This window comes from Amblyomma mixtum, chromosome 1 (genome assembly GCF_055824585.1).
Source record: "Amblyomma mixtum isolate Tamu chromosome 1, ASM5582458v1, whole genome shotgun sequence".
NCBI classification, from domain to species: domain Eukaryota; kingdom Metazoa; phylum Arthropoda; class Arachnida; order Ixodida; family Ixodidae; genus Amblyomma; species Amblyomma mixtum.
Window position 1 is genome coordinate 82,360,567 of NC_143012.1, and position 60,948 is coordinate 82,421,514.

Consider the following 60,948-nt stretch of genomic DNA (forward strand, 5'->3'; position numbering starts at 1 on the left):
GAGCGGAAGAACTCGTTCGTAAGTGCACGCGTTACTGGCGCGTACACATTGACAAAACGCGTCCTCCGCCCGTCTAGAAAAATGTCAACTACGAGTACGCGACCGTCATACCCGAATGTGCAATGGGCCCCCGTACGGAAGGCCGGGTTGAGAAAAACAACGCCCACACCACAACACCGCGAGTCCGTCAGCGAAAAGAAAGCATCACAATGAAAACGAGAGCGAAATGAAATAACATCTGCAGGAGTGCGGAAATTACACTCCTGCAAAAACAAAACATCAATACGAAACGAACGTGCAAGGTGTAGCACCTCCCGTTGCTTATCGGGAGAGCGGAAGCCCTGCACGTTAAAAGAAGCAAACCGAAAAACAGCCATCATGAAATCAAAAAGCAAAACAAAGCAACAAAACTAAACAACGAAACACGTGAACAAAACAAAGCGGTGACGGACTCACGGTACAGTTCTGCGGCGAAAGTCTGTGGGCGTGTCAGAACACCGGCGCTGAGGGGATGGCGAGTCGCTTGGGTGGCGTCCCGGGTCCCTGTTGGCGTCCAGGCTGGCGGCCCCGCGGCGACGGGGCGACGATGTAACGCGGTGCCAACGGTTGCGCGGTGGCAAGGTCCGGTCGATACGCATGGTATCCATACAGGTATCGTTACAAAAGAATGAACAGCTCTCGAACACACCATGCGAGTGGGAAGCAGTACAGGAACACAAGCTTGTGCCGAAGCGAAGACGAAGAAAATGCACTTTTTCTCGGGAATCGACTTAGAGCAACAGAACAGCTGAACGCGGTCGCGAAGTCAGCAGTATTAAGCACAATCTTGTTGAGTTAGTACGCGGCGAAGGCGATGTAGAAGCTCGTAAATGCGCACACCATGCAGCAGATGGTCATGAAAATAGCGTTGACCAGTGGAAGGCCCGTTTGAACGTGGGGTGTTCCGTTGCTACTCTCGTGGAGTTGGCGTTTATGTTGCAGAGGCAACACTGGAGCCCCGGGGAGCCCAAACTGCGCATGCGCGAGGAGCGAGTGTGAGACAGTTACTGCGTAAGTTCCTTTCCTAAAATAAAATTTTCATTTTATTCATTATGGCTCCTCTTTCTCTTGCTTCTTTCACTCCCACTTCCTCCCTTCCTCTACAAATGAATGAGGGGGGTCCACCGAGATATGTGAGACCATTACTGCGTAATTTCCTTTCCTCAAATGCAATTTTCATTTTTTTTTCGTTAAGGCCCCTCTTCTTTCACTCCCACTGCCTCCCTTCCTCTACAAACGGATGACGGGCGTCCATCGCTTCTCGGCCTTTTGGCTAAGATCAAAGTGTAGATATGTGAGACAGTTACAGCGTAAATTCCTCAAATACAATTTTCATTTTCACGCTAACTTTAGCCAAAGGTTAAAAAATAAAATATTTGAGGTAGGCCACGGAAACAACTTACCTACATCTACCAACCGGCTTGCGCATCATACGCAATTTTTTGTTTCGCAATTAATTACTTAGCAATTAAGATAATTTTTCTAAATGCGTATTGACTTTAGACAGCAAATGTGAATAGCAAAGTTGGACAGCACCCTCAGAAACCGCCATTCCATGTATTTGCGGTAGAGAAAACCTAACTTGAATCATTTTCCGAGCTCCAAAGAGAGCCCGCGAAATACAAAAAAAAAAGTCACGCGACTAGCGCATTCGCATGCCGCGATTCTGCGGCTCTCAACCGCGGCTTGAGTGAACGAAATCAGCTGCTGGCAAGGTGCGACGACCTCATTGCGACGACCTCATTGCTCCGGCAGCCGCCGCGGTGGCTCAGCGGTTATGGTGCTCGGCTGCTGACCCAAAAGACGCGGGTTCGATCCCGGCCGCGGCGGCTAGAATTTCTTTGGAGGAGAAATTCTAGAGGCCCGTGTACTGTGCGATGTCAGTGCACGTTAAAGAACCCCAGGTGGTCGAAATTTCCGGAGCCCTCCACTACGGCGTCTCTCATAGCCTTAGTCGCTTTGGGACGTTCAACCCCATAAACTAAACTAAACTAAACTATTGCTCTGGCAGGCCGATATGTCAACGGTGGTTGTGGCGCCCGCGCGAGCCACTCTGCAAGCGTGACGGTGCAAGTTGCAGCGAATGGCCGGGCATTGTGAGCTACGAAATGGCCAAAGGTGACAAACACAGATGTGACGAGTTTTATTCGCCACTGAGAAGCAAAAGAAGATAGGCGAGTACTTTACTTATCTTCTTTTGCGCAAGCCGGTTGGTAGATGTATGTAAGTGGTGTCCCTGGCCTACCTCAAAAATATGATTTTTAACCCTTGGCTAAAGTTAGTGTAGACACCCTGTATACGGTGTGCACACCCTTTTTATAGGGTGTGTGCTAGGGGACAGATTACTCCCTTTTTACTCCCATACATAGGGTGTGCACACCTTTGTATAGAGAGTGTGTTACAGGACAGGTTACTCCCTTTTTAATTACATATATAGGGTGTTCACACCCTTTTTATAGTGTGTGTGTGCTAGGGGACAGATTACTCTCTTTTTACTCCCATACATAGGGTGTGCACACCTTTGTATAGAGAGTGTGTTAGAGGACAGGTTACTCCCTTTTTAATTACATATATAGGGTGTTCACACCCTTTTTATAGTGTGTGTGTGCTAGGGGACAGATTACTCTCTTTTTACTCCCATATATAGGGTGTGCGCACCGTTTTTATAGTGTGTGTGCTAAAGGACAGATAACTCCCTTTTTACTCCCATATATAGGGTGTGCACGCCCTTTTATAGAGTGTGCTAGAGGACAGGTTACTCCCTTTTTACTTATATGGATAGGGTGTTCACACCCTTTTTTATAGTGTGTGTGCTAGGGGACAGATTGCTCCCTTTTTACTCCCATATATAGGGTGTGTGCTAGAGGACAGATTACTCCCTTTTTATTCCCATATATAAGGTGTGCACACCCTTTTTATACGGTGAGTGCAAGAGGACAGGTTACTCTCTTTTTACTCCCATATATAGGGTGTGTGCTAGAGGACTGGCTACTCCCTTTTTACTCCCATATATAGGGCGTGTGCTAGAGGACAGATTGCTCCCTTTTTATTCCCATATATAAGGTGTGCACACCCTTTTTATACGGTGTGTGCAAGAGGACAGGTTACTCCCTTTTTACTCCCATATATAGGGAGCGTGCTAGAGGACTGGCTACTCCCTTTTTACTCCCATATATAGGGTGTGCTAGAGGACAGATTACTCCCTTTTTACTCCCATATATAAGGTGTGCACACCCTTTTTATACGGTGTGTGTTAGAGGACAGGTTACTCCCTTTTTACTCCCATATATAGGGAGCGTGCTAGAGGACTGGCTACTCCCTTTTTACTCCCATATATAGGGTGTGTGCTAGAGGACAGATTACTCCCTTTTTATTCCCATATATAAGGTGTGCACACCCTTTTTATACGGTGTGTGCAAGAGGACAGGTTACTCCCTTTTTACTCCCATATATAGGGAGCGTGCTAGAGGACTGGCTACTCCCTTTTTACTCCCATATATAGGGTGTGTGCTAGAGGACAGATTACTCCCTTTTTATTCCCATATGTAAGGTGTGCACACCCTTTTTATACGGTGTGTGTTAGAGGACAGGTTACTCCCTTTTTACTCCCATATATAGGGAGCGTGCTAGAGGACTGGCTACTCCCTTTTTACTCCCATATATAGGGTGTGTGCTAGAGGACAGATTACTCCCTTTTTACTCCCATATATAGGGTGTGCACACCCCTTTTATAGAGTGTGTGCTAGAGGACAGATAACTCCCTTTTTACTCCCATATATAGGGTGTGCACGCCCTTTTATAGAGTGTGCTAGAGGACAGGTTACTCCCTTTTTACTTATATGCATAGGGTGTTCACACCCTTTTTTATAGTGTGTGTGCTAGGGAACAGATTGCTCCCTTTTTACTCCCATATATAGGGTGTGTGCTAGAGGACAGATTACTCCCTTTTTATTCCCATATATAAGGTGTGCACACCCTTTTTATACGGTGTGTGCAAGAGGACAGGTTACTCTCTTTTTACTCCCATATATAGGGTGTGTGCTAGAGGACAGATTACTCCCTTTTTACTCCCATATATAAGGTGTGCACACCCTTTTTATACGGTGTGTGCAAGAGGACAGGTTACTCTCTTTTTACTCCTATATATAGGGTGTGTGCTAGAGGACAGATTACTCCATTTTTACTCCCATATATAAGGTGTGCACACCCTTTTTATACGGTGTGTGCTAGGGGACAGATAACTCCCTTTTTACTCCCATATATAGGGTGTGCACGCCCTTTTATAGAGTGTGCTAGAGGACAGGTTACTCCCTTTTTACTTATATGCATAGGGTGTTCACATCCTTTTTTATAGTGTGTGTGCTAGGGAACAGATTGCTCCCTTTTTACTCCCATATATAGGGTGTGTGCTAGAGGACAGATTACTCCATTTTTACTCCCATATATAAGGTGTGCACACCCTTTTTATACGGTGTGTGCTAGAGGACAGATTACTCCCTTTTTACTCCCATATATAGGGTGTGCACACCCTTTTTATAGAGTGTGTGCTAGAGGACAGATTACTCCATTTTTACTCCCATATATAGGGTGTGCACACCCTTTTTATAGAGTGTGTGCTAGAGGACAGATTACTCCCTTTTTACTCCCATATATAGGGTGTGCACACCCTTTTTATAGAGTGTGTGCTAGAGGACAGATTACTCCCTTTTTACTCCCATATATAGGGTGTGCACACCCTTTTTATAGAGTGTGTGCTAGAGGACAGATTACTCCCTTTTTACTCCCATATATAGGGTGTGCACACCCTTTTTATAGAGTGTGTGCTAGAGGACAGATTACTCCCTTTTTACTCCCATATATAGGGTGTGCACACCCTTTTTATAGAGTGTGTGCTAGAGGACAGATTACTCCCTTTTTACTCCCATATATAGGGTGTGCACACCCTTTTTATAGAGTGTGTGCTAGAGGACAGATTACTCCCTTTTTACTCCCATATATAGGGTGTGCACACCCTTTTTATAGAGTGTGTGCTAGAGGACAGATTCCTCCATTTTTACTCCCATATATAAGGTGTGCACACCCTTTTTATACGGTGTGTGCTAGAGGACAGATTACTCCCTTTTTACTCCCATATATAGGGTGTGCACACCCTTTTTATAGAGTGTGTGCTAGAGGACAGATTACTCCCTTTTTACTCCCATATATAGGGTGTGCACACCCTTTTTATAGAGTGTGTGCTAGAGGACAGATTACTCCCTTTTTACTCCCATATATAGGGTGTGCACACACTTTTTATAGAGTGTGTGCTAGAGGACAGATTACTCCCTTTTTACTCCTATATATAGGCTGTGCGCTAGAGGACAACATTTCTCCCTTTTAAATCCTTTCTGTTTAGAGTATATAGATGCGTTCCTTTTCTGGCTTTACAGGATATGGCGTTTACAACGACAATGGCACCTCGAAACCTCATCTCTCACCTGCTTCTTTCGCATGGTGCGAGGAAATGGCACGCACACATGAAAGATGCAGTCGCGGTGTCGTCGGCGGTGTGAGCTATTTACAAACGTGGTACACCATGGCCGTTGAGTAAAGTAAAGAATTACATCAACAAAGCAACTGAAGCTGAGGTTCCAATCATACCCGTTTATTTGAATCAGATTTTGTGCTTGTGTGTTTAATAGGCTCTGTATTGCGGGCCGCTTTCCTGAAAAAGAAGATTCGCTTTCAGTACAGCAAGAAGCGATATCAGAAGCACTAATACATCTGGTGACGGGGATCATATGCTGGAAAAGCCGGACTGCGGCCTGTTAGCGAAAATGGGCGTTGTCTGACGGTCTCACGGCATCCATACACCTAAGGTAGCAGCTAATCAATCAAATCGTGTTGTATGGGAATCCTGGCATAGTGCAGGTTGTAGAGGTGCTAGGCAGGGACGAGGCCTCGAGGTAGAATACATTTGAACTGGGAATAAAAGAAGTTGCTAAGGGAGCAGAAACGGCCGCCTACGTAGGTGTATTGTGAATTTAGAAAAATAAGTTTGAAAATCCGTATACACAAATACAAAGCCGAGTAGCAAATTTCCTCAGTTGCCGGTAAATTTCCTCCGTGCTTGGCATTAAAACCCCTTGGTACTGAAAGTAGCGCCACCCTCTTCCTCGATGAGCCTTTCCTCCTTGCGCTTTCCTTCTCGATTCTCCTCGCCCGCCAGATGTGCGCGCTGCGCACGGCACGCTTCGAAGGCCATCGCGCGATGGCCGGCCCGATGTGTTGTGCGCTTTTTCCCCGATTAGCCACAATCACTAGAAAGTGATGCGACATGTGTGACACTACCACGGGCCACATTTATCACTTTCTCGCTCGAGCAAAAACGTTAGAAATCACTGCGGCATCGTCATTGAGGAAATGAGTAAGCATGACGTCACGCTTTATGACGTCACATCCTATTGCGTCACATAAAGATGTTGACGTAACACTTCCACACTTTTGGTGTTAACTCTGAGACTCATGACCGGAAGTCGAGACGCCGAAACCGGAAGTCGATTCCTTATCGAACGCTTATCGATCATTTATTGATCAGTTATCGATGACGTATTTTTCGGCACATTGACACTGCGCTAAATGCAGATTTCACCTAGCGCTGCATTTTCGCGAAACTACTGTTGTTTCGAGCGATGCAAAGATCGCGGTAATTTAGGTGAAGTCACTTTACGAGCGAAGTATCAGGAGCACGACAGTAGCTTCGAAAGTGTGGGACATTTTCTTTAACCTGTGTTATGGAGTGCAGCGATGGCGTAGAGGTAGAGCATCCGCCTCGCGTGCAAGAGGACCGGGGTTCGAATCCCGGTGCCACGCAATTCTCCACCGGATTAAAAAAAAACAACTCCGCGTGTCGATGGAATTGCATACCCAAGCTTGGAGTGCAGCCTTATTTCGGTGACCAGAACCGACAACGCACCACCACCTCACCAGAACAGGATTTGGCCACCCTGGTGTAGTACATGGCCACAACCTTCTATGAACAAACCAATTAACCCTCGGCCCTCAGTCCCCAGCAGCTGCGGAGCAACTGACCAAGGGCGGGCATGTACTGTGCTATCGTGGATTAGCAGATAGGCGAGAACTAGGTGTGGGATTCTTCATTAATCAGGATATAGCTGGCAACATCGAGGAGTTTTACAGTATTAACAGTATTAACATCGCAATTAGGCTTAATAAGAGGTACAAGCTGAAGGTGGTGCAGACCTACGCGCCTACATCAAGCCATGATGACCAGATAGTTGAAAGCTTCTATGAGGATGTGGAATCGGCAATGACCAAAGTAAAATCACAGTACACTATACTGATGGGCGACTTTAATGCAAAGGTAGGTAAAAATCAGGCTGGAGACAAGGCGGTAGGTGACTATGGCATAGGTTCTAGGAACAGTAGAGGAGAGTTATTAGTAGAGTTCGCAGATAGAAATAATTTACGGATTATGAATACCTTCTTCCGCAAACGAGCAAACAGGAAGTGGACGTGGAAGAGCCCCAATGGTGAGACTAAAAATGAAATAGACTTCATACTGTGTGCACACCCTGGCATCGTAGAGGATGTGGAGGTCCTCGGTAAGGTCCGTTGTAGCGACCACAGAATGGTAAGGTCTCTGTATTGGCTTATTAGCTTAGATTTAAACAGGGAACAGAGGAAATTGGTGAAGAGAAAGGCTATTAACGAGTTAGCATTAAGAGGGAAGGTAGAGGAAATCAGAATGTCGCTGCAAAACAGATTTTCCGCTTTAACTGAAGAAGACGTCCGTAGTGTTGAAACAATGAATGATAATCTTACAGCTATCGTTACAGAGTGCGCCGCCGAAGTAGGTGGTAGGATTGTTCGACAGGATACCAGCAAGCTATCTCAGGAGACTAAAGATCTGATTAAGAAACGTCAAAGCATGAGGACATCTAACTCCACAGACAGGATAGAACTAGCAGAGCTATCGAAGTTAATAAATAAGCGCAAGGTAGCCGACATAAGAAAGTTTAACATGGAGAAGATCGAGCATGCTCTAAGGAACGGAGGTAGCCTAAAATCAGTGAGCAGAAAACTGGGCATAGGTAAAAACCAGATGTATGCGCTAAAAGACAAGCAGGGCAATGCCATCAGCAATATGGATAAGATAGTTGAATTAGCCGAAGAGTTCTATAAAAATCTATACAGTAGCGAATCTAATCATCAAGTCACTGAGGGAGGCAGTCGAGCACAGCAATGGGACATCCTGCCAGTAACGAAGGAGGAAGTAAAGAAAGCCTTAGGAGCAATGCAAAGAGGGAAAGCACCTGGTGAGGATCAGGTAACAGCAGATTTGTTGAAGGACGGAGGAGAGATTGTGCTACAAAAACTAGCCACCCTGTATACGCAATGCCTTGTGACCTCGGGAGTACCAGAAGCTTGGAAGAACGCTAACATTATCTTAATTCATAAGAAAGGAGACGTCAAGGACTTGAAGAATTACAGACCAATCAGCTTATTGTCCGTTGCCTACAAGGTATTTACTAAGGTAATCGCTAATAGAGTCAGGACAACCTTGGACTTTAGTCAACCAAATGATCAGGCAGGCTTTCGTAAAGGATACTCGACAATAGATCACATTCACACTATCAATCAGGTGATAGAGAAAGGCGCAAAATATAACCAAACCCTATATATAGCCTTCATTGATTACGAGAAAGCATTTGACTCAGTGGAAACCTCAGCTGTCATGCAGGCATTGCGGAATCAGGGTGTAGAAGAGTGCTATGTGAAAATATTGCAAGATATTTATAACGATTGCACAGCTACTATAGTTCTCCATAAAGTCAGCAATAAAATTCCAATACGGAAAGGTGTCAGGCAGGGAGACACGATCTCGCCAATGCTCTTCACTGCCTGCTTACAGGAGGTATTCCGGGGACTGGAATGGGAACAGTTGGGGATAAGAGTTAATGGAGAATACCTGAGTAATTTGCAATTCGCTGATGACATTGCCTTGCTAAGCCACTCAGGACAAGAACTGCAAAGCATGATCAATCAGTTAGACAGGCAGAGCAGAACGGTGGGGCTAAGAATTAACATGCAGAAAACCAAAGTAATGTTCAACAGCCTAGCAAGGGAACAGCAGTTCGCCATTGGTAGCGAGGTGCTGGAAGAAGTAAGAGAATATGTCTAATTAGGGCAGGTAGTGACCGCAGATCCGGATCATGAGAGGGAAATAACTAGAAGAATAAGAATGGGGTGGAGCGCATATGGCAGGTTCTCTCAGATCATGAATGGTAGCTTACCAATATCCCTGAAGAGAAAAGTATACAACAGCTGTATCCTACCGGTACTCACCTATGGCGCAGAAACGTGGAGGCTAACAAAGAGGGCTCAGCTTAAGTTAAGAACAACGCAGCGAGCTATAGAAAGGAAAATGATAGGTGTAACGTTAAGAGATCGAAAGCGGGCGGAGTGGGTGAGGGAACAAACGCGGGTTAACGACATCTTAGTTGAAATCAAGAGGAAGAAATGGGCTTGGGCAGGGCATGTAATGCGAAGGCAAGATAACCGCTGGTCCTTAAGGGTAACGGAGTGAATTCCAAGAGAAAGCAAACGTAGCAGGGGACGGCAGAAAGTTAGGTGGGCGGATGAGATTAAGAAGTTTGCGGTGTGGTGGTGGTGAAAACTTTTATTTTGTGAAAAAGAGTTTGGGAGCCACAGAGTGGCCCCGCTACATGGTCGGCGTCCCTAGTCCGGGACACCGTATGACGAGGCCCCGTCTCTCGCCCGTTTCACCAGAGCCCTTTGGGACTCAAGCGAGGAGCAGTTGAGGAGGGCAGTCTCCCATGCCTCTCTGGAAGGGGTAGGGGAAGGGGGAAGGTGGGGATTTTGTGTACATGCCCACACCATGTGGAAGACACAAGTCTCCCCACAGTGTGGGCATCGCCCATTCGTGTTAGGATCGTAATGTTTTATTATTGCAGGACAGAGTAGAGTACCAGTCTGCAGGCGCCTTAAAGTTCGCTCCTCCGTCTTACTCAGCCCTTTTGCAGGGGCCGGGAAAAGGCGGTGGTTGTCGCTATAATGTGTTAATATTTCCCTGAATCGCAGCAGCGGCTGGTTAGTCTCCGAGCCAGAAGAGCTGGGATGAGGAGCCCGGTGAGTAAGCGCTCGGGCAGCCGCGTCAGCGGCCTCATTACCTCTTAAGCCCTGGTGGCCAGGAGCCCAAATGATTCGTTTGGGTGTTGGATCAGTGGCAGTCCGTCGTAGAATACAAGCAGCTAAGGGGGAGATCTCCCCTGCCAAGTAATGTTCACATGCTTTCCGTGATGATTATTCTCGAATTGGCGTGGGCGGCAAAAAGCGCTATCGCTACTTCCTCGGACCGCATTGAATTTGGGGCTCGAAAGGAGAGTCCATCAACGTGCATTTCCTGGTGAACGACAGCGGCCGAGTAAAATCCCGTGGGCGATGGCCCTGCTACGTCTACATAATATACACCGGGTCGGGAGCCGTGTTGTCTCTCAAGAGCCCGAGCACGCGCTTGTCGTCTGTTTTCATGCATGTCGGTGTCCATGTTGCGGGGATACAGTGGCGGCAACTGATAAAGGACAGGGTTAATTGGAGAGACATGGGAGAGGCCTTTGCCCTGCAGTGGGTGTAGTCAGGCTGATGATGATGATGACGGTATTTTTTGCAAGTTTAAGACAGAAAAATTTAAGCTTGGCTCCTTACAGTGATGCACATGCAGCTGCTTTATTGCCTGGTCAATACAAATTTATTTTCTAATTTCTTCGTTGAATTTATAGGCTACTGCAGAAGTGAGCAAAGCTCATGGTTTGGCTCAAGATTTCTGGATGATTGCTGGTGCCAACGGATGATTAAATTAAGTGGTGCAGAGAACATAATAACCAATGAAGGCCAGTTCCTCAAACGCATTTAAGGAGTGCGCCTGAGGCCCGTGCTGAATAAATATGCAGAACTGAAAGGCACGATCAGAAACGGTGTAGTCATTCTGTGACGGAGTAAGCCCCACGGAAACAATTCGTGCTGTTTTGTAAACTACGGAGTATGTTTTTATTTTGAAATCTTCGTTCAATTTCTTGTATATTATAACTATTTCTGTTGTGACGAGTCACATCTCGCCCTAAACAGCATCTTTTCCGTGATTCCCTCCTCGCCACGTGGCGCTAGACGTCGGAATCGCGGTACAGTTGCGGTGTCTGTACGGTCGAACAAACGCCTTAATTTCTTCAAAGATTAACTATCATCCCTAGACAGACAATGCCATAACGTCGTAACAGCTACTACACTAGAGCTCCGGGGCACACGCGAGAGTGAGACTGCCGTCTACGCTACGAAAAAATTCAGGGGCCACTTTGGCTCTCTAAGGTGCTGCAAGGCGAAAGCTCTTCCTGGCGCACTGTTTGGCATTGACTGCGAGACTGTTTGCGCTGTACTATAGTGCTTTATTTGACTACACACTTTGACTACACATTACAACTGCACACTTTGTTGACTGCCGCCTTTGACTGCTTTTTTAGCACGACTCTCTCTCTGCTTCGATGAGTTCAGTTGTATCCATGGCTCTGTTCGCAGTAATGAGGTATGTAATGTGGTCACCCACGGACGCCTTACGTCCCCTGTCGAAGCGGACGACAACTATTTTATTAGTTGTCGTCTGCTCCAAAAGGGGGCGTCAGGCATCCGTGGGTGCCCTCATTATGGCGAATCCGCGCACTCTGGCGTCATGACCATTTCGACCAAGGGAAAAGAGCGACATCGCTGCTGACAACCATCTCTTGACAACTTTCTGTCGACAACGATGAGGCATTAAAGGTTTTCGCCTTAAAATCAACATGTGTTCTATTCTGTGCCACGTCAGGAGTATGCGTATTTGCTACCAAGAAAGATTATCGCCTGCGATGCAAACATTTTCCGCGGAAACCCATACTGAGATCCAGAAATTAAAGCAGCGATTGTAGGCCTATTCCGTACGCCCGTAATCGCGAATAGACCGCACAGCGCAATGCCATGAAATGGAAAGGATGGCGTGTGAAACTACCTGCCATGATTAGCGAGTTAAGCAAGATTATAAGCGTACTGATGATCTCGCAACAAGTTTTAAGTATACCACTTTAGGTACCAAGAAACGCGCAGTACCAATCTCGATCGCGGAGGACGGTGTGCTCTGTCGGAACGAAGTCCTTAAGGCCGATATTGTGGATTCGCCTTTTTCCGCGGTCTTTTTTCCGAGGAATCGTGCTCAGCACGAATCTCTTTTCACGCCGGCATGTTCACAGAAATGCGCCGCAACCGGGCATAACAGGGCACTAAAAGTAGATTCATTGTGGGCGGCACAGTGTCAAGCGGGCGAAAACACAACAGAAAGAGACACCACAGACGAGTCCTGACTAGCAACTGAAGTTTTAAGGCGAAAGCCTTTAATGGCCCAGGCTCTCTACCGTTAACAAAGCGTGTCACACGCGTTTAACTCGGGAACTCAAAGAAATGGAAGAAAACCGATGGTTGCTGCAGATATAGGAGGAAAAAATGAACGTGGAAGCGAAGTTTGATGACTGCAGATAAATTAGTTAATTAATTATAGGCAAAAATGTCGAAATTGCGTCGAAATAGCGTAGACGTCGATACTGCCACAGGGACGGTGTGACGTCACATCCACCGGAAGTCGTCACGGCATAGTGAAAATTGTCGCAGAATGTTCGGGAAAACGTGGGATTTGTGTCAAATTAGATCGAAAAATGCGTAATTAAGCGTAATTAACACTTAAGATCCCCGAAAAAACACTTTATCTGCCGATGGAATTTTACACGGCAGTGGAAAATTGCCACTCTCTGGTTTGTCAAATTTGTATGTTATTACAGTATTTATAGAGTTGTCATGTGTTTTGGTAATAATTGTTATCTAATTACTCTAATGGCTTTACAAAATATGTAATTCCTGATGTTTCGCGCATGTACTGTGTCTGCCCTTGTCCATATGTAATAGGGGGTGCGAGCTTGTCAAGCTGCCCGTAAGGCAGCTTTTTTCTCTCGCCCCCTCATGTTCTTTCAGTACATAAAATAAATGAAATGAAATGAAATGAAAGTGTTCCCGCATTTTTTTTCTTGAACAGAACACGAAATTAGTACATCCAAGTCATGTGACATTATGGAGCCGAGAGCGCTCTGCACAAGCGCTTCCAAGGGGTGACTCTTCAGCTTATCATCTGATACGCGGTGAAGTGCTATCGAAACGAAACCCCCCCCCCCCCCCCCCCTAAGCTTACCACAAGTTATGCAGAGGCAGGAGGCCTGCACATGGCGCCGACTAAAAACAAAAACACAAGCAAAAAAATCATTTCTTCTATCGCTGCCCCTTTCTTGCCGTCTCCCTGTTCTCTCCCTATTATTTTATTCCCGCTAGCCACAGCTCAGGTGCTTCAGGCTTCGATGGCAGATGACACGGCTAGCAACATCTGTTCCTTTAATCTTTACTTTTTATTACCAATAAGTAGCCACAAACAACGAAAACGATTCTTTCGTGCGCGTATCCAGGGCGACGGCCGGAAAACGTGGGATTCTGTTTGGTGAGGACGTTCCACGTTCGGGGGTTTTTTGGTCAGGATTCAGGGTAGCACTGTAGATTTGAGTAATGTCCACACGACTCTTTGCCCACAGTGACGGGATTTGAAGGCGCAGGCTCCTTTCCCAAGCAATGCAGCCCTAGTAAGCCGAGCACCAGGCCGGGCCATAGCTTGTACCCATTTTGAGAAAACCGGTGGGTACCCGGCCGGTGGCGGGAGTCGAACCCACCACCTCCCGAAGCCGAGGCAGGCGCTCGCCAGTCTGCCGGTCGAAAGCTTGCCTCTGACTTCATTTGGGAGGAATGGTGTAGATGCAATTCCGGTGGCGCTTGTACCGTTAGGTGATGGAGTACTAAAAATGAAGAATTCTAAAGCGATCCAGCACGAACTGAAGAGTCTGTCAAATCACTATCTCGACATCTCTGAAGTGCGACCTTTCGGGAGGCGTGGTATTCTTTGCAAGTCGGCAAACACTGAGTGTGTGTCGGATCTGCTCCGGTGTCGTACTTTTACTGCAGTTCCGGTTAAGGCCTTCATTCCGGAACAGCTTGCGTGCACCAAGGGTATTGTCCGTGGAGTGGACCCGTCATCTTCCGCCCAAGAAATTCTGGAGGAATTCCAGGACGCAGGAGCCGGGGTTATTTCTGTATACCGCTGCTCGCGCGAGGTCGCAGGAGTGCGTGTTGCTACAGAGTCGGTAATTACAACTTTTGCTGGTCGCACCTGCCCCTCTGAGCTGAAAATATGGCCTATTGTATATCGCGTGGACCCGTTGCAACCTCGTCCTCTGCAATGCACAAACTGTTGGCGATTTGGACATAGTGGTAAAGCCTGCAAGTCGGCGACTAGATGCCGGGTGTGTGGTGAAGGTCACTCTTCCGACAGCTGCACTGCTGGTGAACCTGTCTGTTGCTTGTGCAGTAACGCCCACAGTGCTGATGATGCCACTTGCGAAAAACGGTCACAGGAGCAGAGTATATTGGAATTAATTGAGCAAAATAGATGTTCCCGAGCAGACGCTCATGCGCTCCTTAACCGCAGAAATCACTCTTACGCCAGCCTTGTGCGTTCCTCTACTCCCGACTTTGAAGCCACGCTGTCTGCCAAGATTGTGTCAAGCGTCGAAAAAGCATTGTCAGCTGTGGTAGAGCGTATGCTCAGCAGCTTTACTCAGGCTTTGTCTGAGATTGCTGCGAGTCAGGCAGTTTGTCATCTCCCACCTGCAGTGCCGCCAGTGGCAACTTCCCTTCAACCGTGTGCTGAAAGTTCGATTGGACCATCATCTTCCAATATACCGACTCCCGTGCCACCTCTCGATAGCGTCCCAGTTAGTCTTCCTCGCAGCAGTGTCTGTACTACTGATGTGGAAATGACCTGCCCTACACAGAAGCGTCGTGCTTCCACCTCTCCCTCTAAGACCTCCGTTCCCCAGCTCAAGACTAGAAAAGGGCCTGCTAAAGTCTCCTCGAAGTCTGATGTGCTAAAGGAGGCTGTTTCGGCCTCTATTCTCGACTAGTTAACATGGCTGGTGTAAAGGTTCTACAATGGAACTGTCGATCTCTTGCTTCTTCTCTTACAGATTTAAAACTTCTTTTATCTTCTCATAATCCAGATATAGTGCTCTTACAAGAAACTTGGCTCTCATCTGTAAAATCATTTTCATTAAATAGGTTTCGTGTTTTTCGAGCGGACCGCATACATGGTAGGGGCGGTGGGTTAGTGACCCTGATTTCTTCAAAACTGTGTCACCGCGCATCAATTAATAAAAAGGTTATGCTTCCCGACTGCGAGCTCTTAGCTGTTGATCTTATTTTGCCGCAATGTGCTCCTGTCACAGTTGCTAACGTATATTATCCAGCAGGAGTAAACAGAACAGACCACCTGGACAGTTTGCTTGGCAACTCTAATAGGGTCATTATTGCTGGAGACTTTAATTCACATCACGTTGTCTGGGATACCTACACTGACTCTCATGGTCAGATGTTATGGACATGGATGTCGGCAAATAATGTGCGCTGCTGCAATTCTCGGGCCATAACCTTCATCCGTGGAAATTCGAGTTCAGTTCTCGATTTGTCTTTGGCAGCAGGTGGGGTAGGTATAGGGGCATGGTCCACAGTTGACAGTGGTACGTCTAGTGACCACTTGCCAATTATTTTCACCATCTTGGTGCGCTCACTCCATGGGCAGGGTTCTGCCCGAAAGTTAGTTAATCTTGCAGCCTACAAATCGTCTTTGCGCGCTTCCCTTTCATCTGATGTTTGTTCCAATGGAAACGACAGGGCTCAGCGAGTGTTTCATTCTGTTTTGAAGGCTACAGAGAGTTCCCAGTTCATTGTGCGGTCGGGTGTCAGCAATAAATCACCATCCCCATGGTGGAACGCTGCGTGTGAGACAGCCTTCCGCCGTAGGAAAGCAGCATGGAAGAGCCTTTCGCATAATCAGTGCCCTGCTAATTGGATCAACTATAAATTTTTCTCGGCCTCGTTTAAGAGAACAATAGCAAAGGCAAAGGATGACTACAATTAAAATTTGAATGCCTATTTGTCAGCCCCAAACAATAGGAAGGCTCTGTACCGTTTTATGGAACGGAATATCCACTCCTCATCAATGCAGTTAACAAGCTCGGCTGTACTGTCCCCACATGAGGCGAAAGATGAGTTAGAGCGAATCGCACAAGGGCTCGCGTTACGCTTTCAGGAGAAGCGCAGAGTGCCCTTGTTCGACCCCTTCCCCTGCTCAGACTATGTGGCGGTTGATAAATCAGAACTACTAACTGTAGTTTCTGCCATGCAATCTTCGGCTCCGGGTTCGGACGGTGTTACGGTCGGTATGTTGAAAATCTTAGCTGAAGAATTCACTCAGGACCTTCTCGATCTGGTCAACGCTTCATTGGAAGCTGCATGGCTGCCGCACTCCTGGAAGGTGGCGAAAATAGTATTACTCTTAAAAGATTCAAAAAAAGGCTTCCATCTTGATAACATTCGGCCGATAGCTCTAACATCCAATTTGGTAAAGCTCGTGGAAAGAATTGTGCACAGCCGCCTGTCAAAGCATGTTTCAGAAATTAATGCATTGTGTCCAGCCCAGATTGGCTTTCGCCGCGGATGCTCAATATGGTCTGCCCATGTTGATTTAGAGAGCAGAATCCGCCTTGCTATGCGAAAAAACGAAGTCCCAGCGTTAGTGACGCTTGACATTGCTAAAGCGTACGACAGTGTTGAACATTCTATCCTTCTCACGAAATTGTCAACACTACACCCGCCGTACTACGTTTATGCGTGGATCCGCGAATTTTTAGCGGGACGGCAGTTTTTTTGCACTGACGGCTCCTTCACTTCAGACACCTACGCCCAGACCAGAGGTGTGCCACAAGGTTCTGTGCTTTCGCCACTCCTTTTCAATATTCTATTGTGTGACATTCCCATCCACCCTGACGTTACAGTTTACGTTTATGCAGATGACATTGCCTTCTTTGCCTCGGCAACCGACATTCATGCCCTGTATCGTTGTCTTCAGGCTTACCTCAATGCTCTCGAGGTTTGGCTGAATAACATTAATCTGGTGTTAAATGTGCATAAAAGCAGTGTGTTAGTTTTTCAATCTAACATGCCTTTATATATATCGTTACAATATCGCACGGACATTATACCGCAGGTGGACTCCTTGCGGTATCTAGGCGTAATTTATGATGGTAGTATGGACTGGCGGCCCCACATCAAGAGTATCGTTGAGAAAGGAGAGCGTGCGCTGGGTCGGCTACTTCGAATAAGCAATAGGAGATTTGGCATGCGTCGGGACACGCTCCTACTCCTTTACAAAGCCTATGTCAGACCCACTTTGGAATTTGGCTGCATACTCTTTTCTGGGTCCGCCAAATACAAGCTCCGTCCGTTGCTGCTGTTAGAAAGGCGTGCCCTGCGCCTCTGCCTCGGCCTCCCTCAGTCAGTTTCCACCGCAGTTCTGTACCTGGAGGCTCGTATTCCCGACCTTAACTCTCGTTTTCAGCTATTAACTGTCAGGACTTTCTTACGGGCATTTGAGTCTGCTTCTGGTGTGGCTACACCTATTTTTGTTTCCCACCCGGCTCTCTTTTTTAGTCATCATTGGCCAAGGTTTCGCCTCCCTCAGGTCGTTTTTACTCAAAACCTTTTATCGGTCATTGGTGTAGATCTCAGTTCTGTGTGTAGAGTAGGTTCTGCAACGTCCCCTGTGGATATTGCTTTTGATTATATTTTCCCACCTAATTCAAAGCATCTGCCGTCCAGGACCCTACTTAGTCTCCTCTCAGAACACCTTGACTCTTTCCCCCACCACAGCGTGATTGCTGCAGATGCGTCCGGGGCTGGCCAGAACGCAGCCGTTGGCATTTTTTCTGAGGATCTCTCTTGGAGTTATTCACTTCGAGTCCCGGATTACACTCCCATATTTCTAGCGGAGTTTATGGCTCTTGGACTGGCTGCTTTAAAGATTCCCCCCAGTGTCTCCCAAGTGATATTTCTGTCAGATTGCCTCTCTGTGTTGTTGGTGCTGGATTCTAAACGGGACGATCTATTGAGCCGCTCATTGAAGTATTTCATTCCTGGATGGGTGAAAGAGGTGCGCTTCGTTTGGATCCCAGGTCACTGCGGTATTTCTCAAAACGATGCAGCAGACTTTTTAGCAAAATCTGCTCTCAATGCACCGGTAGCCTGTAGCGTCCCTAATCTGATCCTTTTCGGAATGTCTCGCTTTCAGCGCTTTCAGCATATTACCACTATGTGCAACGATCCCTTGCTGTCTACTATTGACTACCACCATCTCATGTACCCATGGAAGGTTCGTGCTTGTAAATCCCGGCAGTGTGAGGTTGCAATGACTCTCCTGCGGTGCAGAATTCCCAGCTTAAATCTTTATTTATGCAGATGCGGGTTCAGTCCCTCAAACCTTTGGGCGACTTGCGGAGAGGTGGAAACACTGGAGCATTTCCTACTGTATTGCCGGAGGTTTGCACTTCAGAGAAGGACGTATCTCGAAATTCCAATTTCTCGAATGGGACTCACTTTGTCGGTTCCGCTTCTTCTGTCCTTCGGTGCTAGCGCCAGAGGTTTTGCATTGCATCAAGTTTGCGATTTCCTCCACAATTACATAATTGCTACCGGCGGGTTCCCTTGCTAATGGTACCCAAAACGTCCGCATTGCAAAATCCTTCAGAATTTTTCTCGTATTCAGTTCTCTAATCTTTATGCCGTTTTTTTTTTCATTCATTTCTTCCCGTAATTTCTTTTTATCAATAATTCCATCTTTAATTCCTCGCAATACGTACCCAAAGTTAATCATTAGCTTGGCCCCAAAAGGTAATCCATTAGCTTGGTACCAATTTGCCTTCTTTGGGCTCTCCTCACTGAACCCTGGCCAATCCCCCGTCGTGGGTATGTGCCATGCCACCAAGGCAACAACAACAACAACAACGACGGCCGGAGGTGCCAATCATCGTTCAGAAAAGCGCGAGTAGAGACACGGGCGAGGAGGATCTGCGAGGGTTTGATGCGCGGCGGCACAGTTGAAAGAAATGCGTTACTTTCAAAATCAAGGGACATGGATGGATGGAGAGGAGCGCCCCTTTGAAACGAGGTGGTGGCAATTGCCACCATGTTCAGCTTTACTTCATTTTTTTTTCAACTCTGTTGTCAATTCGCATTAAGATTCGCCACCTTCTTTACCAACGGTTTCCTACACTTCTAACCTTATGTCACATCTCTGCTTTTCAGCTACATATCCTCCAATCGCTTTTTGTTAACTTTCACTGCAGATTCATTTACATGACCATTAAGAGAGAGAGAGAGAGAGACTCGTTAATGAAATACAGAGAATTTAGCCGGCGTTAAAAAATCGCTGGCATGCTACTCTGCGTAGGGAGGGGAATTTTGGAGTTAAAGAAAGAAGGAGAGCAGTGTGGAAGAGGTAAAAAAAAACGAAGATAAAATGCTGCCATGAAATGGGTACTAAGGATGCAATGGCGAGTATTGATGTAACCTATGGAATGATGGAGTGCATAGTCCGACAAATGGGCTGACGAAGTTCACTGCATGAAGAATGCATGAAGGTAACATGCAAGTGAATTTAAAGCTTATCGAGATGTCCAATATCTTTTAAATATGTAAATAGAAAGTTCATTGCCAGTCTGTTGCCTAAGGCAGGCTAAGGGACCTAAAACTTTGTCCATTGTACCATTGTTATCTTTAAACCCTATGGCCACAGGAAGAGTGACTGTGCCTGCATCGACATCCGGATGGATACCATCACATTTGATTATGAGGTGTTCAATTGTTCCCACAGATCTACCACACACTGCACATGTGTCCTCTTCTTCGGTAAATTTCTTTTTGTAGTTGCGAGTTCTAAGACACCCTGACCTAGCTTCAAAAAGTAGGGCACTGACTCTTGAGTTATCAAAAAAAAAATTCTTTCCTGATCTGCCTTTTCCAGTATGGATATAGTTCTACACTAAGTTTCTTTTCCATTGAATTAATCCAATTTTTAACTTCCGCGTTTTTAACCTGTCGTTTAATGCTCTTTCTTTCTCCGTCCTCATGACCGGCATACTTACTGGTTAGTTTTCTAGTTCTCTTCCGCCACTGTGAGTTAACGCTCTTTCTGTATAAATATTGAAACACCTTAGCTGCCCACCTGTTATCGTCCAGTTTCCTCAGGCGTTCTTCATATAGTATTTTACTCTTAGCTTCCCGTGCTTCGAACGATGCCCAGCCCATATCCCCTTGTACTGCTTCGTTTGTGGTTTTGCCGTGGGCATCTAGGTCTAATCTTCCAACAGCTCTCTGATTTACGTCTAATCTCGACTGAACTTGTGCCCTTAAGCACAGAACCGCATTGTCGAAAGTAAGCCCCGGCACTTGAGTAAGTAAGCGCCATCATGCGGCACGCACTGAGAAACCCCCTCGCAATGTACGGTGCTGGCCCATCAGATGGCGCAGGTGGCGGAGAGCACATAGCTTTCGCCTTTCCGCAGGTTAAGGCGCGTTCACACTTGCCCAAAAATCCGGCGAGCGAAGCGGATTCGGCCGCTTTTCACGCCGACCGGGGAGGAAAGTGGCATGGCGAGGCCGATCGGTCCAGACCGATTTTAGCCGCGCGGCGACAAACATGGCGGCGCCCTTAGAAGCCGGATCCCACGCTTCGGACTAAATTCTCGTTTTTGCTGCCTTTTCCAGTGCGTTCACTGGCCGGAAATGAAGCACCGGTCTTTCGCTTCGTCTTACATTGCCAATGAGAAAACGTATAAGTGCTAAATTTGCATTTTTTTATTCAGAGTGACGAATCCGCCGCGTCTAGGCTTAAGAGTTTGTTGACAGCAATGGTTCCCGTCCTGCGAACCAGATGGCGCCACTATAGGCTCTTTATTTTTGCGTCTCTGCTAGCATACGCCGAACTAAAAGTGGGAATGCGCCTGCGTTTAGCGTACGTAAGCTTGCATACGCTTATAGTACGTAGAGAGCGTAAGTTTGAACTCTTTTCTCACTGTATCTGTGTACGCTGCGAGCGGCGACGTGGTGTGGACAAGCGAGAAACAGCAGCGGCGCGGCGGTTCCGCCTCGCCCGGGCGTCGACAGATGAGAACAGAGGCTAGTTTTTGCAGCGAGCGATTCAGATTCGCTCGCCGGATTTTTTGGACAAGTGTGAAGGCGCCCTAAGGTGACGTAAGTGCATAATTTTGGAATAAAGTGCTGGCTGCGTGCAGTGCGTGCTCTTATGCGTACTCACGTAGTAAGCTCTTAATATTCTGGCGTTGGTGAAAACCGGTGCTATGAGCTCGCGGTATCCTCCCCCGATGTAGGTCGTCGTATTGTCGAAGCTTGGTTGTATGATATACCCAGCCGCGCTGTTGCGGACGAACACTGTGACAATTTCTTTATCCTTCAAGCTCACGGTATAGTTGTGCGTCAGGTCCGTGTTGCTTGGGTCTTTGAATATGACCTGGAACCTGAAATGCGATTTCAACACATACTCAGGAGTGTTGTTCCTGCGTGGTGATCAGAAAAGTTTTGTTGCGAAAGCATACGCGAGTCGTCGAGCGATTTCGCGGAGTTCACGTAAGACCATACTGCGCGTGCGCGAGGAGCAGTGACGTCACACGGCGCACAGCTGGCGCGCCGCCGCCGTCGCTACGCCGGTGTCTCAGAGGTGCCGCCGCCGCGCTCGCCAATTGCGCATGCGCAGTAGCGGCGCATAGCTAGCGTGCCGGGGCCGCCGCCGCTGCAGCGCGCTCTCCATCGCCTATCTCTCTCCCCTCGTTGCTTTCGCAATCCTCCAGGTTTAACCAGAGCTCAACCACTGCCAATTTTTTTAGGGAATTAATGGGCGAAGGGACGCAGATGTCAGGTCACGAGCGCAGGCGTGAATAATGGCCATAAAAACATGATTTCGGCGCCAGGTATCGCGTCGGAAGGAAGGACGTCTTCCAGACAGTTTATTGCGCTCATTGATTTGCCCTGAACCTCATGCTGACTCCTTTCGATAGAAGTTTTGTTTCCTCTTCGATTGCGGTGGCTCTTATGGAAACAGCATGGTAACGTTGATTCTAACGTATTTCATTTATTATTTTTTTATTTTTTACTTTTCCCATACCCTATGGCCCTTGCGGGCATTACATAGGGAGGGGGGATTGCGTATACAACTCGTTCCGTCGAAAAGCCGTCGGCTTAGTAATACTTAGTAATGCTTAGTACTAATTTTTTACTAGTCGTCTTAGATACTTGCCTGATATTATTTGCATGTAGCCGAATACTGACCCCTTGATTTATTTATAGATTTATACATTTGCGTCTATTGTAAAAATGCTTTGTAATTAAAAAGTGTGTACTGAAATCTGTTTATCCTCTTCTCGTGTGTTGTACCCTTGTGGTGCTTTGTAAATACTTACCAGCCATTTTCCCCTAGCTTTTTGTGATCCCTTAATTCTTGTGTAAGTTCTACGCGTGTTGTTTGATCTGTAAGTTTTTAGGTTATATAGTCTATAATATATGTGTTTTATTTGTTGATGCTCTTACAAGTGTTGAGAGTGATGTATAGCCCTCTTTACACTAACTTACTCTGTCTTTATTTTTGTATATTGTTGCCTGCATGCTTGTATACGTTTTTCTATTGGACCCATTACTAGCCGTTAGCTATGGGTCTGAGCAGTGTTTGCGTACATTTGTAAAGCAACAAAGAGCAATAAATAATTGAATTGAATTGAATAGTCGGCAGCGAGTGTTGGAAATAATGGGTGGCTGCGTGAGAAAATATTATCATGGTAATTTTGGCCCTAGTGATTGATGATTGATTGACAAGCGATGAGGAGTTAATGAAATACTTGTAATTAGCTGATTAATAGAATAATTAAGAAATATAATTTGGAAAAAGGGTGTTCAAAGGTGTCAAAATACCCGGAATGAAAAGCCAGTGCTTGATGATGCAAATTAAGGTAGTTTAGAGTGAATAATTAATGCATTAATTAATTGAAACGAATGAAAAAAATCTGCTCAGAATGGGAAGCCTAACCCACTACGATATCGCGTCATACCGTTAAAGCAAAAAAAAGACGAAAGAAGAGCGGCAAAAAGAACCACAGAATAATAATAGTAATAATAATTATAACCTAGTCCTTTTTACCCTCTGTCTGCTTTGATGTGCCCGACTGCGTATGCTTTTTTGGTAGCAGTCTCGATAGTTTTTTTCTTCTGCTCACGACTAGTAACGCGTACGCTTTGTTCCGTGTCTGATAGACCAGCTAGCAGTAAGGCCAACGTCCAGAAGCGTGACGTTCATAGTTCTTATGGCCCTATAAATCAGTGTACTAGACAGTTTCGTACACAGCCAGATACATGTCTAGCATTCTGGGACAAAAATATTGAAAATTGGAAAGTTGTAAGAAATTGTAATGGAAATATCGCGCGTTGCGGAAATAAACGGATGCCGTAAAATGCTTCTCTCAGCTAAATGGGTGCGTTGTTCGAGCTAAAATTTGTTTTATACTACGTTTTATACCACGTTTTGTTTGTTTTATACCACGTTTGCTTGGGGTACTTACCTGATTCGAACAGAATAAGTCGGATATTCACATCGTCTGCGGCGACGACGAAGGAAATTAAGCCGCTCTGTCACTGATCGCACCAGTGGCGCCATCTCTCTTGTTGGTAGTGAAGATTCAGCAAAGGAGAGCGATTCGGGAGATTTAAAGATGCTCTTTCAACTGGTTTTTTAATGGTCAGAGAAAACTTAGCTTGGCCAAACTATTCAGCAAGTTAAGTTTTCTGTGAGCATTACAAAAGCAGTTGAAAGAGCGTCTTCAAACCTCCCGAACCTCTTTCCTTTGCTGAATCTTCACGCCAACAAACGAGATGGCGCCACCGGTGCGATCGCTGAGAGAACGGCGTGATTTCCTTCGCTGTCGCCGCAGACGATGCGAATATGCGACTTTTTTTGATCGAATCAGGTAAGTACCCCAAGCAAACGAGGTATAAAACAATCCTGCCGACTAATTGCCATTTCTGTGCGGAATTTGAGCTCCAACAATGCGCCCGTTTAGCTGAGAGAAGCATTTTACAGCGTGCGTTTATTTCCGCAACACGCCATATTGAGGGTAATGGTCCATGCTTCTGATATATGTTGCAAACTTTTTCTTTTGCAGTGTTTCCATCAATAGCACCGAACAGTCAAGACTGCCATAGAAAACTAATGGGGAACGCTTCCGACGACAGCAAAAAACGTTAAAGGGAAACGGCATGGGTTTTAGAAATCAACGAGCTTAAGAGGGTCGAATGTGTGAAACTTGCAGGTAAAGTATGCGAAGACTTTTTGGGCTAGCACTTGAAATGGTGACGTAATCGACGATTAAAATCCAGACGCCCTTCAAGCTTCTCCACAGTGCACAGTGCCAAGCGTGGGGGGGGGGGGGGTTGATGACGTCATCTAAGGTATCGGTACATTTCTAACGCACAAACGCTTGCTTTGAAGGAAAAAATGAACTCCACCGAAGGCAATCCCTGCCGACTTGTTTGGCAGCGTCTGACGAGTCAGGGCAGGGTGTGGCTGACGACAGCGGTAATGTGAAATCATATCTTTCGTGAAGTGACGCTAAATTTCTCTGCACTCCTGCGGTGCATTGAGGAGAAGCGCAAAATTCAATGGTCGATTACGCTACTATTTTAAATGCTAGAGCAGAAACACTTGGCATGCTTTACCTAGAGCCTATATAGATTTGAATATCACGAAATTCTCAAAAAAAGTGCCGCAGTTGTCCTTTAATAAAACAAAAAATACAAGGATGCCGTCGGGTGATCCACGGATATAGTCATTGTTATTGTGAAACTTTAATCATCATCATCATCATCAGCCTGACTATGCCCCCTGCAGGTCAAAGGCCTCTTCCATGTCTCTCCAAGTAACCCTGTCCTTTGTCAGTTGCGGCCACCTAACTCCCTGCCGTCCCCTGCTACGTTAGCCTTCTCTTGGAATCCACTCCGTTACCCTTAAAGGGCAACTGCAGCACTTCTTTGAAAATTTCCCGATATTCAAGGATTCAAATCTATGTAGGCTGTAGGCAAAGCTTGAAACATTCTTTTGCACTAGCATTAAGAACAGTGACGTAATCGACGGTTGAATTTTGCGCTTCTCCTCAATGCACCGGAGAAGTGCAGGGAAACTCAGCAGGACGCCACGGAAGTTATGATTTCAAATTACCGCTGTCGTCAGCCACACCCTGCCCTGACTCGTTAGACGCTGCCAAACAACTCTCGGCAGGGTTGGCCTTCGGTGGCGTGGGTTATTTTCCTTCAAAGCAGGCGTTTTGTGCGTTGTAAATGTACCGATACCTTCGATGACGTCATCATGCACCCCCCCCCCCCCCCCCACTTGGCGTCTTGCGCTGCGAAGAAGCTTGAACGGCGCCCTGATTTTAATCGCCGATTTCTTCACTATTGCAAGTGCTAGCCCAAAAAGACTTCGCATGCTTTACTTGCGAGTTTCATACATTCGACCCTCTTAAGCTCGTTGATTTCTAAAACCTATGCAGTTTCCCTTTAAGGACCAGCGGTTATCTTGCCTTCGCATTACATGCCTTACCCAAACTTTACGTTATATGAAAAAATTGCGTTCATAAACGGTTTTCCGCCCAGAAATGCTGTTGTCCAGGATTGCTGGGTACGTGTAGAATGACGGTCGGACTGGCAGATCATGGGGGCATTTCTTTCTTTTCTTTCTTTTTATTTGTTGCTTAAACGTTTGCCTAAGAAGGGGCTGAGGCTAAAGGCACAATGTTGCCTGACATGGCCTCAGCCCCCTACTACATGACAGACAAAATACAAATTACAAAAGTCCGGCGGGCTGGTGCATAATATGATCGTTGATAAGGAAAAAAAAATCAAAGAAAAGTAGGCACAAACGTAAGCGTTATACAGAGGAAAATACATACACACTCAGCAAAAAAAAAAAAAAGACAGAAGAACTTGACAAAAATTTGCATCATAAATGTACGATGACTATAGAAATAAGAAACAAAGACCAAGACATACATGAAACACTACATCAAATAACAAAGTTCTACTTAAGGCTTATTCTAGCCTACTGAAAAACAAGGCATTATGGACATATAAGCACAACATAGATACATATTTTTGAAGGCGTGTTGCGTAGCCCACGTTTGAAAGCAGCGCGCGGGAGTTTACGTAATTCGTTACTCACTGAGTGCCTGACGTGAATTCTAGCGTGTACACACAGAAGGAACCCACCGCGACGGACACGCTCTGTATGAAATATTGGTGTCCCTGAAAGGCAAACAATCATACTCGTTAGTTGACGTCAAAATTGGGCAAACAAAAATTAACTCTCTTTCTCAGCGTCCTTGCAGCTGTAACCAGTGTAACCATGACAGGAACTGTCAGGATAACTATCAAATGATCACATTTGATGGCTGCACGTGTATTTCAGCTCATTTCTGCAGATCAGTAAACCGCTAACTATCGTTGTTGTTGTGGTTGCCTTGGTGGCATGGCACATACCCACGACGAGGGATAGGCCAGGGTTCAATGAGGAGAGCCCAGAGAAGGTAAATTGGTGCCAAACTAATGGATTAACTTTGATTGCCAAGCTAATGGTGCAACCTTGGGTAAGAATTGAGAGGAATTAAAGATGGATTTACAAATTAAAAGAAAAATAAATAAGAAAAAATGAAAATTGAATTGTCCTCCTTCCTTCTTTCTTCTTGTCCGTTTTCGCTGCACTGTTTTTTACCTCTTTCTGTCTTGACTGTTACCGACACCATGACTATGCGGTTACTGGCCAGGGTTCTGTGAGGAGAGCCCAGAGAAGGTAAATTGGTGCCAAGCTAATGGATTAACTTTGATTGCCAAGCTAATGATGTAACTTTGGCTAAGAATTGAGAGGAATTAAAGATGGATTTACAAATTAAAAGAAAAATAAATAAGAAAAAATGAAAATTGAATTGTCCTCCTTTCTTCTTTCTTCTTGTCCGTTTTCGCTGCACTGTTTTTTACCTCTTTCTGTCTTGACTGTTACCGACACCATGACTATGCGGTTACTGGCCAGGGTTCTGTGAGGAGAGCCCAGAGAAGGTAAATTGGTGCCAAGCTAATGGATTAACTTTGATTGCCAAGCTAATGATGTAACTTTGGCTAAGAATTGAGAGGAATTAAAGATGGATTTACAAATTAAAAGAAAAATAAATAAGAAAAAATGAAAATTGAATTGTCCTCCTTCCTTGTTTCTTCTTGTCCGTTTTCGCTGCACTGTTTTTTACCTCTTTCTGTCTTGACTGTTACCGACACCATGACTATGCGGTTACTGGCCAGGGTTCTGTTAGGAGAGCCCAGAGAAGGTAAATTGGTGCCAAGCTAATGGATTAACTTTGATTGCCAAGCTAATGATGTAACTTTGGCTAAGAATTGAGAGGAATTAAAGATGGATTTACAAATTAAAAGAAAAATAAATAAGAAAAAATGAAAATTGAATTGTCCTCCTTCCTTCTTTCTTCTTGTCCGTTTTCGCTGCACTGTTTTTTACCTCTTTCTGTCTTGACTGTTACCGACACCATGACTATGCGGTTACTGGCCAGGGTTCTGTGAGGAGAGCCCAGAGAAGGTAAATTGGTGCCAAGCTAATGGATTAACTTTGATTGCCAAGCTAATGATGTAACTTTGGCTAAGAATTGAGAGGAATTAAAGATGGATTTACAAATTAAAAGAAAAATAAATAAGAAAAAATGAAAATTGAATTGTCCTCCTTCCTTCTTTCTTCTTGTCCGTTTTCGCTGCACTGTTTTTTACCTCTTTCTGTATTGACTGTTACCGACACCATGACTATGCGGTTACTGATTTTCTCATCTTTTAAGAATTTATTTCGCGGACTGCACGCTGTGCTTTGTCTGTCTGCCTGTGACTGTGACTGACGGTGTTGTGCCTTTTGTTTCCTCTTCTTTTGAGTTTTTATTTTAATTTACGGCTGTGCTTTTCTCTTTAAATTGTTTTTTGTTTCGTTGGAGCATTTACCTCTTTTGTTCCGGAAGCAACATTACGCTAGGTGTGAGCGATTTCGCGGAGCCCCGGAGGGCCCCAACTGCGAATGCGCGAGGAGCGAGTGTGGGAGAGTTCCTGCTTAGTTTCTTTTCCTCAAATACAATTTTCATTTTCTTCATTACGGCCCCTTTCTCTCTTTCTTCTCCTTTCTTCTTTCACTCCCACTTCCTGCCTTCCTGTACGGTGCGGTTCAGGTGTACACCGAGATCATTACTGCGCCATTTCCTTCCCTCAAAAAGCGTTGCGTTCAAAGGGCAAGGACCCGCCGCGGTGGCTCAGTGGTAAGGCGCTCGTCTACCGAGCCGGAGTACCCGGGTTCGAACCCGACCGCGGCGGCCGCGTTTCGATGGAGGCGAAACGCAAGAGGCGCCCGTGTGCTGTGCGATGTCAGTACACGTTAAAGATCCCCAGGTGGTCGAAATTATTCCGGAGACCTCCACTACGGCACCTATTTCTCTCTTCTTTCACTCCCACCTTCCTCCCTTCCCTTACGGCGCGGTTCAGGTGTCCGCCGAGATATGTGAGACAGTTACTGCGCCATTTCCTTTCCTCAAAAACCAATTTACAATTTATATTCAAAGGGCAATTGCATTGCGCCTAACGGGTGGTGGCGTTCCGTGGACTCTCTGGCAGCGCTACAACACGCTATCACGTTCCACTCCTAGAGGCGAGCTTAAGCGTCGTTTATTAGCGGTTAATTAGTATATAGTCATTAATATGTAATTAGTCATTAGTCATTAGTTATTAATTTTTCATTATTTAGTAATTAGTACTTAATTATGTGTGACGCCATCCAGTCGGGACGCCACCAGTACCACAGAGGCAGTCAAAGTGGTGCGGAAAACGCTTAAAAAATGCCAATTTGCCGTTGCGCACTGACCTCGTCCCAGAACAAGCTATGATCTGCCCCGGCCAGCCGTAAATTAGCGTCTTAGAGGTCTCACTAACTTGAGGCTACAGGGTCTTAAGGTGCATCTTCCCGCGATAAAGATAAAATATTGTACGTACCAGTCTATCGCCTGGGAGCTCCAGGTTTCCAGCCTCGGCGGACCAGTGCATCGATAAGATGTAGCTTTTTTTCGCTTCAATAACCATATACCAAGGGCCGTCCGCTGAGGGTGAGAAAAAAGTGCATTGCTCATGACATAAATCTAGGTTTGGTTGATTGAAAACCGCGCCGACGAACCGACTTGGTAGATAAGATTTCACCTCGGTATGACGACACAGACGCGAGCGCCTCCACGCGTCATCAAACTGGAGGCCGTCTAAAGGTCAAACGTGACTACTGCCAGCACCACGCTGAAGGCTCAAAACCTAGCGTAGTATTAATATCTTTATTCACTAAATGTGGGTGGGCCGCCTAGGCCGGTAGTCCGCTGGTATTGCTGCTGCGCTGGCCATCCCCACCAGCCAGTGCTGACGGTCAGGATCATCGCTGAGCAGAATAGCCTCACACTGCTCCTCGGAGGGGTTTGGAATGGGGTCAACTAAGGGATTAAACTGGCATGCCCACACCATGTGGTACAGGTTAGCTACCTCTCCACAGTGTGGGCACTGCGGAGAGTATAGTGTATGGTACCACTAGTGTAACTTAGCTAGGGGTGGGTATGTGTTGGTTTGTAGTCTCCTAAGGGTGTTAGGGATTTATGTGGTGTCAGGTACTCCTTTCTGGCTGTTCTGTATGGCGCGAGATTATCAGCTTACACTGCTAAACCTTTTAGGTCGCGGCACCTTTCATGGTCGTCAGGGGCAGACGCCCGGTATAGAAGAGCTCGGGCATGCCTGTGGGCGGCTTCGTTTCCTCCTGGTAGTTCCAGGTGACCGGGGAACCAGATGACTGAGACTTGGTTGGTGGGTGCTTAGTCAGCAATGACAACCCTGACTTATGAATTAATCCGCAATTGAAGTTGCGACAGGCGTTCTGGGAATCAGTGAGCACAACGCCGTTGGGGTTAGATGCTACAGGTAATGCAATAGCTGCCTCCTCTGCGTGAGTGGGGTTAGATGTTTTCACCGAGGCGCAGTTCACCATCGATCCTGAAGGCGTTGAGACCACAACAGTCATGACACATTTCTTTGGCCGTGCTGCGTCCACGTAAAGGGTGTTAGGTTGCTTGTCCCATTTCTTATGGACGGCTTCCCCTCTTGCTTTTCTCCTCTCTATGTTATATGCGGGAGGCACATTCCGCGGAATGGGGTGCACGTTGATGCGTCTTCTTACATCGCGTGGGACCTCTCCCCTTTGGTCTATTGTGTAGGGCAGATTAACATGAATCTTCTCGAGCATCTGTCGGGTTTTGTGAGTGCGAGCCTATTGAGTTGTGTGAGCCATTGTGCTTCCCACATCTCTTTAAAGGTATTATGCACTCCTAAAGCCATGAGCTTTGCCGTTGGCGTGGAGTTCGGTAGCCCCAGTGCCGTCTTGTAGGCTTTCCTGATGAGTACCTCCAACTTTTCAATTTCCTGAGGTTAACGAATGCCGTCCCGTACATTATCCGAGAAATAACGAAAGCTTGCACTAAGCGAATGGTGTCGCTTTCCTTCATGCCGTGGTGTTTATTTCGGATACGGACGGACGGAAACAACTTAACACACACACACACACACACACACACACACACACACACACACACACACACACACACACACACACACACACACACACACACACACACACACGCACGCACGCACGCACGCACGCACGCACGCACACACACACGCACGCACGCACGCACACACACACACACACACGCGCGCGCGCACGCGCACACACACACACACACACACACGCACGCACGCACACGCGCACGCGCACGCACGCACACGCACACGCACACACACACACACACACACGCACGCACACACACACACACACACACACAAAATCTTCCAGTGTGGTCCCCTACTGGTCCAGGAGTCCACGGGCTTGTGCTTCACGCAAAGCCCGATCCACCAGCCATTTATGGCCGGCGGGCTGAGCAGTCTGTAAAGCAGCCTCCCAGGAAGAATGAGTGGGATTGGGGATGGGGAGTACTGCCTTTGGGGAAGGTCATTACGAAAGGTAGTGGAAAAGTGTGAATCTGGGCACTCCACAGGTGTTACAATCAGGTGGAAGGGCGGGGTGAAGGCATGAGAGAACGTGGGGGGAAATAAAGCAGCCTGTCTGTAATTGTCGCCATGTGGCGCTGGATGAGGGCGACAAGGTACTGTGGGGTGGTGGCAATGTCATGCGGCTGAGTTTGTAGAATGTTGTGATTTGATGATATGTAGAGAGGACCGATGGGGCCTCTTGCGCACGGGCGGGTGCCTGATCATCCGGGGTCCGGGAGGAGAGTTCTCGGGCCAGCGCATGAACGCGTTCATTACCGGGGATCGAGGAATGCCCAGGGACCCACGACAGAGGAAGCGTTCGGTCGAGAGAGGTGTCTGTGGCAAGAATACGATGTGTTGCCGGCGTCGCCACGCCCTTTAGGTAGTGGCGGTACGCGGCCTGGGAATCTGTGCAAATTTCGGTTGTTTTTGTCAATGGTGGAGTGGGCCAGAGCAAGTGCGATGGCAGCTCCTTCCGCTTCTGTAGGCGAATTAGTCCGGATGGTGGCGGCGGCCCCCACTGTGCCGTCTTCATAGGCTGCGACTGCCGTGAAATGTCCTGTTTTCGAATTTTCTGCCGCGTGGACGTAAAGTATATCGGAGCGGTTGCTGTATTCTGGTCGACATTAGGTGTGAGAATTAGATCAAATGCTCCAGATCTCCAGCTCTAGAGAGATAGACTGCGGCACCGCGCACCGATAGTGGCCAAGGCTCTTAGCTGCTTAACCAGGCCCATTAATGTGCATGCAGATGTTCTAAGGGGTAGGCCCAGCGCTTTCTTATATGCCTTCCGCGGCACTGCCTCTACCTGCTCGACCTCTTGGGATGTAAGGGCTTGGTACGGTAGGCTGTACGGCGCTCTACTTACTACTAGAGCTCGTATCGGTCTGACCGCGTTTCCTCCTCCTTGAAACCTCGTCTGACAAATTCGTTCCTTCCTGCGCTGTCTTTCTGCGCTAACATCCAGTTCCAGTAACGCACTAACCAGCCTATAAAAACATTCTCGCATTAAGTTTCCCTTGAGTTTACCTTGAGGCAAGCATTTCTATCCCTTGACTATTACGGATTCATTGCATTGTCGCGGCTGTAGGGCTACGGACGGAGTTGGGAAAGCTCCCAGCCAGTGCCATTAAGCGCAGTGGCCTATCCCGTTCTGTTCAGCTGCATTTGGCCATTAACTTTCTTTCTTACGCCCCGGATGTTCTTAACGCGCTATTTTGAATGTTGAAACCCATGCGCCACGTGGTGGAAACAAAGAGAACTAGAAGGCTTTGTCCTAAATTCCACTTAATTGGTAGCGAACATTTGAAATCATACAACGAACGGATGAAAGATGAAGAGTAGAGGATTTTGTTCGCGCAGTGCGTGGCTACCAGTTACAACAAATATTTGCATCATTTCCTCTGGTCGTCATCATCATCATCATCAACAGCCTGACTACACCGACTGCAGGGCAAAGGCCTCTGCTATGTCTCTAAAATTAACCCTGTCCTTTGCCAGTTGCGGCCACAGCTGTATCCCCGCAAACTTCTTAATCTCACCCACCCACCTAACTTTCTGCCGTCCGCTGCTACGTTTGACTTCACTTGGAATCCACTCCGTTACCCTTAAAGACCAGAGGTTATCTTGCCTTTGCATTACATGCCCTGCCCCAGCCCATTTCTTCCTCTTGATTTCAACTAGGATGTCATTAACCCGCGTTTGTTCCCTCACCCACTCCACCCTCTTCCGAGCTCTTAACGTTATACCTGTCATTTTCCTTTCCATTGCTCGCGGCGTTGTTCTTAACTTAAGTTGAACCCTCTTTGTTAGCCTCCACGTTTCTGCCCCATAGGTGAGTGCCCGTAAGATACAGGTGTTGTATACTTTGCTCTTGAGGGATATTGGTAAACTACCATTCATGATCTGAGAGAACCTGCCACATGCGCTCCACCCCATTCTTATTCTTCTAGTTATTTCCCTCTCATAATTCGGATCTGCGGTCACTACCGCTGGTATGAGTATTAAATTACATTGTCAAAACTTCTGTTTGAAGAATTTTGAAAACATCAGAATTACTATATAAACCTCAGTTTTGCTGGATTTATCGAAATTACTATAAAAACCTCAATTGTACTGAATTTCAAACAACAGTTTTCATAGGTCTCTTAAAGGTTGGGACTGTAATGATAATTTTCAGTACTTAAGTTGATGAGCAACAAAGGCTGAGTGAGACACCTCCCATTGAAGCCTGCTGTGATGTCTATACGGTGAAATATCTGAAACAAGCACTGGTATCCAGCCTTTTGCGCAGACTCACGTTAAGTAAATATAGCCATTGATCGTGTTCTAAAGCCTCGGTGTAAAATGAACGAACAGCTTTGTAACTAAGATACTCCGGCTCTCTTTAGCAGTGTTCAAAATCAGTCAAGCAAGAGATAGCCCGACATGTGTCCACAGCAATGTGTCGTGTTCTTAGGTAGGCTGCCGGTATGGGCAGGTTGGCAAACACTGCTCGACATGAGGCGAGCAGAGAGACACGGGCGAAAGGCTACCCCCCGCACCACTCCTCCCTAGGTAACAAACACGCAACACTCTGACGCAGACTACAGACACACACTCTCCCCTCACCCCTTACCCTAGCACACTATCATCCCTCCTTCCCCACTCCGGCATGCGCCCTATGCCCAGAACCCTTCGCTTCTTCCCTCCACATCCTTTCCCTTTTACCCTTTTTTATTCGTCTTCTAAAAAAAAAGGTAAAAGAAAACATAAAAGAAAGAGAGAGGTTGCCTGGACTAGCAATGTTTTGCCAGGCTTAACGCCAATTCAAAATAAATGAAAAGTAACTAAATGTTCCAAAGAAGAAAAAAAAATAAGCGAAAAACAGAGCATAAAAAAAACTGAAAAGAAAAGAAAGCAAAACTCTCGTCACAATAAAAGTTAGTCGCAGGCAGATAGCCAAAGCACAGCGTGCAGTCTGCGGAATAAATAATAGTAATAAAAAAAATAGAAAACCCAAGTCACTGCAAAGTCGTGGTCATCGTAACAGTCTAAGAAAGCACTGAGCGCCGGCCCCAAAATAGAAATCAGAAAATTAAGAAACATAATCAAGAGAAAATAAAAAAACGAAGTCACAGTCACACAGTCAAGGACCCTCCCCCGCGGGACCTAGAGAACCTGAAGACCTGGGAGGACTGGGAGACCCTGCTGCGCTCGGAGGACCCGGCCGTGCAGACCATCGCCACCGGCCGGGCTGCCAGTGTTATGCACCTTAGGAACATAAACACTTGAGTGCAGTGGGGTCGTGCGGGGACCCTGGGGCGTGCTCCGGAGTCCTCTTACAATAAAGTTTCTCTCTCTCTCTCCATGTCTTTCTGTGCGATTTCGGTCGAACGCCTTCGTAGGCTCTTTTCTGCCAGGAATTCAAACATATCCGGCGGGCCCCAAGCCAGCGTTGCTGAACTTTCAGGAGATGTGGAAACCCAGCTCAGCAGAATAATGTAAGGTACGCTTTGCATATAAAAATAAGAAGAAAACTCACCCTCTATGCTGTCCTGGTCTACCTTATCGGAAACTATATTGTTGAATTTGGCCTGAAAAAAATGTGAAGAAACAAAATGTGTCACTGGTCGTGACGTGGTTGAATGAAGTCTATAGTTGTCCTTACTTTATTACCCAATCACAAATGCCATTTTATTCATGCATGGCAATATGTATGCAGGCGCAGAAAAGGACAAGTACAGTCGGGGACAAAAGTCTGTGGACCACGTGACCTATATCACCGTGACCACGTGACCTATAGGTAAACGGACCTCATGTCACCTATAACCTCTCATTGACGTCAAAGCCATTGTTCGGCTGTTGAAACCGAAACAGCATTGCAGAAAAATTCGATTATAAATTATTTAGCGGCCGTAGGCCAACACCACATGGCGGTTCATGCATAGTAGTATCTTCCGCATTATTGTAGACAAGAAAACATGCCACCAAATTTGGTGTCTATACTCCTTTAACGGAGAATAGTTATCTTGACTGGTGGCTCTACGCTGTTGCCAGACGATGCGCCGCGTCACACCGGGAGGAGTTTCCCTTCGACCGTCACCGCACTGCGTGCAGAATTACGTCCATCGAGCTATAAATTTGAGCGCGGACATTTTCTAAGCACACGCACGCTAAGAGAACTCTACCAAATGTAATTTTGGAGGAATCCAACTGCCTCTTACTTTACAGTATCACATGCCCGCTTATTGCAGCCACTGAAAAGCTGATGAATCGATTTTAGTTAATTAGGGTCCATATGTATCAGCAGCGCGAACACAAAACGGGAAGCAGGAGAAGATAGTACAGAGCGCTGAACTTCCAACTTTTATTTGAACAAAAACTGAAACCGCACTTCTATGAACACACCAGGTAAAAGCCCACCAGGGGGAGTTATGAAGGCGCGCGATCGAACTGGTACCCACACGATGTCCAGAGCATCAAAAGATAACAAGAATCACTCTATGCAATGAGTTCCATGAAATGAAGCCCGAATGAAATGCGCAAAAAAAGGAAATGGGGGAAAAAAAACAAGGTTGAGTGTGCGCGAATGACAAAAGAGATGGAAAAAATGGAAAAACATGGTTGAAGGCGCGAATTTCGCTGATTTTGGGTCCCAGTTCGATCGCGCGCCTTGATTACTCCCCCTGGTGGGCTTTTACTTGGTGTGTGCATATAAGTGCGGGTTCAGTTTTTGTTCAAATAAAAGTTGGAAGTTCCGCGCTCTGTAATATCTTCTCCTTCTTCTTCCTGTGTTGTGTTCGCGCTGCTGATACATATGAATCGCAACTAACTAGCCCGGCAGATGGTGTTAGTTAATTAGGTACCCGAGAATGTCGATTATTATCTCACTTTGGGTCTCCCTTGTAGCATAACTTATGCGCCGAGGTAGATTTAACGTACCTGCAAGGCCTAATGTCAAGAAATCTATAAAACCTAATTTTGATCACCCTATATATCTTTAGTTCTTTACCCATGACTGAAAATGCAGCATTTTCAGAATTGTTGCACAAGACGAACGCGACATTGGTGAGCGATATAAAACACTTGACCAGTGATTTGGGACATTTACTACTTGACGACTGGTCAGCTGCGACACCTTCTGCACCCGATCCGGGACCCGATCCCGCTCTCTTTATCAGTTACAACATCGCCAGGACCGGGCAACCCCGAGAATCCCGACCCAGACCATCCCGACCGGAGAAATTCTAGAGGCCCGTGTACTGTGCGATGGCAGCGCACGTTAAAGAACCCCAGGTGGTCGAAATTTCCGGAGCTCTTCACTACGGCGTCCCTCATAGCCTGAGTCGCTTCGGGGCGTTAAAGCCCAATAAACAAAACCAAACCATTGCCTGTGCTGCTTGGGATTTATGTGAGATAGTTAGGCTTGGTTTATGATTTGGTTTATGGGGTTTAACGTCCCAAAGCGACTAAGGCTATGAGAGACGGCGTAGTGGAGAGCTCCGGAATGTTCGACCACCTGGGGTTCTTTAACGTGCACTGACATCGCAAAGTACACGGGCCTCTAGAATTTCTCCTCCAAAGAAATTCAACCGCCGCGGCCGGGATCGAACACGCGTCTTTCGGGTCAGCAGCACGAGCACCATAACCACTGAGCCACCGCGGCGGCATGTGAGATAGTTAGTGCGCCACTTACTTTCCTCAAAATCAATTTTTTGTATTAAAAATGTGACGCAACCATTGTGTCGTACACCGTTGCGGGTGTCATATGGTTTCTCGTTCCATGTTGCATACGTCTCTTAGTCGGGTTGGAGGCTAGCTCGCGAGAGGTATTCGAACCGTGTGTCCGAGTGTTTCACTCGGACCTTTGTGCACTCAGTCGCCGCGGTGGCTCAGTGGTCATTGAACTCGACTGCTGACTGGACTGGTTATTGGACTCGACTGCTGCTGACTCCCGGCCGCGCATGCCGAATTTCGATGGAGGCAAAATTCTAGAGGCCCGTGCAGTGTGCGATGTCAGTACACGTTAAAGAACCCCAGGTGGTCGAAATTATTCGGAGCCCTTCAGTACGGCGTCTCTCGTAGCTTGCGTCGCTTTGGGACGTTAAAGCCCATAAACCATGAACCAAACATTTGCGGATTGAGCGTTTGTGGAAGCAACGTTTATTTATTTATAAATACTGCGGTCTTGAACAACAAGACCATCGCAGGTGGGTACATAATTTGTATAACACCAAAGGACAAAAATAAGAAAATAAACAAATACAGCAGACAAGGCGTCACCAGCAGATAAATTACATCACACTGTATCCTTTCACAACATTAGAATACATACACAGTAGTCATCGAGCCAAGCATATAACAGGTTTTGATCATGCGCTTTGAGTAAAACAGCACAGATTACTGAGGAAACGAACACTAAAAAATTCGTCACTTGTTGCAGCAGGGCCTCAAAGTGGGACAAAAAAATTTGTTCTGCTATATGACCAGCAAGATTGTTCCATTCGATAATGGCTCTAGGAAAATAGAATACTTGTAGCAGTTCGTGCTTGTGGATAAAGGTTTTACGGGAAGAGAATGGAGGAGGAGCGTCTCCGTTTCATTTCTTAGTAAGCAACCTGCGTCGGGGTCGAACGCTCACGTAACGCACTAACAACGCACGTTGCGGCGCCTGTACTCACTTTTAAATATCGTCCGTCGAGTTCAACTCCGCTTGAGTAGTAACCAGGAGGTTGAAATGTTGCGTTCTTGAGGTCTTCGATTCCTGTCGACCCGTATTCACGCGCTTTGTCATACTGCACTTTGGTGCCATCCACGATTTGCGCTACATACCAGTCTTTGGCGGTAGTCTTCGCGAAAACGAATTTTACTTTCGTTAGGGCTCTGAAAAGGGAGGCGACAGAAAGAAGTTCAAAATACATGATCATGGAAGTAGGAAGGGGCTGCGTGAAGTGAGTCCCTGCGTCACGTGTGACATTTTCCACACACTGTGCACAGAGACAATGTCAAAAGTTTTCATGAAATAATTCTTGCTACGAAAACATGTGGCATTCGTTGGGCTTGTGGCATCAAGCAAGTGTGCAGACAGGCAAAATGTAAGCGAGAGGAGTACGTGGACGAAGTTCATCCCCCCAACAATAAGAACGATGGAACACGTCGATGTGAATGTGTCTTAGCTTCGACATAATGAGAATAGAGATGTGAAAAGGTTAAAAAAAGTTAGCTGAGGTTTAGCTTTGGCTAAACTGGGGAAGTTGCGTAAGCAGCGCCGCTGCCGCGCGCCAGGTCGCGCTCTCTCGACGCTAGCTGCTTACGCAACTTGCCCGGTTTAACCAGAGGTAAACCTCAGCTAATATTTTGTTTCCGTTCTTAATTTTATTTTTTTTATTTATTTTATTTTATTTATGACACCCGTGCATTCACTAGATGAGCCTTTATGTATTCATGCTGATACCCCGAGCCTTCGTGGCGGAGTGGTAGCGTGTCCGCTTCAAATGCCAAAGGCCCTGGTTCTATTCCCAACCTCGACGCAGTTTGTTTTTCATGTAGTGACGCCGAAACGCTCAAACGGTTGCTATGGCTACGGCGCTCCATCTCTTTGACCTCGCTGCGGCTAAAGGTCAACCGTGGCCACCACCGGGAGCTACGCGACGGCTCGAACCCTGGCGCAGTATAGCTTACGCAATCAAAATTCAGGCGGGCACTTTGTTGACCTAAATTGCGGTGAGGCGGAAGCCTTAAGCCCCAACTCCAACGACACTTCTTGGGCGTACGCGCTCAGCGTCGGCGCTCTTGGCGCCGCGCAACGACAGGCGCTGGCAGCAGTACGCATCTCCATGGTACTAGGCGCTGGCTAGCGCTGCCGCACGCTGCTCGCGCTTGTGCTATAGTGTACTAGATTAGGTGTAGTGGGGCGAGGACTGGAGACGCTGTGAAGCTATAATCCCAGACACGCCTAGGTGGCGCTGCAGTACCTTTCACCTGGGTCATCGTCCGCACTCCCGCATGCTCCCACTCAAGCGGCGTTCTGGCGCGCGCATCGAATGTATTTTATGAAGTCGATTCAACGCTAATTCTATGGACGCTTAAAAGAAAGAAAGCATGCAACACTACATATACTGCTTACAAGTAGGGCTATGCGGAGACTGCGATAAAAACAAGGAACCTTTTACCACACACAGAACAGCATTTATTTTATTCAAAAATATACAGCACTGAAGGAAAAAGTACTGAGAAACCGCAGTTCACGTGCTCCTGCTGAGCTTAAGATGTTTAGCTCGCTGCCGTTTTGTGGCATTTGAGCTATTCAGGCCCTTAATAAGGAAGTGCAAGCGCGTGAGTATGTAAAATGAAACAATTTTTACACTCACTTGTTCCCTGTGCTGATCGCAACCAACACTGTTAGAGCTCAAAAAGTTCGCTTTTACTTGTGACGCAACATCACAGATGCTGTTGGCATGCAGCTCTGTTACACTAAAACATTTAGTGAATATATTTTCGAGTGCAAGCATGAAGTTGTACAGCACTTTTGATGGGTACAACAGTCCACCCCAGTCACATTGCTCAGTAAAGCTTACAGTGTACAGGACTTTATTCTCACCAACGATAAATTAATTCATAAATAGCACATTCAAAACATGCAAACCGCAATAGGAGAAAACACGCAGTAATGCAGTTCGTCATTAAACATCGAAGAATTCACGATACCTGAATGAAAACCCCGATTCTCACCTTTTGATATCACACTTCCTCTGCATTTCGTGCTAAGGACGAGTCCGTCGGCATGAATCAATTGCTTCTCCAGTCCTTTTGTTAGGGACACAGCCACGAAGTCTGCTGGTTTACCCACTCCCTTGCAGATGTATAGGGACTCGGCGTCATCCAGCACACATTTCGCTTCATCCATATCGCGGCAGACTTTCTCAGAGATAAGGGTCCCCCGGCAATATGTTCTACAAATTACTTCACCCGGATTGCAACCACAGTTCACAAAAACAGTCTTCTCGATGACGACAGACTGAGCTTCGCTGTCGTACGAGGCCTGCACGTATGCAGCACCAGCATAATTTGGAAATTTGTGCATAGCCCACTGATTGGTCGGTTTGGGAACATTTTCAATGTCAAATGGAATGGCTGGCTCCACACATTCGTCCGGTTCGCTGGGTTGCGGCGTTGCACAGCAGTCGTGTATGTCTTCATCACAGAATTTCTTTGTTCCGTCATCTTTCGTTGCTTCTTCACACCGCCTCTTCGGTGGCTGTCGATCTCGAGTGGGCTTCTTCGAAAGATACTTCGGAAGGTTCGGCAGTATAGTGGGCACGGCGTCCGGTGAAAGCGATGGCTTTCCACGCGGAAGGCGCACCTCTTTTCCATCAATTACATGCACATAGTCTCTCAAAATGTACTTATCCTCGAAGTGCAACTCACAAAGAGCGTCAGTCACTTCTAAAGCCTTGTCAACGCGATGAAGGTTGCGCTCCCAAATCCGGCGCTTGCATTCGTCATCGGGGACTCCAAACAAAGAAAGTTTTGGCGAGTTTTTAGCGCCACTATACCCCGTCCTGCAACCAGGCGCGAAGCAGTAGTTCCTGCGTCGAGGCTTCATCGTGAAGAAAAAACACAGTACACCACGAACATCGGAGCACAGCGAAGCGTCAACACACAAGAAGCACGTCGAGACAGGCAAGCCGGCAAGCAGCCGCTGCGCCGCGCCGGAATCCCCAGGTGAAAGGCGCAGCTGCGCCACCTCGCGGCCGCTTGAGATTTCTGGGATTTGAGCTTCACGCGCGCAGCCTACCAGGGCCTTCCCTCGGCCCACTACACCTAATCTAGTACACTATACTTGTGCTCACGCTGCTGTGTGGTTGCCAGACCTTACAGGCAGATGCTGCCAAAACAGTCTGACTGCCACAAGCGTTTTCGAGCACATTTCACTCAATCAGCACTCGTCACAAGCAAGATATCGGCTTACCTGTGCTTGGCAGGCTTTGCAGAATCTCCGCTGCCACTTCAAGCCACAATGCTGCCTTTATTAGCTTATTTTTATGGTTTTTATGGCTCTCCTGCCAGAGCGACGGCCGCCTTTCTACTGCGGCGATCAGACTTTCATTTATTATTTTATTTTGCGACATGGCGCGAACAGCGTCGGCACCAAGCAAAAATGTAGACAGCAAGTTTTGAAAAGCGCGCGAAAAGCCGCACCGGATGTCCAGAGAAACGCGTCCTTCCATTGGTGTATGAGAGACGTGACGGTGAGCAGCTTCCGGCGCTCGCGCTAGCGCTGGCGCAGATATCTAGCAGTGACAGATATCGGCGCCTCGCCGAGGTTCGCTGGCGTCTCCTGCAGTGCGCATGCGCAGACCGGTTCTAGCGTACGCCAAGAGCGCCGACGCTGAGCGCGTACGCCCAGGAAGGGCCCTTGGAGTTGGGGCTTTAAGCGCGGTGTTGATGCTTGTGTCACTTATGTGTGAAGATGTTAAGCTTCGCCTCTAAGAGTGGAACGCGATAGCGTTTTTCAACGCTGCCAGGGAGAGAGAGAGAGAGAGAGACTCTTTAATGAAATGCAGAGAATTAACGCTGCCAGGGAGTCCACAGAACGCCATCGCTCGTTCGGCTGTACGCTTTGCTCGTCGGTAAATTGTTTGTTTTTTCGGAGGAAAGGAAATGTATCTGTCTCGCATGTCTCGGTGGACACCTGAATCTCGCCGTAAGGGATGGGATAAAGATGGGAGTGAACGAAGACACCGTATTCACTAGACGAACCTTTGTTCATTCCATACCATCGAGCTGGTATGGCGGAGTGGCTAGCGTGCTGGTCTCGCACAGAAGACCCTGAGGTCTTAAAGGCTTACGCCTTAATAAGCGCTCTATGCCCGCATGCTTCAGAGAGTGAAGGCTTGATTTTGCTGTACTCATGCTGACAGTTCGTCTTGAGCGAGAATAATGCGAGCACAATCGTTTTGAGCTGTTTCGATGAATAGGTTCGCGCGTGTGGACATGAGTTATAAACTGCCATGGCATATTATAGCTTCACACGTTTTCATCCAACGATTTAATAATGTTACTGACGGCTGAAGTGGAGGGGATAAGTTTTCAGAAGCTGCGATGGACATCGCTAAACTTCAAAAGTAGGTTCATGCTAACACTAACTAACATACTGAGTAGCAGTTTATGAAACATGGGAAATGAGATGATAATAAATTTTTACTGACTATATTTATTTATTTATTAATTTATTTAGATATTACCATGAGTTTCAAATTTACAGATGTCAACTCTTAGTCAGCGTTTGTTCCTGAAAAAAAAATCATTTTTATTTGGACCACGATGTATTTAGTAATTTTAAAACAGTTCGCTGAAGCAACCGCGATGTACGATATAGAAGGAAATTTTGCTGTTTCATTTGGCATAATTTCACCCTGTAGAGGGCGGGGTTGCGAGGCTAAGCCTAGCGCAAGTGTGCCCTTCTGTTATACGTGCCTATGTTGCCACCATTTCGTGGAATCTGATGGCAGTGCTTTGGGAGCATCAGACTGCATCCCACAGCCGGCGCAACGGCCAAACGCGAGCGCAAGCAGATGAAACAAGGCACGATGTCAAGACCAGCGGCGAGGCTCGAAGTAGCCGCCATCTTTAAAGGGGCACCGCGATGATTTCCTCAATACCAGTTAATATCATTAAGTAGATTCATCATGCTTTCCAGAGACCAGAGCAAAAAGAATTATTGAAATCGGAGCATGCAAACGAAAGTTATTCCACTCTGAAAATTCGAAATGAAAAGCTCAGACGAAAACGCATTTCACTCGCCCATTTCACTCACCCAGTACCGAGATTGGGCGCTATCAATCAGAACCGCGCCTAGCGCACACGCAGCGGAAGCGTGCATGCAGTTGTTGCTTTGTCGAGGCTGTAAACAGCCGCGCATTTTGACGGCTTCTTCCCCCCGTGTACCCCGTGTACGCGACGCTTTAGTGAGGGCAGGGGTGACTAACGACAAAGGAAGCTCCCCGAAGTTTCTTTTTTAGTCGGACTGGAAGGCTGTCAGCGGTAGCCCCCCTCCCCCTCAAACTCGACTCCCGTCTCATGTCCGGCCTTTCTCTTCACAATTTTGGGCAAGGTGTGTCGACTGGCTTTTTTTTTTCGCTGCCGTCTTGGTATGGTCACGGCCGGTTTCGACGCGCTCGCTTTCTGGTTTGAGCCAACGTTTTTTGAACAGCGCTGGCCGCCACGAAGATTTGAAGCGGAATGGAAAGTGTCGCCCCTAGCTGTAGTCTTGTTAGTTTTCGTTCGCTTTCCCTGCTTCTTTCCAGTTTTTGTGGCATCCGAAAAGCTTTCAGTACTGAGAGACATAATATTTTGGATCCATTTCGCAAGTATAAAGGAACGATATGCAAACTGGACGCCCAACCAATGAGAAAGGCAGTGCCCTATCTGGATGCCGCCTCGTTTCCGCTGCTGCAAATGGCCGTCGCGTTGCGACACCATCGGCTCGAAACAAGCATTTCTAGCGAAGATTAAAATATCAAATATTATGATTTCGGGGATCTCATGACGTATTCAAGACTCACAATGTCCCTTACTCTGCATACAAAGAATAAAGACCCCATGCTTTATCTACGTCGCAGGGCACCTTTAAGAGATGACACCTGTGGACCGGCTCCTGATTTCGATGGAAGCTTTCACGTCAATCATGACTCAGGCTTCATCACCTGCCCTTCTTAGCTGTATAATGAATTGCAGGTCCATTCATGCCACAGCTTTCAAATAGGCGCTTTAACTGGTACTGCCACCGTCGATTCCGCAAGCCTCTAACGTTAAGGGTAGCGACCTCAAATGCAATGACCCCCGCCATTTTTTGCATGTACATTATTCAGCTCCATCCGCCAGGAGGGGGGGGGGGCGCCGGCGCTGAACTGGCAGCCTTTCGGGCTGTCATTGCCTTCTTTTTACAACCCAACCTTCCTTTGCCGTCCGCCGCTGATACCATGCTCGGATCTCCGCTCTCACCGAGATCCTCCCTTATAAAAATGGTCTCTAGACAGTATATTGTTCTTATTGGCTCTATTGACTTCCTATAGATATTGCTTTTGTCTATTCATAGTCTATAGACTGTCTATAGATAAATGTCTACTAAAAGTGTATGGCCATACATCTATGGATTGTCCATAGACTGTCTATAGCATTTGTATTGTCCACAGATTGTTCTCTAGGATTTGTCTATAGACACTCTATAGACTTTGAAGACAGAAGTCTATACACACTCTATAGACTGTCTAAAACTTCTTTGTAAGGGCTCATGTGACCACAGGACGCTTCAGAGGCATGCTGCTGTCCATGGAGAGCTCTGAGGTGCCTGAGGCTTCCGCCCATGATGTTGGGAGCACCACATCTCTCGCGTCTCGAAGATCGGCCGGTAGCTCTTTGCAGACGCCGGCTGGGGACTCCCGACGTGTCGTACTCCCCCCCCCCCCCCCCCCCCCCACGCCGCAGCACCGAGGGAACAGACTGGAGGGAACAGACCGAGGGAACGCGCACCCGCTGGCTCCTCGGCAGCTTCCGGTGCCTGATCTTGAGACACTTGTACCGTTTAGCCAGCTCAAGATCAGGTTGAAGCCATATTGAAGCCGGCCAGAGTCCGGAGGCTCGGGGTCGGGAGGTTCAGTAGGTGACGGCTTGGTGTCTTGTGAGTTATTAATGCGCATTATTGCTTCACGTGAAACTTCAGTGTTCAACTCTCCGGAAGCGTCCACAACGTCTGAAATGTCCATGACGTGCTCCGAGATCTTCTTTGAACCAGTAGCCCTGGCGTAACCTTTCGGCATACGTCATGACACAGACCCGCCGCGCGCGGCGGCTCAGTGGTTATGGCGCTCGGCTGCTGAGCCGAAAGACGCGGGTTCGATCCAAGCCGCGGCGGCCGAATTGTGATGGAGGCGAAATTCTAGAGGTCCGTGTACTGTGCGATGTCAGTGCACGTTAAAGAACCTCAGGCGGTCGAAATTACCGGAGCCCTTCACTATGGTGTCCCTCATAGCCTGAGTCGCTTTGGGACGTTAAACCCTAATAAACCAAACCAAACGTCATGACACAGGTATCCACTGTGTGACCAAAACGACGACACTGCCGCTGGATGTATGCAACACTGCTTCGGTTTGGTTTGGTTTGGTTTATGGGGATAACGTCCCAAAGCGACTAAGGCTATGAGAGACGCCGTAGTGGAGGGCTCCGGAAATTTCGACCACCTGGGGTTCTTTAACGTGCACTGACATCGCACAGTACACGGGCCTCTAGAATTTCTCCTCCAAAGAAATTCTAGCCGCCGCGGCCGGGATCGAACCCGCGTCTTTCGGGTCAGCAGCCGAGCACCATAACCTCTGAGCCTCCGCGGAGGCGCAACACTGCTTCACCGAAGATACAGTGGAGGCCTGCCCGGTATGATTACCAAGGCCTGAATACCAAATACACTGAAGATGTGGGGAAGGCTGGAAGATGAACCCCATCTTTCAGCGCCATAGAGATCTTACGGTTTGCCGTCTCTTTATGCTGCTTCCCAAGGCAGCGCCACTTTTCCTGCCTTTCTCTTTTCACTCCGCAGCCGATCACGCCTGGTGTTAAACTGCAATACACTCTCGTGCTGTTCATTGCACATCGTAGTCTTCATCAACTTCCATCTGTGGCGCGAACAGATAATAAAAAAAATTCAGGGGGAACTTTGGCTCTCTAAAGTGCTGCAAGGCGAAAACCTTCCCTGGCGAACTGTTTGACATTGACTGCGAGACTGTTTGTGCTGTACTAGTGCTTTATTTGTCTACACACTTTGATTACACGTTACAACTACACACTCTGACTGCCGAATTTGACTGCCTCTTTAGCACGACTCTTTCTCTGCTTCGATCAGTTCGGTTTTATCCATGGCTCTGTTCGCAGTAGGGCCATTTTTTTTACCTACACTGGCTACACTAGTGTAGCCAGTGTTATTGATTTCATTATACACTTGCTACACCAGTGTAGCCAGTGTAGGTAAAAAAAATGACCCTAGTAATGAGGTATAATGTCACCCACTAGAGTGCCTCGATGCCAGCGCCGCCGTACAGGGTGGAGACAACATCGCGGGCGCCGCCATATTGAATCACACGGGATCAGCTGAGCCAGCGTGTGTAACGGCGCCACTCTTACTTTCGGCGGGCGTGAGAGTGCTTTTGACTGGAACTGTCTTTTTGATCAACATCGCACTGCGTATCTTTTCACTCATAATAGCCATTTTAACATCCGAGGGTCGAAGACGTAATTGCATGACTTAATTTTACAGCCCCAGGTGGTCGAGGTTGAACATTTACTGTTCCGTCTGTTGGTTTGAAAAACGCGCTAATATTTTAAAGATCTGTTGCCGGGCAGGTGATGCTGCTCCATGCGGATAGAAGAAATTGCTGCCTCTTTTTTTTCATGATATTTTGGATTTTAATTCCCATGTTCTGTTAACGCCCGCGTGTCGTCAGCCGCTCGAGCGCTGCGGCTGGTTTCGCTATCGTCGTGCGGGCTGTTTCCGCTTCTTCTGCTCGCAAAAACTGGTGTCTGTTTGCTTTCTAATCTTTCAAAGGGTAACTGCGAGTTGCTCGCCCGTTTATTGCTCACAAAGGCGCAATTACATCTGCTTATGGGGCGGGCGCTGGTTTATACAAATGATGCCGCCGTACACCGACGTTGCCACTGCTCCTGCGTTTTCTTTCTCGAGGCCAAAAAAAACGAATCGCCCCTCGTTGGCGATAGTATAAAGGATTATTGGAAGTTTCTCACTCGTTTCGTTTTTATGAGGGGCGCACAACCACCGAATGTTCTTGCGTGCGCACGCATGGACACTTCGCTTGCGCCCTGGACATACGCACCAGTTGCTCTCCTGCGATTCCTCAGTTTGTGAAACACAATTCTACATATATTTTTCATATTTATTTTATTCAAGCCAATCGGTATTCATTAATAAACCATGCATGTAAACCTGCTCAAAAAAGATTGGATTTTAGTCATTAAAAAAACTGCAGTAATAAATTGTGTGCTGATGGGTTAGGCTGTTCGAAAAATAACTCCTACCTAAAAGTTGATCTTTATTACTGAGGAAGACAAATATGTAACATAGCCTTTCAGCCTACCCTCTTACAGAGTATACAGAAACAAAACAAAATATAATGCAAATTAATCATTTAATGCCAACTGTAATTGCAGGTCATGACAAAAACACGAAGTACAATATAAGCAAGCAAGACATTGGGACAGAAAAGAGGCATGTGCCGTGGGGTGTAACCTTAAAGGAAAACATAAAAGAAAAGCATGAAAAAAGGTTCAAACCACGAAATAAGTCAACAAGATTTAGGGGGAAAATGTTGTTGTGTACAGTGTGGTGCAACCTTCGCCGCAAACATGAAAACCAAGTATGAAAAAAAAGATGCAAACCACGAAATAGCAGAACTAGACAGAGTGGTAAGAAAGCACAGTGAGGTGTAACATTTAAACCAATGTACTCTAGAGCTTATCCCGCTTTACTTGAGCTTCCCATTTTTTCCTTCGCTCGGAGGCTCGGGGGAAGCGAAAACAGCGTAGGCCTTTACGCGTTGACCCGGCGCACATTGCCACACAACAACCCGTCATGCTGTCTCGGTGGATTTGACAAGCTCCTCAGTCATGCGGTAAAACACTGTCAAACAAATAAAGCCACCAGCGATCGCCCGCAGCCACTGGGGCTCGAAAAACGGAAGCTCACCTGCTTGCATCAAGCAAATGAGACCAGCCCGACCGACCGCTGTGATTCAAAATGGCGCCGCAAAGAGAGAGAGGCGGCGTTGGAGCGGTCAAAGGATGGCACCACCCTGAACGGCGGCGCTGGCATCGAGTCACCCTATCACCCACTAAAGTCACTGGAACTCTGAAAGTACCGCAACCAGCAGGCGGCGCGCGGGCAACATTGGGGTGTTGTTGCCAGAGATGGTCCAGCGCGGCGAGCGCGTCGTCTGCTAGGCGAAGAAAGTCTCCCTTGCGGCCGCCTTGTTGATCGGTTTTGCGCAAAAATTAATCAATGAAAATATTCATGATTGAGAGCTTAGATGAAGTGAAGGTTTCGAAAACCTTGAAAGCGTCCCACGACAGCTGCGCAGCCTCTCGTATTCTTGAGCCCATGGATGTGAGCTAACAACGCAAGAAGCAGGCTTGTCCTATCGCTTCCGTGAGAGGTTCGCAAATGCATATTTTCGGGACCCGGAAAACCTTAAAGCCGGCAGGCTGCGTATATACGAGTGGGATATAGCAAAACGTTTAGTAAATCGGTTCACTTGGAAGTCTGATGCGTATAAAACGTTCCCTGTGCGCTTGCTGTTTCCTGCCGCCTGTTCCTCCCTCCGTGTGGTCAGTCGCCGCTCGGAGGCTTGTGGGAGGTAGTTGGGCGACCCCAAGGTCGACGACGGGGCCAACGCTCTAACTGTGCGGCCAGATAGCCAGATAGCATGCGGACGCGCTGTGGCTGTATTTCGATAGGCGAAATACAAACACTCCCGTGCGCAGTGCGATGTAAGTACGCGTTAAATAACTCCAGATGGCATAAATTCTCCCACTGCGCTCCACTTCGGCACCCCTCATAGCTATCGTGTCACTTCGGGACGTTAAACTCCACAATTTATTATTTTTATTTAAGCCTCATTAGCCGATATCGATGAGCAGCAGGGATAAAAAATCTCGTAAAGCAACGTCTTCGAAGACATTTATAGCGGTCACACCCACACAGACACACGACGCACAGAGACACGCACGCACACAGACACACACGGTGCACAAAGACACGCGCGCACACAGATACGCACGCAGACACACGCACTGACAGACACGCATACACAGACACACGCGGTGCACAAAGACACGCGCGCACTGACAGAGACACGCATACACAGACACACGCGGCGCACAAAGACGCCCACACAGATACGCACGCAGACACACGCATACACAGACAAACGCGGTGCACAGATATGCACGCAGACACACGCATACACAGACACACGCGGTGCACAAAGACACGCGCACACACAGATACGCACGCAGACGCACGCACTGAGAGAGACACGCATACGCAGACACACGCACGCACACAGACACGCGCGCGCGCAGCATACATGCGCGCACACAGAGACAGGAGCGCGCACAGAGACACGCACACAGACACACACTCAGATAGAGGCACAGACACGCGCGCGCACACACACACGCACGCACACAGACACACGCACACAGACGCGATACTGAACGTGCTAATTCGTAACATACGCCGTCCAACCACATCGGAAGCACTGCGCTTCTCGGCTCCTAGAGCGAGTGGACCATCTATGGAGGCGCATAATCACGTGATTGCAACTGGCCAATAGGCGGCGCGGCGGCGAAGAGAAAACAGCTGCGGTACTTTCAGAGTTCCAGTGACTTTATCACCCACGGACGCCTTACGCCCCCTATCGGAGTGGACGACAACTCTTTTATTAGTTGTCGTGTACTCCGACAGGGGGCGTAAGGCGCCCGTGGGTTTCCTCATTACTTGGAATCCGCGCACTCTGACGTTATAACCATTTCGACCAACTGAAAAGCGTGATACCTGTGCTGACAACCTTCAGTCGACAACGGTGAGGCATTAAAGTCTTCCGCCTTAAAATCCGCTTAACCCCGATCATAGTTGAACCTGAGTCTAATATTGTCGCCAGACGTGCCGAGGACCCAGAAAAGCAGAACCATGAACCAACCAGGATAAACACACGCTTTCGCACGTCTTCTCGCAGGGGGGTAAAGCGCGGCGAGGAGGTTGTGATACACTCGAGCAGCGCCATCTTGTTACTCCCATAGTTGCCTGTACTTTTTTGTGGTTCGTGGTATTGAAAATTTAGCGATCATTTTCAACGTATCAACACAGAACACATTAAAAATAAACCTCTTGAACTGTAAACGTCGAAGAGTGTGCTTAAGCGTTACACTTAATTCTTTTATTGTTCTAAACATTGAAATATGCAGACGTGTGTCAGAGAACTTACGTAAGTTTCGTTTTCGTTTCGTGGGCTATAGCAGCTGTAGGTTACCGAGAGATGCTAGTTCATTGCTACCTACAGCGTAGACTTCAGGACAGAATTAAGATACGGCAGTTTAATACGCCCAATACGCACTGCATTACACACCTCTCCGCGCCATGTCTACTTCGGAATCACTCACTCCCGCCGCTCGGTCCGCGGTCTTTCGCACGAGCGTTGGCTTCTCTGCTGGTTTTGATTTTCGATGTCTGATTCGGTGCCGGGAAAGCACTGCAGACGCCAGTCGCCTCCGGTGCGCATATTGGTCGAACGTATTTCTCGTGCGCACGTCGGTCGATCGCGTACAAGAAACTGGACGCTAGACCCGTCGGCAGCGTTCGCGGCGAAATGCCGGCGCTTGCTGGCGAATTGCCGTAGGCACGCACCACGCTGTGACTCCGCGCGACGCTATCTACCGCTTTGCCTCGCTCTTGGACAGAGTTTCAGAAGAATGCCGCCATCGTGCATCATATGCAAAACAAGGTGTCAAAAGCGATCGGGCATTTCGCTTCATGTGTGAGCAATGTTCTTCTCTGGAAAATTCATAACGGCACTGTCGCGCGTTTTTTTCGTTAAGATTTTTTTGTACGCATGCAGCACGCTTGACAAGCATTAATTCGTGGAGCCTTACGTTTAGTGGTATATATTACAGGCCTGGCAGTGAAACAGTATATGAATTCCTCAGAACAACAAAAACTTTCTTCAAAAGTGGCTAAGAACTATTACGACACCACTGCCTAGTTACATATAGGGCAGAGGATCTGATCAAGACATTTTGAGCTGTCACGCTTTTACAGCAGCCACACCAGGCACTTTTTGAAACCAGATGCAGTGCTAACGATATTCCAAAGGGTACATAGTGAACAGGTAGGTGCAAATTGTGGCTGCTCTCTGTTTATGTCTAGTAGAAGCTGCATTCAGTGTGAAATTTTAATGCTTGTTACGAGCGAGTTTTGCAAATTATGCTGAACCTAGCTACAGCCTTTACAGCCAAATCGTAAGTAAAAAGAGGTAAACTTAACTTTTCAACAAAACTAAAATTTACTAACTGGTATGTCAGTACGAAAGTAAAGACAGGAATGCAGCATAAAAAGAATGAGGTTCATGATAAATTAAATGGATCATGTATCAGCTGTTCAGAGTGGTGCACTAGATGGGAGGGTTTACGCAGGAGAGACTGTGTGTTAGGCATGTCTACATTATTATACAGAATTCTGACAGAGGTCGTGGTGTCTCACCAAGTCCATCTGCGTAGGGTGATAAGTTATAATACAGTGAGTGCCTCAGTTCGTGCAATACTTTTACTTCAGGTTACAAGCACACCTCACAGTGCTATTTCAGGATTGCAGTGTTTGCCACTTATGTGACAGCAAAAACGCAAGCAGGTAAGGTTAGGTGAGCAGAAAGGCCAATGCTTCAGGCAACAAATTTTTATCTCAGGGTATATCTATGTAGGAGCACGCAAGCTCAGAAGCAGACAGTTCACAGACAGTGTCCTCAACCCCCTCACGAGCTCAGTCAACCTTGAGGAAGCTGCCACGCTTGCAGGTAAAACACAATGAATCCGAATGCTGGTATCTCCGGTAAAGTAAATGTTTTTACTTCAGGCCATTAGTGTGACAAAGTATCTCAGCCAACCGGTCACCTCACCTATATGCAAATCTGGCTAAGAAGTGCTTGAAGCTGGGCTTGTTGGCGCATATTCGTGAAAGACATGAGAGCGCAAAACCAATCTATGCGATCAAGAGCACGGATAAGGGCAAAGGCTATATAAACGTTCTTCTTTGAATAAATCATGTTGAAAGTGCAGCGCTCGTCCTGTTCCCTTACTCGTCCGTGTTGCCGTTTTGCGCTCTCATGTCTTTCACGTATATGCAAATCCACCTGCAAGCACTTGCTCACACCCACAACAAAGTCCCCACGCAAGCGAAAGTAGGCGAGATGCTTCAGATAAATAGCTAGAACCTCAGGTCAAAACTGGTTTTGCTTGTGGACAAGTCTACACCACAAACCCCCAGCTCAACAGCAGCATCATCAGGGAAATCTCCACGCAAGTGCTTGCAGGTAACATAAAAAAGGTAGAAGATGCACTGTGTCCTCTGACAAGCCAAATTTGCACTTGGGATATGAAGCACGTTGCAGAAGAGGATTTTTGATTAATTTCAATCCCTGAGGTTATTGTACATGCCACAAATGTATTACAAAATACAGAGTACCAGCTGTTCCAGCAAGCCGTACTGTATATTCTCTTAAATGCTCTTCCATCACACAATCAAAACTTGGCATTCAATAACTGTTGATACAGAAACAGTAGTGGGGTAGCTTCACCAGTGGATTGAAGGAATGAACCTGGCCAATGTGCTTGTTTGTGAAGTAGAATCCCAGTGTCAAATTCAGGCCTGCATTCCTTTAGATTGCAAATATCTCGTGTTGTGTCTTATGTCAGATAAATGGCAATGATACGCCAAACGCAAGGTAAATGTGTCTCTTGACTGTAGTAGAGGAAATAAGATTCTTTAATGCAGTTTCTAAAACACACCTTATACTTGTGATGCAAAAACACTGCAAAGGTCACTGAAGTGTTCAGCAAGTACTCACTCATTTATTAATGTTAAAACAATCTAAATACAAAGCAGTTGCACATTTAAGCTTTTACACAGGCACTCATGTGCATTCTGAAGGTCTGATTTTTTGGTTTTGTGGGGTTTAACATCCAAGAGTGGCACAGGCTACGAGGGACACTATTTCTGAAGGGATGTGCACAAGACGCACAGTTGTGCTATAAATAACAGGCATGATGAAGAGTGACATGGAACATTTATTCCAACATTGTTCATGCGAAATCATTGTATTAAGATACTAAGTAGGAAGACGCTTTGTTTTTAAGCACCAACAATATCGCATCAAGGCAGCCCTATTAGGTGTCGAACAGTTAAGAGCACAGGTCTTGCCACTGTTTCTATTTTTTTTTTCATGTGCATTCTTCGAGCATGTGAACAGATGTGCAAGGTATTGAATGTTACATCGTGCATGACTGAGGCATCATTTACATGCTATATTTATTTGTCTCGTGTACAACAGTAATATCAGTGAATTTATAGAAAAAATAAAAAACGCATTCACAAACATAACTGCTCAAGTTAAATAACTGTCAACTATGAAGCCAGCTGTAACTTCGCAGTGCAAGTTGTTAGCAAGTAATCTCACATGCTTGTGATTGTAAAGATACACTGGCTGTCAATTTTCTTACGCAGAACATGGCATGAATTTTTAATACTTCGAAAGCTGTACGCGAGAAAATTGCATTCCAACATTTCTATTTACCGTGCACAATGCTCTGCTGGTGCTCTCTGAACGCGACTTATCCCACACGTCTCTTGCATAAAGTTCTTTCATGTATGTGCGCTTCGGTGGAGCTTCGGTGCACACAGATTAAGCAATTCAGAGCGGAGTCCGTTACAGATCTCGCGTTGTATTCAAACAGAATTCGCATCTTGACAGGCAGTGGTAGAAAATGAAAACAGTACAGAAGGCAGGCGCTGCACTATACGCGTGTGTCGTCTCCCTTCTGCCTCGCATCCATTATGGAACACCAACGAAGTCTGACCGCGGGAGAAAACAGCAGGTGACGATGGTTCACCCTTTACTAAAGGGACTCCAGGTAATGCCAAAATTCATGGGCCATGCATATTTTGTAACGCCCCGTACATCAAAACAAACCTTGCTGAACCTCACCCCCAATCCTCGCTGATCTCGGCTCACACAAACACAAAGCACACATAATGAGCGGCACAGGATTCACCACCACCAGTCACTGCCTTTGTACGCTCACAGTCGCGAACATTTCGCACGTGAACTAAAAAGAATTCAACACAGTACGTAAGCAAGCCTCAGCACCGTTCCTCGCACAGCTCTTTAGCGCGCACTGCGACGCGCGCGGCCATGCTGGGCGAAGTTGCCAGGTTAGTGCGCTGTAATTGACGTTAAACAGTCAAACTTGGTTTAGGTCCGCTGTATCATGCAGGGAACCATGAGCGAAGTAACAAGATGGCTGCCATCCACGGTTAGAAAAAAAAGAGAGAGGGTTTACATGGGAGTGCTGCCGCCGCTTTCTCTCTAGAGTTGGTATATTAGCTCTATGTCTTCTCGGTTTAGCTGCATAAAAACCTATAACTTAAAAAAAAAAAAAACGGAAGCCATTTTGGTCAAAAAACCGTCGTTCTTCTTTAGGCTTGGGAAGCTGCATAATTATCACTGGAAATACAAAGAAATGGCGGCCTGCTTGGCCTCATTCTTATAGAAAAAAATGCAATAGGAACTGAAATTTCACCCACCCCATATAATCCGAAGAGCACTAAATATGGAAGGAAGACCACCCCAGAAATGAATTAAAAGGACTACTGGAGATTAGGTTGGTGGATTAAAGCGGATTAAGGTGGAAGAATGGGTCGGGTCAGCATAGCCCCATATGACAATACAAAGAAAGTTAGTTGAACAGTCTGGTCCTGAGGTTTTCAAATTTGGCGTTGCTGATGACGTCACGCCCCTCTCGACCAATCAGGGAATTTCCTTACGGACAAACCCGATGGTTTATGCCAGACGGCAACCTAGGTGCTTTCGTATAAATGAAGCGAATTTATCGCACATAGAATTCACTGCAGGTGAGATGGGAGGCAACGAAAGCCCGATGCCCCATTTTCGGTTAACGAATACTGAAAAACCTAGGGACAAGAAGGAAGTCACATCGAGGTGACGGATCTTTCTTCGAAGCTTACCGCTATGTTCAAAAATGTTTCTTAGCGCACGCAGAAGTCGCGCTCGCTAAGCTAACGAAACAGCTCACTTAACTCAAGCGTATATTATGGCCTAATATGAAATACCGTTTGGCACAGTACGCTATCCCATACGCGGATATACCCATTTTACACTGCCAATACATTCCGCTGCGCCAACCCTTATAAAAATGGTCCATAGACAGTCTTTAGACTTCTTACTGAGTCTTTTGACTTCCTAGAGATATTGCTTTTTGTCTACTGAAAGTCCATAGACCGTCTACACGCCACAGTGTACTAAAGGTGTATGGCCATAAATCTATAGATTGTCTATAGACTGTCTATGGAATTTGCATTCCGTATTATAGACTGTTCCCTAGGATTTGTCTATGGAGGAGTCGATAAACTTTATAGATAGAAGTCTATAGACACTCCAGAGACTGTCTAAAACTTTTTTTGTAAGGGAAGGCATTGCCTCTTCAATCATCGCAATCTTGGTAATGCTGCCAGGAACAGAGATGGAGTATAGAACATTCATTCCAGTCTAACGTTCATCGCAATAGTCAACCGTCACCACGCGTTCATGCCACAAAGGGTCCTATCACAGAGCACCGCAGTTCACTTACATAAAAAAGTCTTCACTATCTGTTCGCCCGCACAAAATCATTTGACTCCTGTTTTTTGACAGCTGTTACAGAGCGCTGGAATAGTCTTCTGGAGGGCATTGTTGATATACGCCATCCACATACGTTTAGACCGAATTTACATCTCTAAGGAATAGTAAGAACATCTCTTGCTTACCTTACGCAAAAGGATATTGTCCGCAATTTGAGTTTATGAGATATCACCGTATATGCCAAGTGTGCTTTGCGAACATGCGGTTGGTGCCGTGCGGGGCATAGAGTTGCGGAAACTTCAAGCCCGTACCACAGTGGCCGAGTGTGAGTACTCACGGTTCGGGAGAATAGAAGAATACACGGATTGTCAGGCCTTTGTAAAAGGGGGGTTTCATTTGGTTGCCCAGTGTGTTTTTCAGCCTTAGGCCATACTGAGTAGCAGGAGAAAAACGAGTAGGCAATTAGAACAGGTGATCATGAAGAACAGGAATAAAAGAAAGTATCCTTGCTCATTACGCTCCCCACTGAGAGTTTTCATAAGGCGGGTTCCATAATTCCGTATGTTTCCATATGGATTATATGGAGTCAGTATGGAGTGTTTGGAGTCGGTAGGGACATTATGGAGAATGCGTATGGAAACTTACCGACTCCATATGACGTCATGCAGATTTGATAGAGGTTATATGAAAATTTTATACTAAGTTTATGGACTCCATACAAAAACGTACAGACGTCCGTATATTTTTCCGCACCATATGGACTCCATATTCCCATAATCCGATGCGATACGATACGAACGTTGTCCTTTCATATCTAAGCGGACTGAGTGCGCATGAGCGGACTCCGGGTACTATCAATGGCTGTGATTTCCCTCGGGTATAAGTGCTGACGTGGTCTCAAAAATGATGCCAGTTGGAAGTTTGCGCTCAGTCCTGTCGTTACGACCCTTTTCTTTACCCTATTTTCCGCAAGCATATTAGTTTATTGCCCAATAGCAAAATGGACCAACTCGCCCAACAGAAAGTATTACTGAACTAAGCCCCTGCGACTCAAATAAATGTTTACTATTTTATTCATTTATTTATTTACACATACTGCAAAACCGATGGAGCTACTGCAGGAGTGGGAGGAAGAAAAAAGAAAAGAACGAGAGGGACAACATATTCAAGAAGTCAACAGCATTAAAATATAGAACAATAATTCAACAGACAATTAGAGATTTGCAACAATATTGAAAAATAAGTTTGATTCCAAGGAGCGTACATAAACAGGAAAAGAATTCCATCGGTCGATAGCGCGTCTGTGCGCGCATGAATGGGTGTTTCATTTGATGGGAGGTAGCTCCTCGTAAATGAAAATTTTGAAAATTGCAAATGCTCAGGCAATGAAGCAAAGCGAGATGAACGAACACTACCATGAAAATATTTTAAGCACTCAATGTCGCGGCGAGTACAAAGGAGGGAAAGGCCTATGGCTGGTAGAGTGGATGAAGGTGTAAAACTTCTGTCACACCGTCGACAAATAAACCGTACTGCTTTCCTTTGGACCAATTCCAGCTTACTGATATCGAAATTTTTATGAGGATTCCAGATTATCGAGCCATACTCCAAAACTGGACGAATTAGTTCAGTTTAATTTAATGGAGTTTTACCTACCAAAGCAACTCAGGCTATGAGGGACGCCGTAGTGAAGGGCTCCGGAATTTTCGACCACCTGGGGTTCTTTAAGGTGCACTGACTGACATCGCAAAGTACACGGGCCCCTAGAATTTCTCCTCCAAAGAAATTCAACCGCCGCGGCCGGGATCGAACCCGCGTCTTTCGGGTCAGCAGCCCAGCACCATAACCACTGAGCCACCGCGGCGGCACATCAACTTAAAGAAAGTATTGGTTTGGTTCTAGCGAGTATACAATTTTAGGCCAGGTAGTTCCAAAGGCGACTCAGGCTATAAGGGACGCCGTAGTGAAGGGCTCCGGAAATTTCAGCCACTGGACGAATTTATAACTTTGTAGGCAATCGATTTAGTTTCTTGGGGGGGCAACACAAAGCTTCCAAACACCCGACGTTCCCTGCCATAGCGAGGCCCAATACAGCACGCCGTGAAGTTCGCATTCTCTCCGCAAGGCGGAAAACAATGCACTGTCGTGCGTTTTCCTGCAGGCAAAACGGCCGCGAGGCGCGCAAGGAATATTCGGCACACGTCTTCGCGACCCTCTGCAGCATTGCACAAACACTACGCAGAATAAACTCCAGAGATGTCACGTCATACTGAAAACTGCGCAAAAAACGAAGACAGAACGAGAAGGCACGACACGGGCGCAGACTATCAACTGAATTTTTATTCACATGAAGAGGCCTATATATGTATCTTCTACACACAGTGAGACAAGCACAAAAAACACAATAATCGCGAAAATCAACCCGAAACACAATCACACACTATCCCTTCGCGTGCACCGTGATGAAACCGTCAATTACACTTCCAAAAAACTGCGCACAAACAAAATCACGACAACCTTAACGGTCACGCTGATATCACGCCAAAGACCCATATCGCCTGCTCGCCTTAAGAAAACTGGCCAAAAAGGTTATCTCCCTGTAAAGTTGATAGTCTGCGCCCGTGTCGTGCCTTCTCGTTCTGTGTCTTCGTTTTTTGCACAGTTTTCAGTATGAATTCCTATCAACTAGCCCAGTTTACCGTTCTTATTATGTCACGTCAGTCAGTCATGACGCGAGGACGTCACGTCTGTGCCAGTGGCGGGCACCTTTCCCGAAGAACCCCACTCGAGACTTAGCGCCGTGGCAGGGCAACTCCTGGCAGCATGCAAGTTCTGCCGACCCTTTACGCGAGAGCTTTATGACCATGAAAGGTACTGAAGGACTCTGGTTTAACTATGTCTACCCAAGCAACGGAGTGGATTCCAAGAGAAGGCAAACGTAGCAGGGGGCGGCAGAAAGTTAGGCGGGCGGATGAGATTAAGAAGTTTGCGGGGATACACGGTGGCCGCAACTGGCGAAGGACAGGGTTAATTGGAGAGACATGGGAGAGGCCTCTGCCATGCAGTGGGTGTAGTCAGGCTTATGATGATGATGATGACCCAAGCAGCGCAAGTAACCGGCCCAATATTGTAAATGGATGGCTTCGCTCTTGTTCTTTGTTGGACTGGTCATGCCAATAAAATATTGAGCCAATATTGCCAATACTAGGCAGATTGCCCGCGCTCCTTGGGAAGTTTATCTCTGTCCCTGCTGTGGCACGGTTACTACTCTTGGCGGAAGTCTGCGGCACAACTACATGCACGCAGTCAGCAGGAATTTCACTTACCGGGTAATTGACGTGCAACCCGTATCTCTGGAAGGCCTCGATTCGACTACTGAAGATTTCTATGGGCATGTCCGCCAGAACCCCAAAAGAGGCCATGTTGACGCAGGCAGCGAAGATTTGACAATCCGATCCCCTGCGTAACGTAGAAAGTTGGCGTGAAATACTCCACACAGCTGTGCAGCGGTTTTTTGTGATTAACGCCAGTTGTGAAAATGTATTCCCAACGCAGCCACCAACTCGAGGTTCCAAGACGCGCGTGCCTGTTTAAAAGGGAATGGTTTTTAAAACATCAAGTAGCACGAAAAACTAGGGTGACGAAGAAAAAAATTAAGAGGGCACTTACACGGAAACTGCATAGGTTTTAGAAATCAACGAGTCTAAGAGGGTAGAATGTGCGAAGCTTGCAGGTAAAGCATGCGAAGTCTTTTTGGGCCAGCGCTTGAAATAGTGAAGTAATCGCCGATTAAAATCCGGACGCCCTTCAAGCTTCTCCGCAGCGCACAACGCCAAGTGGGGGACGCATGATGACGTCATCGAAGGCATCGCTACATTTCCAACGCACAAAACGCCTGCTTTGAAGGAAAAAAGCAACGCCACCGAAAGCAAACTCTGCCGAGAGGTGTCCAGCAGCGTCTAACGAGACAGGGCAGGTTGTGGTTGACGACAGCGGCGATTTGAAATCATACCTTCCGCGACGTCACGCTGAATTTTCCTACACTCCTCCGGTGCATTGAAGAGAAGCGCAAAATTCAATTGTCGATTACTTCACCATTTTAAATGCTAGTGCAAAAACACTTGGCATGCTTTACATACGGCCGTTTTAATTACGGAAATCGGCCACACAGGGCAATAAGTCGAAGTTTCTAAGAATGCTCGGAACGTGTAGATCGAGTTCCCGCGGCAAAAAGACAAGTTCAGATTCCTCTTTAGTGCGCCTTTAACTTGTGCGCTTGACAGGGGTATAAGGCAGTGCTTTATGCCGGCATATCTGTGTGGACACTTTGGGCAGTGAGGTGTGGAAGTGTACCGGTACGGATAAAGTTTGGCTGGTGTACGTAGATTAAGTATTCGGAAGGACAGCTAGAAGGTGTGAGAGCAGCTTCAGAAGCCCTAACCCTGACCTCCTACTCCAGCATTTATGACAATAATCAGTCCGGAAGTACAGTCTTTGTAAAAAGTATATAGTGTAAAAGGTTTGTTTCTGTGCTCAGCAGAGCGGCTCCTATTGCATACTCAGGGAACCTAATTTCACATAGTCAGGAGCAACTTAAGTCCTCAACCCTCCCAAGCATAGGATTGTCAAATGTGCTGAAGAGCCCCGCTACACTGCTTGGAAGCAAACTTCTTGGGCTCTATATTGCCGCGAATCTTTGCAGTGTTTTTTTGTTCATTGTTCAAAGCTGCCGACACGCCGCTTTATCGCTTTGTTTGTGATTCAAGACGCGCCTAGGTTTACCTCGATTGGTCGCATCCAGACGGAGCCAATTCTGTGTTTTTCCAGAATGTTCTGGTAACTTTCCAAGCTTTATCTCGAAAGTTCGCCAGAGCGTTCAGGAACAAAGTAGAGTCGTTTATCGCTTTGTTTGTGATTCAAGACGCGCCTAGGTTTACCTCGATTGATCGCATCCAGACGGAGCCAATTCTGTGTTTTTCCAGAATGTTCTGGTAACTTTCCAAGCTTTATCTCGAAAGTTCGCCAGAGCGTTCAGGAACAAAGTAGAGTCGTTTATCGCTTTGTTTGTGATTAAAGACGCGCCTAGGTTTACCTCGATTGGTCGCATCCAGACGGAGCCAATTCTGTGTTTTTCCAGAATGTTCTGGTAACTTTCCAAGCTTTATCTCGAAAGTTCGCCAGAGCGTTCAGGAACAAAGTAGAGTCGTTTATCGCTTTG

At 46.9% G+C, this 60,948-nt stretch overlaps 1 protein-coding gene and 1 pseudogene across 1 annotated transcript; one reads left to right on the top strand and one right to left on the bottom strand.

Moving 5' to 3' along the window:
* Positions 1–14,784: 14,784 nt before the first annotated feature.
* Positions 14,785–59,264, bottom strand: LOC149366977 (uncharacterized). The gene is made up of 8 exons (XM_089572432.1): positions 59,057–59,264; positions 56,068–56,162; positions 37,941–38,142; positions 34,802–34,853; positions 29,197–29,300; positions 26,339–26,421; positions 21,380–21,599; positions 14,785–14,877 (listed from the first exon to the last, which is right to left on the bottom strand). Exons 1-8 carry the CDS (start codon positions 59,150–59,152, stop codon positions 14,785–14,787), a joined length of 945 nt encoding a protein of 314 aa, XP_089428558.1. The 5' UTR covers positions 59,153–59,264.
* LOC149366978 (uncharacterized) lies at positions 50,719–52,012 on the top strand (annotated as a pseudogene).
* Positions 59,265–60,948: the final 1,684 nt, after the last annotated feature.

Bases quoted from the DNA above. Each gene is read 5' to 3' on its own strand.
- LOC149366977 (XM_089572432.1), bottom strand. From the start codon at position 59,152: ATGGCCTCTTTTGGGGTTCTGGCGGACATGCCCATAGAAATCTTCAGT. The intron at 38,143-56,067 runs GTGAGTACTCAC...CTCCCTTTTCAG, and splicing joins TTCTTCTATTCTCCCGAACC to AGCCCTAACGAAAGTAAAAT. The intron at 34,854-37,940 runs GTGAGTACAGGC...CATTTTTTTCAG, and splicing joins TCGACGGACGATATTTAAAA to GCCAAATTCAACAATATAGT.